The sequence below is a fragment of the Protomyctophum bolini genome (genome assembly GCF_963924005.1).
Source record: "Protomyctophum bolini genome assembly, chromosome: 12".
Taxonomy (NCBI): Eukaryota; Metazoa; Chordata; class Actinopteri; order Myctophiformes; family Myctophidae; genus Protomyctophum; species Protomyctophum bolini.
The window spans coordinates 37,229,596-37,301,684 of record NC_137873.1 but is presented as its reverse complement, the minus strand read 5'-3'; the positions used below and the strand labels follow the sequence as shown (position 1 = coordinate 37,301,684).

At 43.4% G+C, this 72,089-nt stretch overlaps 4 protein-coding genes and 1 long non-coding RNA gene across 5 annotated transcripts in view; 3 read left to right on the top strand and 2 right to left on the bottom strand.

Moving 5' to 3' along the window:
* ppm1la (protein phosphatase, Mg2+/Mn2+ dependent, 1La) overlaps positions 1-724 on the top strand; it is a 15,983-nt gene extending 15,259 nt beyond the window's left edge. The window contains exon 4 of the mRNA XM_080778197.1: positions 1-724. This exon is cut by the window's left edge and continues 2,714 nt beyond it. The gene's annotated coding sequence lies outside the window, so the exon portion shown is untranslated.
* Positions 725-5,812: 5,088 nt separating this feature from the next.
* Positions 5,813-6,439, top strand: arl14 (ADP-ribosylation factor-like 14; the record flags this gene model as incomplete). The annotated part of the gene is made up of 1 exon (XM_080778205.1): positions 5,813-6,439. The coding sequence occupies one exon, from the start codon at positions 5,813-5,815 to the stop codon at positions 6,437-6,439; it is 627 nt and encodes a 208-aa protein (XP_080634331.1).
* A 10,423-nt stretch (positions 6,440-16,862) lies between these two features.
* LOC308325638 (schwannomin-interacting protein 1-like) lies at positions 16,863-29,120 on the bottom strand. The gene is made up of 7 exons (XM_080778200.1): positions 29,008-29,120; positions 22,798-22,907; positions 21,081-21,201; positions 20,280-20,486; positions 19,361-19,484; positions 18,734-18,827; positions 16,863-18,151 (listed from the first exon to the last, which is right to left on the bottom strand). Exons 1-7 carry the CDS (start codon positions 29,107-29,109, stop codon positions 18,100-18,102), a joined length of 810 nt encoding a protein of 269 aa, XP_080634326.1. The 5' UTR covers positions 29,110-29,120; the 3' UTR covers positions 16,863-18,099.
* Positions 29,121-61,765: 32,645 nt separating this feature from the next.
* On the top strand, positions 61,766-66,360 carry LOC308326261 (targeting protein for Xklp2-B-like; the record flags this gene model as incomplete). The annotated part of the gene is made up of 3 exons (XM_080779068.1): positions 61,766-62,234; positions 63,034-63,155; positions 65,487-66,360. 3 exons carry the CDS (start codon positions 61,766-61,768, stop codon positions 66,201-66,203), a joined length of 1,308 nt encoding a protein of 435 aa, XP_080635194.1. The 3' UTR covers positions 66,204-66,360.
* Positions 66,361-66,499: 139 nt separating this feature from the next.
* LOC308325650 lies at positions 66,500-68,178 on the bottom strand. The gene is made up of 5 exons (XR_013965052.1): positions 68,072-68,178; positions 67,731-67,926; positions 67,560-67,638; positions 67,333-67,409; positions 66,500-67,155 (listed from the first exon to the last, which is right to left on the bottom strand). It is a non-coding gene; the product is annotated as an uncharacterized lncRNA (long non-coding RNA).
* Between the last annotated feature and the right edge of the window lie 3,911 nt (positions 68,179-72,089).

Here is a 72,089-nt window from a genome sequence, read left to right as displayed (position 1 = left end):
ATCCTAGTCTCATGTCACAATATCGATACATATCACCCAGCTCTAGAGGGGTCCAACTTCAACTGTTTCAATACAATGGTTTTTACACCAACTGTACCAGAGCATGTGCTTTGGCTTCTTGTTTATAAAAAAATATAATAATAATAAAAAAACTATATCTATGGATGCTGATGGAAGCCTTTTGGCCCCAGAAAGCACACAGAATAAGCGATGCAAAAGACTGGTGATTTATGCACCTTATTAGCTATCATTTACAGCTGCAACCGGCATGCTATTAGCTAGGAATACAATATGCTTTTGAAGCAATACTGGAGTCACTGAAACCAATGTTCAATTAAGGCCAGTGAGTCATGGTACAACCATACTGATTAACTACTACTGTTGTAGGCTACTGAATTCAATTAACTTTCACTGTTGTACACCGTGGTTTTTTGCATTATTTGAGAGAAGCAACAAGCCTTTCTTTTTATTTAACAATTGACCTTAATGCCTTATTTATTATTATTAAGTTTGTTAATGTGTTTGGCGAGATTTGCCAAACCCGGTATATTGACAATTCAGTTGTTTGTTTGTCCTTTTGTACATCAGTTTACAATTAAAAACCAATACCAATAACTTTGACTTGGGGCAGCTCATCCACATAGACGCCTACTGCACAGATTGTGGGCCTGTGTGCTCAGTGTACAACTCTGCCAAAAACAGTGTAAAAATGATTCTGTATGCAAACGACCAGTATTAAAATGAAGTACCATGTCCGTATTGTATTTTGTCTTCGAAGTGTGTGTGAGTGTGCGTGTGTGCGTGTGCGTGTGTGTGTGTGCGCGCGCGGGCGCGTGTATTCATGCAGCCTGCAGGACATTATAGTTGCATGCAATATAACTTTATAGGGCTCAGGTCATATAGGCTCACACAACACTATATATTTCAAATACCAGTTGTTAGTATAGCAGTTGTTTTGTATTATCATGGACTTTACGAAATGCAAACAATCTCAAAAACGGAGACGGTGACGTCGAAGCCGAGCTAATAGAGTACAAATAGTTCTGTGTGTCATGTCATCTCTATGCCATAGAAGAGAGTAGATGACACAGAACCGTCACTGGCGGTAACACAACACCGCATCGCGGCAGCCTAGACTCTAGACGAGTATACTAACTGGCAATGGCTCTGACGCGCCGCCGCCATGACCTACAAGGAGACGAGGCGCGCGTAACGTGGCGGTGGGATGCCAAGTCATATAGTGACGGCCGGAGCCAGGTGGAGTGCCTCAGAATAGCATGACACCGTAAAGCAGCGACTTTGCCAAATGTCGAAGAAGAGTGTGTGGCAGCTTTACCAGCCAGCCCCTGTCAGCTGTAGCCTGTGTTTACGGTCAGAAGGCGCTCTGACCGTAAACGCCATTTGCGTCAGTGAGCCAGCCAGGAACACACTTTAAGGCCTAGTATAGGATTCTGCAGCGTATAAAGAGGAATTGGAAGTGAGACAAGTGAGCACAGCACATCACACAGTGATCAAGATCATAGCCACAGCACGGTTTAGATATTTCCCATTATAAGACAGACAAAGTTATTATCCGTTTTTTGACAATGGGACAACACGGCTCCAAATCATCCACTGAAGCGCGCGTGCTTTTCCAGCGTTTTGGCACAGCGGACAAATCAGTGTATGAGAAAATGAACGAATCCTCTCCTCATCGCAACGGTACATCAACGATCCGTTTGCAGCAGAGGGCCGCTCCTCCGCTCTCCACTGGCATGATACCGACCACCGCCAGGCCCCATTCATGGCACCACAGCTGCCGCCGGGAGGACACCGGAGGACTTGTGTACGTGGTGGGTGACCCAACCGGCGGAGTTTGGATGAAGCCGAGAGAGAAATGGACAAGATCGTGATATATAAAGAGAATGTGCTCTCTGGGTGGGATCTGATCAATCAATCTTTTTATGTAAAAGAGGCTCTCCTCCTCCTCCGTGGGAAAAAAGTCATGCCCTGAGTTGTGGTGCACTGCATGGGGTGCCTTGCCTGTGTTCTGAGGCGTGCAAAGCAGGGATGATGGTGATATCTATGGCTGTGCATTTCGACCGCTGCGCTGAGGCGCGTCCGTGGACAAGATGCAAGACGAGGGGCATGTACGTCTGTGTGTCGAAATGATGTTTGAATTGATGTCATGGATAAGTTGGTTGGACTAAACTCTGAAGATGCAAGACTATTTGAAGCAGATGGCGATTTTTTTTTTCATTGGCCTGCAGATACTGCACTGCATGAGAGTTAAAGATGCACTGAACTGAACCGTGTGTAAACGATGGACACGGACTTATTTGAAGAGTGAAGACCAGCAAGTTTGCCTTCTATGACAATTTATTTTCTTTTGAAAACGCTGCAGTTCATTTTCAGCAATGATTATTATGAGTCATGCAAAGTCTGCGAGTTTTGATTTCATCATCAATGTCAATGTGTTGGTTTTGTGGTGGAGAAATACATTGCCCAAAACAAAGGGCTCTTCATTCAATCTACACCGATATGATTTATTAGGGCTATCCTATACTGATGGCCTAATCTTAGCTGTCATATATAGGGTTGCCTTTCTTTTTTTTTATAACGGCTATATGAAACGATAACGTGGACATTTATGGTCAAAACTTTGACCAAGGGGAATCGGTATAGGCACGGCCTTATATAAATTTTCACCACAGTTCATCATGCACAACAACGTGGGAAACTTTGACTATACATTTATTGTCTAAGATTGTTACAAAGGTGCATAATTATCTAAGACACATGCAGTTGAGTTTTATTTCTTTGTTTTTGATGTCTTAAGAACCGTTAATTGATTTCTGGTTGTGGATATGGGGGCCTGGGGCGGGTTGTGGGGGGGGGGGGGGGGGGGGGGTGGTTAGCAGCAGGGCCTCAACTTGTTGCACTCTGACATTTGTAAGGTCACGTATATAGGCTAGTAATACTGTTAACTACCATGCATGGCTCCATATAGACCATGCAGTAATGCATATTCTTTACATACGAGTGTATGTGTATGACTGAGATCAACACAACATTTTCTTTCTTTCTTTGAACATTTACAATCTGTAACGTAACATGTATATTTCTTGTGACTTGTGTCATCACTGCCAATAATTGATTTACATTTACACAGTATATGACTGTGATTGGGGTATGCTGTATGATTCAAGGCTGACATTTGAAATAAATAATGACATGGTGTTCTGGTTCTGGAAAGTATAACTGCACTGAAGATTATTTGTGTTGTTGTTTTACAAAGGCCTGCAGGAGTGGCAGACATAATGAAACGAGTCATTCACCATGGCGCTTTGGCATGGGGGGTCAGATCAACATATGGAATGTCAGAACAGGTCAGCTCCATACATGCATGGAGATCTAATATAGGGTGGCAGTGGGGGCAGTGTCTTGAGTGTACAGGGTTTGATGAGGGCCCAGGTAGGGCCGGGCCTTAATTTTCAGGGCTGTTGAGAACTCTAGTTTTCGCCGGCTGCACTATAATAACTTTGAGGCGGGCCCATCTAGAGTTTGAATGGACACCTATAGGTATCAGTCAAAAGGGAGACATCAAAGAGGAAGGATGCAGGGAAGGATCAACATATGGAATGTCAGAACAGGTCAGCTCCATATATGGAGATCTAAGGGTTTGAGGTGAGATGCTGGCCAATATTGATGACATCAGGGATCTCCATCATGGGCTTAATATTGTGGCATCACGTGATGTCACGAGTCCTCGCGAGGCATGACCTCAAATGCACGATTTCATACTTACTTAACTGCGATTTTCTGGTCGCAATAATACTTGTAGCCTCATTCCATTCGTATATATTCTAAACTCACCATTAACAGTGGCTATACATGATCAAGTCACTATGACTTTACAATAGGCCAGATGTGATTTCTTCACTTAAGATCATCAATTAAGGAATGATATTTCACAATTTGAAAGGGAGTATAGTTAGTTTAGAATCTCAGGGGGGAGTGCACCGGATTGTCTGGTTGAGCCGTTGAGTCATATATTGGGAAATTATTATTGGACCATTGGTTGAGAAACGGTGGCTATACTGCATAGCATGCTTTTTGTGTTACAAAAGCACTAATCTATAGCCATCCCCACCCAAAACAAGTTAGCACTGGTCCTCAGGTTCAGGTCAGAGATGAAAACTTCATGCAATAAGAGATCAGAGTCAGACAGCTTTAAGCTCAATGTGCCCTATTATAATCATTACTTATAAACCACTATACTGTACTGACTTGTGTCCCCAGTTACCGGTATGTCTTGTTTCTCATTTGCAAATGATTATAATTACTTGCGCAAGCAAGTAAATGATTACTTGCGCGCTCTGCTTGCGCAAGTAATGATTATAATTACTTGCGCAAGCAGAGCGCGCAAGTAATCATTTCGCTTGGTCTCTTCGAAGTGAAGCCAAGTTTTCTTCAACCGTAAGTCTGTGCCTGGTTTGCTGGGACTAGTTACAAGTTACAAGTTACAACATTACGTCATATACACACCATGTACTCTGGTCCCAGTTCTCAACGATGACGTAATGTTGTAACTGGTCCCAGCAAACCAGGCACAAACCTACGGTTGAAAAGAACTTGGCTTCACTTTTTGGAACCAAGTAACCACAGTATACTGCTAATCAAATTACAACTAGTTGTAATGTGATTTTTAATTTGTAAATCTGTGCCTGGTCTGCTGGGACCAGACTACACAGATGACCATATCTCTTACGTCATCACTGAGAGCTAGTCATACATACACACCGTGTACTCTGGTCCCAGCTCTCAACGATGACGTAATGTGGTATCTGGAGGGACCAGATTACACAGATGACCATTTCTCTTACGTCATCACTGAGATACAAATCCAACTACAGATTTCGGAAGTATTTTAGATCATGTATATTTCAACAAATTTGAAAGTATTATTACAGAAATTGAAGTTAGAGACACATATTACTCTGATCATGATTTAGTATTAATATCACTATAGTACAAAATGAAATACATTTAAAACAATTGACAATTTACAATAAGTAATAAAATAATTATACTGTATAATATACTGTATTTTAATTCAGTTTATATACCTTTTTTTTCATCACATATCAATGATTCATTTTTCTGTAAAAAAGTAGTTAGGTAGCAAATAGTTACACGTAATGATTATACATTTCAAACGTTCCTTCACAGAGATACTGAGATGTGATAGTTTCCAGCGGTCGAAAGTACTTGCGCGCTCTGCTTGCGCACTAGTAGGCCATTTATGGCCTACTAGTGTGCAACAAGCAAGTATGCACTCGGCAGAGTGCAGTTCTAGTTAAAAATACATTCATTATAAAGAAAGTATTTGTTAAATTGATTGATCATGCACGGTCAACATGAATTCATGATCTTGAATTCATTCATTCATGAATTAAGCTATAAATCACCACGAGTGAGCCATATAAGCACTTAAAGTACCTATAAAGTAGCATGTTATCGGCCTCTGTAGGCTACAGTACATATCATTGGTGAAAGGTCAAAGCAAGCATTTAAACTTAAAGCATGTAAGAGGCTCAGAGCATGCCGAGTCAATAAATGACTCACTTGTTTCACAGCGTCGCTGTCTATAACTAACTATAGCCTAGTATAGACCAACCCTCTTTTAAACTTTGCCCCTATTTTATCACAGCTTTATTGTACTGCATCATGTAATGGCTTATCCAGTAACTCTGGGCAACGCAATGGGTAAACACTGGCAAAAGTACAATATAAACACAAGATGTAGCCAGTTGACTGCCCTTCTGTCGTGATGGGCCAGCGAGGCTCCAAACAACCCGAAGCCAGAGTTCTCATCCTGGGTCTCGACAACGCCGGCAAATCGACCCTCCTTTACAAACTGAAATACAACGCGAGCGTCATCACCGTGCCCACGATCGGCTTCAACGTGGAGATGCTCGAGGCGAGGCGAAAGAACGGGCGGCAGGTCGCGCTGACGGTGTGGGACATCGGCGGCCAGAGGAACATGCGGCGGCACTGGAAGGGCTTTTACGAGGACACGGCCGCCCTGGTGTACGTGGTGGACAGCTCCGACAGCGGACGCTTCGACGAGGCCCGGCGGGAGCTGGAACACGCCCTGAGGAGTGCCGGGCATCTGCCGGGCAGCCTCCCGGTGGTCGTGCTCGCCAACAAGCAGGACGTGAACGGCGCGCTGTCCGTCACGGAGATGACGGAGCGTTTCGACTTCGGGGCGCTGTGTTCGGATCGGGATTGGTTCGTGCAGCCCTGCTCCGCCGCCACGGGCTTCGGACTCGAGGAGGGCTTCCGACGGGTCGCCCAGATGATGAAACTCCCGTCCGAAGCGGGCGCGATAAAAGACAATATCAAAGAGACAGTGCATTACCTCCGAGCAAAGTCAGTCATATCAATGGGTTTATAGGCTATAGGGATACTTTTTATTAATGTAATTTTGTTTTGAAATATCATGCCATGTGGCATATTTCAAATCTATATTCTGTCCAAGATAGGCCTATATATATATATATAGACTAGCCACTTTCCACATTAAACATATACTGTATAGGCTACCAACAACACCGCGTGGCCTGCATGTTTTTGTTCTTGATTGGTGTTGTTAACCACATGTGCATTTCGGTCTTAATAATATTACGGAAAGGACATCAAAATCTTTGATTTAAGGCACTGTTATACATTTTACAGGTGATAAGATAGATACATTATCACAATATCAGCAACATGTATTGAAATAACCATGAAGTATAAGTATGGGCTAACATACAAAGTTAGGCTACATGCAAGTAAGTAGGCTATATAGCCTATATGGCTATAACATGTGATAATAAATGATACCATCATAAAGAAGCAATTTAATAAGACGATTGTGCTGATCCTTGGTCCTCATGTGCTTAATATTGTTGTTCCTCCACCCTGTCCTTCCTGTGTCGTCATGGCTTCGGGACGGCTCCTGCAGGCGTCCCCCTGCACCGTCTCTTCATACGTTGGCAGGTGTTTGCATTCATCATACGAGGGTAAAAAATGAGCCGGTCCGCCGGCGGTAGGATCGGCCAGACTGTACGACGTAAAGGACCCGATAAGCGGCTCCCGTGATATGGCGGTGGTGGTGGTGGTGGTTGGATGTCCGCTGTCGGGTGTGGTCTGCTGCTGGCTGTCGCGGAGCTCTCGTCCGGATCTGGAACATACCATTCTCTGGACCAAATATCCCAAAGCAAAGAGGAGCAGCAAGAGGAGCACCCCGGAAAGTTTCCGGGTGACCATAGCGATGCTGTAATAGGTGGTGTCCACGAACTGCTTGCAACAGGTGACGGTAGTGGAGTTGTCCCCTGCACTCGTGCAGCAGACACTGTCGTCCCGACAGAGATCCTGTCCACATTTTCGTATCGAATGAACCGCCGTGCGAACAAAAGAACATACGGTGAAAACCATGAGCGTTGGGCATTTTTTTAAGTGAAAACTCATTGTGTTTGAAAAGGAGGAAGCGTTCAAATCAAAGGTGTGACGTCCCGGAGGCAGGAGGAGGCATGGAGCGAGCCGCCTGCACAGCCGAGAGAGAGAGAGAGAAAGAGAGAGAGAGAGAGAGAGAGAGAGAGAGAGAGAGAGAGAGAGAGAGAGAGAAAAAACATTCAAACTCATTCAATCATATATCGTGTGATTCGTGTCCAGTCTTATAAAGTTACTATATAGCCTACAAAGGCTCTTTATAGCCATAGTTTGCCGTGTTTTTGATGTATTATACACAATTTTGCTCTCGTCTAATCGAAACACAATGGCAATTCCATGTGGAATTATTTGATTATGCCAAAGTAAACAGGCGCCGCAGAGGATATCGATCCGTCTTGTCGGAAGCAGGCTAGGGAAAAAATGTGATGAATGATAATCCAGGGAAGGGAGTGGCCGTGGACACAAAAGCAGAAAGAATGGGCGTTACGGCATCTTTCAGAACCATGGACAGCTCCCCGAAGGAGAGTTGAACAAGGGGCCGTGGGTGCACTCTCCGTGGTGCTGAAGTAAACAAAAATAAAAAGCCAAACGTGTGCTCCGACAATCTAAAGCAGTAAAAGCACATGGACTTATTGTATCCATGGGATCGTGTGAATGTGATTATGTAATGGTGTCAACTCAAGCCTAATGAAAAGAAACAAAACAAACAAAAAAAGTCAAGGTTTAAAAAGAGCTTTTGTCACTTCAAGTGTATAAGTAAAATGTTCGTGTGACATTAGCTATGGACCAGAGCTAGTGAAGCTAGTGTGTCATGCTCCGCAGCAGTACCGGTTCTAGGCCTTTTGAGGCCCTAGGCAACATATTATACAGAGCCCCCCCCCCCCCCCCTCCTGCTTTGCCACGCCGGATAAAAATTGTAAATTTGCCATGAAAATGCTTCAATCTGGTGCACTTTGAGATCAAAATTAAGAAGCTAGGTGGGGGCCACATGTGGCCAGTAGCCCATGTAAGGGATACATGAAAAAAAAAAAAATCTTCTCCCTGTGACGAGGCCCCCTCAGTGGTTGAGGCCCTAGGCGACCGCCTAGTTCGCCTATGCCTAGAACCGGCCCTGAGTGGTCCTACCCCCCCCATGAGACCCAAATGTTTATAAACAAATCCCAAATGTTTGTAAACAAATCCCAAATGTTTATAAACAAATCCCAAAATGTTTATAAACAAATACCAAAATGTTTATAAACAAATCCCAAATCCCATGAGACTTGGTCCTACCCCCCCGACCATGAGACTTACTACAGGTCAACTGGAAGTGGTCCTACCCCCCCCCCCATGAGACTTACAAATCCCAAATGTTTATAAACAAATCCCAAATGTTTGTAAACAAATCCCAAATGTTTATAAACAAATCCCAAAATGTTTATAAACAAATCACAAATGTTTATAAACAAATCACAAATGTTTATAAACAAATCACAAATGTTTATAAACAAATCACAAATGTTTATAAACAAATCCCAAATCCCATGAGACTTGGTCCTACCCCCCCGACCATGAGACTTACTACAACTGGTAGTGGTCCTACCCGGGTCCGCAGACAAGATAAACAATACAAATGAAAAAGCAAAAAAGTACAATTCTCAATGTCGAGAACTAAGTAGCTGCATGTATGTGGAGTCGAGGCGCAAAGACGCTGCATAGAATCAGTAGGATAAGATTTGTATAGCCGACTTACTGCAAATAGTATTTAATGGATGTGGCTGGCAAGACTAACATCTACAATCTTTCATTGCATTACATCAATAATGTGCCAACAATGAGCGGTTGTGGTTGAAATGGATGACGGTAATGGATAAAAGTGCTCACTAATAGTTTTCCTTCTCGCTTCAAAATAGCCAACACTGGGCCTTTTCAGACGTGTTTTTTCTCTATAGGGTTGCCATCTAAATACAGCAAATAATTTAATACATATATAACCTCAAAATACTTACAATACTTGGAGGAACCCCTTTCTATTCCAAAACTAATATAAACCGGACTGCACAGCAGACATATTTCCCACCCACCACCTATAAGATCTGCTGTAACCCTTCCAGTACATAAAGATGAGGTTGTTTGTTCTCTAAAAGGTATCATGCGCGGCACATTTGGACAACCATTTGTAATATAGGAGCGCTCCATATACACATCCCACTTCTCAAACTTGGGCTCAAGGCAATCAACAAGAACTGTGATAATAGAATAACCATACAAGTACATAATTCATTATGACCCCTCCCCAAAATCCGTCCTGAACCCTTATCCATTTGTGGTTATTCGTCTCAACTGCTCAATTAACCCGACATGTTGTACAATGTTGCTTTGTTTACTACCGTATATTGCCACTTGCAATGTTCCCGTTTCTGCCTATAGGGACATAACTCCAGCATGTACATATTTTATACCAATGTTCATTAACATGCTCAAATACACAAATAATGAAGTGTGTATATATGGAAATTGTTGTAGCCTAAATAAACCAAATAAAGGCCACGGTAGTGTAAGTGTCACAAGTCAACACTGGTGTGCATCTCAAAGCAAAAAACAATTCAAGTCAGATGTGTAAAATGTTTATTGATAAACATTTCATATGTCCTGCAAATGAAAGTATTGAAATGTCAAAACAAATGTTAAATAAAAATTAAAGTATTTATAATTTAAAATAAAAAAGCGGAGGGCATATAAACCCTACCATTCCAGGCAAGTGTTGAGGTTTACGATGACAGGCCAAGCGCTAATAATGCTAAGTGTTTCCTCATCAATGCAGCTCCCTAAACCTTGCCTTGTTTCATGTGTCTGCTGGATTTTGAGCTTGTATATCGATGAAACTGCAAGTCGATACATTGGTGAAGATGCTGCGGTGGTATTCAGAATGTCCACTATTGGTACTGTCCATTTCCACCATGGCATTCCATGCGATATTCAGTGTCACTGGTGTAGTATGTTTGTGGAAATATTAAGAGGGCATGATGGTGAGAGGCCCTAGGCGGGTGGTCTTGGTCCATTCTATAAATAAAAAAAGTGGGGTAATTAACTGTTGAAGATAAAGTATCTGTGGACAAATTCTGGCATTGCTTTAAAACTGGACAGGAAAAGTTAAAATCCATCCATAAGAACTATGCAATTATATGGGGGGAAAAAAGGAAAATTTACCTAATGTCTTATGCCTACCTGTTTTGGAGCCTGCTCCTCTCTTCATGGTCCCAGATGAAGTGGAGGAGGACAGAGCCATGGTTTCCTGGTTATGGCGCATGCCTGGATGACCACGGAAATGGTCTTTTTTCCGCTTGTTCCAGACAAGTGAGGCTTGTGTAGTCATGGTGGTAGGCTGGATGGCTGCGGTGTGCATAACTGTCGTGGGACGTTCAGTGGGCATTGGGTTTTCAGAACACTGGGAGATGTCACAGCATTTACATGCCTCATCATTCCCATCCACAGAGTGCCATCTGGAGGAGAAAGAAATCAACTGATTTAGTGGTGGTGGGGGGGGGGGGGGGGGGTTGCCTTTTTAAGATGAAAATACACATTTTAGCAGCAAAAAAGTAGCCAAATATTAAATGTTACTGGTGAAAAATCACTACACAGTGAAATTCTCAAGTGTTAAATGTAAGGTATTCAACTCACAAGAGTGTACACATGGGACCCTTTTTACGGAATCGGGCCAAAGTTTTGGAAAAGCTTTTCCATTTCACATGCAACTCCATTTAACAGGGATTTTACTGTGTAGTCATGCAGTGTTCATACAGTAGAGTTCAACAGAACGAATTTGCCTCATTGCACTCAAAGAGCTCTCTGAATATCACACCTGTTGTCAATGAAAGAGCAGGCTCTGTTCTTAGAGTAGACGGTTAGCCTGGCTGGCTCCGCCTTCACAAGGCAGCTGATGTAGATCTGTCAATGTAACAGTACATTAGTGCTACAGCATGTGATCCACCCAAATCCTAATCATCCATTTAGGCCAAACGTCGAAATTAAAAAAATATCTTCTAAATCCTGACAGTACATGTTTCTACAGTACATCAGTGGTGCTCAATATTTCATGGACCCCATGTAATTGGCCATGGACCCCCCCCTCCCCCCCCAGAAGCAATGATTTGATTAAAAACGTTCAATATCTACTATTCAAAGATTTGCGACACATTTTCACAGATTTTTCAAAAATACAAGCTTAGATCTGCTATTTTTCAATAGCTTAAAGTATAACATAATGCTTATAACACCAAAAGGTGTTCCTGTCCAGAATGGGTTAAATTTGTTTGTCCAATGTTATTTGACTGAAGAAACTAGAAACAATGCAGGGTTTTTTTTTTTTTTTTTAAGAATAGCAAAAAGTTCTCACACTTTCTCATTACAAAAATGAAAGTGAGTCCAGTATAGCACAGTGACTGACCAGGTTAGAAGACTGCCCGTGGAACTTAAAAGCATCCAGTTGGAATCGCAGTCTGTGATCCTGGACTCTAGGCAGGAAACGGGAGCTGGAGCTTGCCAGGCTCGAATCTGTCAGACATCTGGTTCGCAGGAAGATGAGGCATTATGAATTTCTATCACATTATATGCCGTTTAACTTTCACATGATCATTACAGAAATACAGATATATCTATCACAACTACAGCTGGGGTTGGCATGTGTGTGTGATCAAATGGGCCGAAGCATAGATTTTAAGTTCCTCAGATAAAGGCAACGGCTATAAGACCCCTAGCACCAACAGAGGTCCCCCTATGATTATGAGCCAAATAACCACTATTAGTGCCATTTTTGTTTAGTGTGAATTAAACATAATAATCATTATAAATAAGTAAATATAATCATATAAAACAAGTCATGATGTTTATATTTGTAAACTTTTGTAAAAGTGATGTGGCGGTATGCACGTTATATCAACGTTATGTCAGAATTTGGAAGACCTATAGCATCACGGAAATCAATGGACCAGAGATGTTGGTGTAGCAGTGACGATGCTGGTGTCCGTTCCACTTCCTGTTGTTCACCACTGAAAGTTATTGGTACTGGATACAATATCCAGATAGCTAATATAACTATATACATAGTATGTGTATGCATAAAGTGAGTGGCAAATCAAGCCCATCACACACCGTCTGCGGCGCGGCGCCGCCTGGAAAATAGAACTGTGTTCTATCGGCGCGCCAGGCGACGCGACGCGGCGGACGGAGCCGGTGTGCGATAGGTTAATTGAAAATAATGGAGGCGGGCGGCTGTGTCCGACGCGCGGCGGACGCAGCCGGTGTGTGGTGGGCTTCAAGTGGCAAAGTAACTCAATCAGATAGCACTTCTCTGTTGTAGATGTATGGGCTGTCAAGGTCATGAAGTACTTTTGGCCACTCAGTGGGTTATTCCCGCATAACTTCCGAGTATTTACCATTATGTATTTATGTGCTTTTTCTATGCATTTTATATGGACCCCAGGAAGATTAGCTATCGCCCCGGCGTCAGCTAATGGGGATCCATTCAATAAACAATAAACTTCCAAAAGCTCACCCATGGTTTTCAATAAAGTCATATCTCAAGGTGGCATCTAAATCAGGCGTTGCTGTGGCGACACAATGGTCCACATAGACCCGAAGAGGCTGGTGGTTGTTCATGACGACCGATACTTCCAGATGAATAGGGTCACCCAAGAAGTAGACAAGATATCCCCTCTCAAGCTGCCAGTCATCTATGTGCAGGAAAATCATAAACATGAAGCTGAGAAAGTGTTCCTTGAATGCCCCAGACATTGATAATCAACAAATAACCCCCTTTACTTTGGAAATATGTTGGCTATGTGTTACATATAGCCAACATATTTCCAAAGGAAAGGGGTTACTTTAAGTTATACCACCCATTTAATACCAGTCATGACTCTCAGGTTGAAATCAATGTGATCCTCAGCGGTGACTTTGGACACATAAGGAGCCCACGTGGGGTGGAGAGCAGCTCCGTCCACAGCATACTTCCTGGAATCAAATCGATTTAACAATAGTCTAATGAGATTTTACGCATTGTTAAATTGGCAAATGATATTGCTCAAGAGGACAGCGTAAAGAATAAAGAGACATCCTATTAGCATTAACACAGAGGGGAGCTTGCTTTGCATCCCTTTATAGTGTCAAATATGGTAAATTAATGTGATTTTGATCAAAGGTGAATACTCCAAAATGCAACCGATCCTACTCACGTATCATAATGACATTCTATCGGAATAGTTGCACCATCCAGTCGAAGGACACCATCAATATTGGGTTCAGGTGCATAAACCAGGATGTTCGAATAGATGAGCTTCTCTTTTGTGGCCTGCAAATAACAAGATATATAAACAGGCATACTTTTAGCTTCCTGTAGGCTTCACTTCGAGTACTGTGTAGGCTATAACAATTTCACATTTAACCATTACCGAATTGGTCAACAGATCATTTTAAATGCTGGATATTCAAATAATGTGAAATATCAGAACTTCTTATAAGTTGACAGTCTCATAAACATTTCTAAAGCAGTTTTAAAGGGTAATATTATAACTATCGCACGAGACTCTGAGTTCTTTTTTACTGCCGTGTATTAACACCACTGTGCTGTAAAACACCGTAGAACTGACATACAAAACAAGACACCAAACAAAACAATTAACTTGGGACATTCATAGTTACATCCACAATAATACATGACTTTCACAATAAGATTCACAAACAAATACAATACTGACCACTTTGCCTGCTTGCACATGAATGGGGGGGGGGGGGGTCGACTTGGATCCTTCAGTCTTTCTTGAAAACCCTCTTTGTTTTCTCTATTTTACTTTACTTCATTTCTTGTACTTAACTTTCTTCTGCTTTACATATTACAGTTCACTTTACTTCGTTCACTTCACTTCTAGTTTACTTTTACTTCTTCTGGTCTACTTTGCTTTCTTCCTTCTGCAGAGCTCTCTGTGATCTGCACAGTGCACTCTCCTTCAGTGTAATGAGACTTCTGTTCTGCCCTCTCACTCACAAACAGGTGTAACCAACAAGCTTAATTATCAGAACACAGATGCAACCAAGACACATAATTGAGAACCCTCAACACATAGAACACATACAGAAACATGAAAACCTTAACATGGCTGCAGTAACATGCAGCCTGGTGATAATAACTACTACTAGCCATGGTTTAGCCATGGTTCACATGACGCTCGTGACAGTCATGTTTCAGGGTAGCCTAAAATGTAGCCTCTCTATCGATTCTAACATTTTCAATCTATATCAGAATCGATAAATACATCTACGAGAGTCTAAAATTTAGGCTAGTTTCAGGGCTAGTCTAAGCACTGGTTGCTTTACCATCAATGAACACAATGAACACAAACACACATCCAAAAAAATAACTACTTACTGACAGTTTAGTTCCGCAATCCTTCAAGTGGGCTTTAAAGGCGAATTCTGCCTCCCCGACTGAAGTTGCTCCACATTCACTCCCGGTGCTCCCTGAACCCAAACCCAGATGCAGATGCCTGCCATCCACATGAACTCCTGTGTGGAACAGGTCGGCTTGAACCACGACCTCCAGGGAGTCCTTATGGCACTTGATCACGACCACAGCTCTTGGCCTGGGTGGGGGTGTGATGGTAGTGGGAGTCTGCTGCTGCTGTTTTGTCGGGATGATGTCAGGTTCGACTTTATGGAAATAAAATCTGTTGTCGGGAGAATTTTCTGCGGCTTGGGGCCGGCCACGACGGATCACGCCGAAATGGCATTTAGTGACTGTGGTACTTGATATTATTATTAGGACAATGATCCAACACCAACACGGTAAATGTAGCTGTACTACCTCCATAGCCTGCATGAGCTCGCAAATCACAGTTGTAGAAGAGATGTAAATGAATTGAACTCCTCAAATCCAATTTACGCAAGCTACTGAAATACCAAGCTGTATCCAACGAGGCCTGATTAGTCGCCGCAGGTTTCCGTCTCATCATGTCCCCCATTACATGCTTGTGAATTAAACAGTGACCCATATAGGCTACTAAATAAGTCGTTTGTTGTAGGACTTGGTATGTATGAAATATTTTTGGTTTTTATGTATTTTATTAATATTTCGTTTATCTTGGCGTAATGGCATTTAAAGGCGATGTGGTGTATGTTGCGCTTCATTAAACATTGGCCTTTTGGATGTGAGCTCTGTATTTGTCAAATCCAATAGGTGGCAGTATAACTCCAAACTTTACCTTTGCCTATCTATCAGCAGCTTGTTCCAGCCCCATTTGTGAACTTGATTTTGAGGGACCATGGATGTCATGTGGTGTGTGCGGCCCACTGGCCCGCCCCACCACGATAAAAATATGAAGTAACTATCTATTACAATGCAACATACTGTAACTGGCTGGTCCTCCAGTCCAGACCAAGACTGTCAAATATCATTTACTATTAATTTAGTTTTAGGTTTTAGGCTGGGGGAGAAAAAAAACCCCACACAATAATAACGATAAAGCTACTACTGGTAGAATAAATACAAATAGCCTAGTACAGTTTATAAATAGGCTAAACACCATTATCCATATCTTATTATCTAACATTTCAGCAATTCAGCTGGATATAGCAGTGGGTCTTGATTGTAGATCTTACCATGGTATTTAATAGTGGTGAAAATAAAATGTATTTTATGTAATTCTACACTTAATACACTTAAAAACAAACAAACACAGTCATCAACAACAATTTGACTAATACATCCATAACATCCATAAATTAACAAAACAATAAATGAATGCATGAATAAACACACACACACACACACACACACACACACTCAAATTCACTTCTCTTTTGAAAACGTAGACATATCGTGTATTTTAATTGCTGTAGTAGGCTATTCAACCCATGGACATGACAGGTCACAGGGACTCAGGTGGCTACTTAGTAATTAAAATGATTGGCTTAGGAATGCGACAAAAACAAAAATATCTCATGGGGTGTGTAATTGATAAAAAATGAGTAATTGTTTGGGTGAGGCTACTTTTTACTCTTTAAGTACGGTAAACATGCCCCTAAAAGTACACCACTCAAGTAAATGTATGGCAGATTAAGCTCACATAGGCCTACATCACGCATCCGTCACAAATAAGGGGGCACTTCCAGACTTCATTTTCTAGTCACCTCAAGCACTTTCACATAATTCACAACCCGTGAATTATAGGCATCGTGATTTATTAATTGAATTAAAATAGCCAAAGAGTATTGAATGGCAGACTCAAAACAAACAATAGATAGTGATCACACTTAAAACGTTTATTATTTGATATTTCTTCACAAAACATTATAGAGTACTTTACAATAGAAAAAGAAAAACAATTTAAACTTATAGACAGTGTCAAAAATGATCATTCTTTACAAAGCTGAAAATGAGTGCAAGAACAGAGAAACACAGCCAGACAACAAGGCATGTTTTTCATCCATATAAGAAAGCTTTTTCCATAAACTTCATAAATCCCTTGAGCCTTACTTTGAATTCTGTTGAAATGGTTTTCACTTTTTGAGAATTTTGTTCGTATCAGTATCAAGTGTAAGACAGGCCAACACACTGCAGATTTTCATTTAGGGGGTGTTATTGCAGATCAGTGCAAGACCTGCCCTGCACCGATATTTATAATGCCTCCCATTATTATATATTATTTATCCATCACAGAGAATAAGATCAGTATAGACATCCTATAAAAATATAAAGAAAGCTCAAAATGATATCCGGGTCGTAGAGCTCTGACATTAAAGCATTGTGGAAACTGTGCAACAAAAGCAGATAACATTTACATCCATTTGAGTGTCTAGAATGTTCCAGGCGGGACCTATACGCGTTGCAGCCGAGGCAATGTTAAGCTGTGTGCTGCTCATTCTGAACAGATATGTTTGCTATAGTGTATTGGTAACAGCTTAAATAGTAGGTGTATAATAAACCCAGTGCCCTCAGTAAGCCCAAGACGCTGAACAAGGAAAAGACAAACACAGCAAAGCTCCTCCTGTGACTACGATATACAATATCATAAAAATCCATGGATTCATCAGTGGTATATCATCAACTCAGATGAGGGGCCCTCTCCATCAACCATCATCACCTTTTGGCATGTGAACAAAAGCAGTGCAGTTGTTCCTTTCCAAACCAGCATAGTAAAGTCAAAAACACGATCAGGTAAATCAGAGGTAGGGAGAGAGTACCCCGACCCTTTAAGCAAAGAGTCCTAATTCTGACCTACAATGGTAGCATTCACATTTGCACTATAGTGCATTCGCTATACCGTCTGGACGGTGACGAATGCCTGCAGGAACTGAGGCTACGATCAAAGTAATCACATAACCTGTGAATGTCCTGTTTAATGTGTCACCTGACAACATTGGGCGTGCGTGTGTCTTTTGTGTGTTAGAAGCATGTTATATTAAGCCTAAGTTTATATACTTCAAAACCACATATTGTCTGCAAGCTAAACAGTCATAAAGACAAAGTATAAATTAGCCATTACTCTCTGGACGATGAACACAGATGTCTGTTAGACAGCGGTGACGAAAGGATGGCCACAGCAGACAAGACGAAGAAACGAGCAGAAAGACGGACGGACGGGGGGGTTATTTTGAGACGGCTTTCTCTGCCAGGTGCCTTTGTTGACTGTGAGCATGCCTGTCAGGACAAAAAAAGAAGAAGAAACGACAAAGAGAAAAAGAATTACGTTATTCAAAACGCAAGACAATATAAAGACCTCGGATACATTGAAATGCAGTCATATACCAACTTGATCTGGCTTTCTATGTATAGGGGCAAGGCTTGAACAAGCAGAACAGTGTTTACCGGTATTTCATACAGAGAAAAATATAGGAAGGAAGGAAAGAAAGAAAGAAAGAAAGAAAGAAAGAAAGACCTTTAAAAGCACCTTTATTAAAACTCTGCAGTACATAAAAAATGTCACTTCACAGTTGCAGTTAGCTCATATGAAAAGACTAGAGATAAAGATAACACCTCTTTTTCAAAAAGAAAGGCACAATTTCCCGTCCTGCATCACACACACACAGCACGTCTCTCTGAGCCCAGAAAAGGCTAAAAGCCTCTAAATTGTCCACTAGTTTGTGGTGGGCAAACTCCACCCTAAGGCGTGCTGCCACCAGTCCTTCGAGCACTTGTATTCTTCTTTCTTGTACAAAGAAAGAAAGAAAGAAAGAAAGAAAGAATGAAATATTTTGTATTGTGTGTGTGAGAGAGACTCACCTGGTGAGATCCTCTATGTCCACCAGCATGGCATCTTGCTCCACATGCAGTTCATCCCTCAACAGTAACAGCTGCACAAGCTCCTCATTCAGACCTGCAACGGAATGTAAAACATGTGAAATAGGGCATTATTAGCTATAACTCAAAGTTCTTGTTATCAAAAGGTCTGGAGTCTGGAAGAAAACAAGGGGGATGTGGCACTTTGCAGACATTAAAGCATAAGGTATGTCATACTTGACCAGACAAACTCAACATTGGTTCAAATGTGTCTGGAAATATTGTTCCAGAATTTACAGGGAAACAATGCAGCATAATAAACAGGGCATGCTGGACCAACTGTTTTAACAGCATACAATAAATGCTGGATATACAAAATTGCTGGTTTTGTGAATATCTCCTTATGTGCAAAGCTACAAGAGAAATCTGGGAATCTTTTTGAAATGTGGTCACCATACACAGAATGCGTCTAATGACTGGGCCTTGTTTTTAGCCTAAATATTATAATGACCATGTGGATGATGGCGATACAGTATATCTCACTGTGCATTTGGCCGGTATTTGTGAGAGGCACGTGGAAAATAGGAGAGCAGGCGTGCGTGTTTTGCAGATTGTGTGTGTGTCACTCACTCTGTATCTGTGAGTGCATGTCATTGGTGATGACCTGGAGCTGACCAAGGCTCATGTCCCTCATGTCTCCTCTCCTCAGACTCCTCCTCATCAAGCCCTCGCTGATGTGCGGTAGGTGGGGCAACTACACACACACACACACACACACACACACACACACACACACACACACACACACACACACACACACACACACACGATTGATTGAATACTTCATTAAAGGGACACTTCACCCTTTTTGCAAAAAAATATATGTTAATGACGTTTAGGAGCTTTAGAACACTTTCCTGGGGGTCTTTATGTGTGTAATATGTGGTTTTAGATATTTTAGATTGTAGCAGTGAGCCTGTTGTCTCTGATGTCATGGACACTGGGCTCACTTCCTTCCTGGACTACATGTTGTCTCAGTAAGACAGCTCTCCCCCCTATCAACAAGGAGGAGCAGTGCACCAAAGAATTATGGGAATTGTAGTCCAGGAAGGTAGTGAGACCAGTGTCCATGACAGCAGAGACAACAGGCTCACTGCTACAATCTAAAATATCTAAAACCACATATTACACACATAAATACCCCCAGGAAAGTGTTCTAAAGCTTCTAAACGTCATTAACATATATCTTTTTGCAAAAAGGGTGAAGTGTCCCTTTAACGCAAAACATATACAGTAGGTATACAGTTGTGCAAGAATGCTAAAAGATATAATGGATATAATTCTGGGATATAATGGAGACAAGTATAGAAGTCAGCATGTGTTGCTGGTGTTATTGCGCCGACAATAATTCCTGGATTTATTTAATTTTGAATTTAAACAATGACATGTACAGTATTCATGGTCCACTGTTTTCATAACACCCCACAACACGCACGCACGCACGCACGCACGCACACACGCACGCATCCAACTCAAGTCAGTGACTAACCAAGTCAGCCACAGGGGAGCGTCTGTGCTGCTGGATTTGCCTCTCCACCTCGACCTGCATGCGCGCCATGGGTCGCGCCAGGGCCAGCGCCACGCGGGCCTCCTCCTGGAGCCTCCTCTGGACCCTCCAGAACCCCCCGCAGTCGTCCAGCGGGTCCGAGTCTTCCTCCGCCGTGTCTCGGTCCGATAAGGACGAACTTTGCTTACTCTGTTGAGGGAGAAGATGTAATGGCGTCACAGTACACCCCGGGTATACAGGCCTATATATGATGACCAAAATATGGCCCGGTGAACATAGTCAATTATTATTTATATCAAGCCCAAATGGATGCATGATAAATTCACAGGATTGCGTTTTTGTTAGATTTTTGTTTTGTTTTACAAACAAAAATTATCACACCTGTGTGAACTGAGTGTTGCAACTCCCCTCTCTCTCCTCCCCCCCCCTCCTCTCTCTCTCTCTCTCTCTCTCTCTCTCTCTCATTAGCAGGCAACAGTACAGCACTATCTTTCTCTCTGTTTCTGGCAAACAGCACCCCTACTGGTAGTCATACTCGTGCTCATTAACGTCACATACATAGGCGGACGACACATAGGCGGACACGGACATTGCTGTTCCTTGGAGTGGTTGCACCACTCAAAAAAGTGCATGCAGTGATATGTGTCAGTCTCTTCTTTCATTGCTTCTTATGCAAAGCCATCAGAGCTTTGCACAGAATCACTCGCGCATAAGAATACACATAACATAAATGTATGGACAGCCAATCGGCCATGATATGACTCCAGGCGTGAGTTAGTATACCATGGGGGACAGAGGCGTGTCCAGGCTGGTCTCCGTCCTGCTGTCCTCAGCATCGCTGTCTTTGTCACTGCTACTGTCGTTCACAAAACACACCTGCAGGTTGACCCCTGCACTCTGCAGCCTGCAGGGTGGAGGAGGGGAGGGAGGGAGAGCAGAGAGGGAAAAGGTGAGAAACAAGTGACAGAAGGAATAGATCAGTGGTTACAAAACTTTTTTCATGTAAAGGACGCCCAAATTGACACGATAAAGCCTCAGACTCAGGGAATATATTGGGCCACTTCTGCTCTCACACAGGGTTGAACCATTATCTGACCAGCACTTCCTCATCCAAGAGGACAGAGGGGTGGTAAACGCCCCCTCATGATGCCTCATCTCTCATGAAAAAACAAAGCATGATGGAGCTATACGTTTATAGGTCAGTTTCGTCACAAAAAGAGAGCACTATTATTGTTGATTTGGTAGCTTTGGCTAACCAGTAACCACCTGTCATGTTGTCATCCCTGTGTGTGTGCGTGCGTGCGTGCGTACTGTGCCCAGCACGGCCCACTGTTTCCTGCTACTGTCTGTAATAATTTACTTACTGTTTAGTCCAGTCATCACTCAGCTCCTATGATTGAATAAAACCCTGTAGCATTCCAGGAAATCTTTCATTTTCCTCCTGTACTCACTCACTCGCTCCATGGCTCTTTTCTACTGCGCTCTGTGTGAAGCCTCTTTGGTTGTTTTGGATTTATGCATCCCTTCCAAGGACGTCTTCAAAAGTGAAGTGTTTTAAGTCTATACTTTGTACTTCGCTGAAACCAACATTACTTAACCTTTATTCTTCCTTTCAGACTGACAAAACCAATTCAATCATTTTGTCAGCTTCTTTATCTCCTGGCAATCTCACGCTCAACATCAATCCTCTGATTAAAAAAATGCTTCCTGCAATATCAGGCCACAGCAAAGATAGCTTACATATTGTTTTTAAAAGAGAGCGGGAGGGAGAGATACACATTGAGAGAGAGAACTCACTGCAACAGGACAAACTATACTGTATAATATACACCAGTAAGATGCTCGAGGGCGAGGGCGCGTGCACGCATCCGCCTGGGTGACGGCAGACTGCTGGGCTGGCGCTTTGGCATGGGGGGGGTCAGATCAACATAATCTATGGAATGAATTCTGCACTGGCCATATATGGAGTGTGTCTTGAGTGTACAGGGTTTGATGAGGTCAGATCAACATATGGAATGTCAGAACAGAACAGGTCAGCTCCATATATGGAGATCTAAGCAGTGGCAGCAGTGGCAGTGACTTGAGTGTACAGGGTTTGATGAGGTCTGGCCATATATGGAGCGTGTCTTGAGTGTGCAGGGTTTGATGAGGTCTGGCCATATATGGAGCGTGTCTTGAGTGTACAGTACAGGGTACAGAACTGGTCAACTCCATATATGGAGATCTATAAGGGTGGCAGTGGGGGCAGTATCCCCGCTTCCACCCTGGATAGCCAACCCTGGATGTATGGTTATCCAGGGTTTGATGAGGTCAGTGTCCTGATCTTCATATATGGAGACGGCCATATGTATGGAGACGTGATGTCACGAGGCGTGATGTCATGAGGCGTGATGTCACAAGGCGTGATGGACTGATATAGGACTGACATAGGAGGGTAATATATTTGCCACACACACACACACACACACACACACACACACACACACACACACACACCCACCGGGAGGACGGGCCATTCTGGCTGCAGCTGGTATAGATGACTGGCTCGTCGTCATAGAAACTGCCGAAGGCCAGTTTCTGCCTGATGGACTCCCTCTCATTCCTCTGGGCCTGTTGAAAAGGAGGAGGGAATATAGTACAGTGTGTCAACATCAATACAACATTCACCATTTTTTTTAAATTGTCCTCTTCACTCATTCTTCTATAATATGCCTTTTTACACACAAAGACAATCATAGTGTTGGACTTTCAACTCATATCCTGAATCCACTGGTTCATGATGCGGTGCTGCCATTATAGGCCAAAATAATGTTCCACAAGATATCAAATACTCTCTGAGCTGATTTTTCGGTGACCTCGTGTCATGGCCGTTCCTCTGTATAGCGCCACCCTCAGTCAGGACACATTTGTTGTTGCAATTGGCCGTCTCCCCAGAGGAAGAATTATTTGGATGTTGGTCACTCCATTACCTGTTCCTGTCACGGTCTCAGACTTTGCTCATCTAGATGTTGTTTTTCTATATGTTATGTTCCACTTTGATTGATGTTCTGTTTATCTAGCTGTTGCATGTGTTCTTGTTCTAGTTGTTTTGGTTCTATGTTCATGTCTTCCCCAGGTGTTTCTCATGTGTAATCAGCCCTCCTGTGTATATTAGTCTTGTTCCCCAGTCAGTCCTTGTCGGTTCATTGTTTAGTGTCACTCTGCATTTGTGATTTCTGTCCTGTTCACCTGTTAAATAAAATACCCAACCATGGGTTTTGATCACTACTCCTGCCTGGCTGTCCTGCATTTGGGTCCTCAGTGATGGTCTTAACATGTCCTGTTCCGGGTCAGTATCCCATATAGCTTCATTTGATTTCCGCAAGCAGCAGATTTGAACCGGAAACACATGAATTATGAAGGTGTCATGTCGGGAAAACCTGGCTTTAAAATTGGCCTAAAGCACACGATAATTGATGGGATGGTCACCAATAATGGTCTTCCCATCACTCACTATACGCTTCTGACAGTTCACGACTCCACGGTCAATAGACTATGACAGATGTGTTAATTAAAAAAAAAAGTCATGTCATCTATAGCGATGGTTTTAGTGACCCGATGTGTCACGCTTGTTTGCTTGAATATCCATTATTTTTGGTGGGTGGCACTATCATGCGGTGAAGAATACATCTTAGACTTTCTCTTTCATCTTGTCTTTTGGTGTTCAACACTCCATCCATTGTTCTTAACCCATTCTGAACGGGAACCCATTTTGGCGTTAGCATTATGTTATGCTTTAGCTATTGAAAAATAGCATATCTACAAGCTCATATAGCGCGCCACCGAGTAGTGGCGCGCTACGAGCTTGTGTAGGTCTGCTATTTTTTTAAACTGTCAGGATTTAGAAGACATGTTTAGAATCTGATCTCAGGTCAAAATGCGTTAAAGAACCACCATTCTTCTGTGCGTTAGAATCTGATCTCAGGTCAGAATATGGAGGATTATAGAGGTACGGGAAACAAAAGGTCTGATAGAAGGAAGACATACGAGACATGAGCGACATTGAACTTGGACTCACAACAAGGAGCATGTGGTCTACATGTGTGCACTGGCTGGGCCACTATAGGCCCCCCCAAAGAAGAAAGAGTTTTAGACCCAAACGAGTCATTCGCATTATGAATTCAATGTCGCCCACTCCAGAGGAAAAGTGAATGGCATAGCATGCTGCTACCTCAGCCTGATATGATTTCCTATTCTGGAACCTCACTGGGGGAAGATGTATTTATATATTCCATGACTGTACCAATTGCCCACATCCCCAAGGCAGCCTACTCACTAACTGCCAGTGCCAAGCACGCAGGCAGGCACGCACATACACACGCACGCACATATCTCTCTCACACACACACACACACACACACCTATAACATATACAGTAATAACAGCACATATATATACAGTATAAGTACACCCTTGACTTGAGCCAACTCAAGTGCAAGTCATTTCCATTCCATTATATCGATCAAATGAGCAGTTAGACTTTAGCCACGCAAGGTGCACACACACACACACACACACACACACACACACACACACACACACACACACACACACACACACACACACACACACACACACACACACACACACACACACACACACACACACCTATTTCAGACTGTGACGCATTATTCGACGAGGCCGTGATACAAGTGTATATAAATCACTGTTGGCCACTTCCATTTTCGGACCAATACGCTCTGCCTTCTGTTCCTTCACAATGGTCAGTCAGGTGTCCTACTGACCTCCCCCCCCCCCCCCCCCCGACACACACACACACACACACACAGACAGACACACGCTCCCAGTCATTTACTCTTCATCAGAATCAAAATGTATGAGACTATACAGCTCATTCACCACACATCCGTTATACGAGCCAATTCCAACTGTATACATGCCCATAATTCTATACAGAATGGAAATGTACACGATGTAGGCTATACTGTATGAGAAACTATATAGTATGCCAGGTATACAACAGATCCCCATACTGTATACGGACACACCCTCAATCATATAGCCCCTCTCACACACACACACACACACACACACACACACACACACATGGGTGATTCACAGCAGCACACCTATATGGTGTTGAAACTATCGGGTATTTTAATACACGGAATACACTGCAAAATAGCATGCACGCGCACACACACACACAGACACACACACAGAGACACACAGGACACACAAGACACACACCATTTGCGCATGAATCAATCCACACACCTGGTAAAAGCGTTTCTCCTGGTGCACCATTCTTCAGCGCATTATAACAGGCAGCTTGCCCTGCCCTTCTTTACACTGCAGTGAAGCCAAACCCAGGAGACGCTCTCATATACCGCAGCTACGCGCAGGAGGGAGGGAGGGATGGAGGGAGGGAGGAGAGAACACGGAAGGGGAGGAGAGAAAACAGATGGATATGGATGGTGGGACCGAGGGAGGGAGGATGTGGGGATGCTGGGAGCAGAGGGAAGGAGGCGGGGTTCTTTTACTGCCCCGCCGCTGCTGCTTTCAAGGCCCGCTTATCTGTTCGCCATCTTTTGTCTCTATACCTTTTACCTCTCTCTCTCTCCTTAAATGGGAGGGGGGGGGGAAAGGTCAAATGAGTGGCAGAGATAAATCAAAGTAAGAGGAAGCAGAGAGCATATACTGTATATGCTCTGCTTCTTACTCACAGAGCATGCATATGCTCTGTGCCAAAAAACAACAGATCTATATACTACAAGCTCACAATGCATCGCGGGTATGACGCGTTGCAAGCGTGTAGACCTGCTATTCTCCGTGTGTGCATTAATACTGTTGTACGATGACAGAATATAAATAAGGCTTATAATAGAAACAAAAGCATATATCTTTCGAGGAGTGATGGTGTGGACTGTGTGATGCTGGCCATGGCGTGCGTGCGTGCGTGCGACTGCGTGCGTGCGTGCGTGCCTGCGGTCGTGCGTGCCTGCGTGCGAGGGAGGCGGGGCTGGCTATAAGCTAATCATGCTGTGACGAATGAAGGCTGTGCCAACAGAACAGAAAACACTTAACGGAGAGAGCTTCGGCTTCTTATCAGAACAGCTTATGATCTGCATAATACTGAAGTGTTCATTGAACAGTCCGCTGCATAGTAACAGATTTCAACATGGCATTTGAACAATATGGCATTACACCGTGCGTCCCTGGGCTGGCACCAGGGACACGCACACATAGACATCAAAGAGGGGCTTGAAGCCCCTTACCCTTTTTACCCGTCTGTATAAAACAACGGCATGCCCTTTCCAGACCAAGAATGCAGCATTTGCTATGGTGAAAGAAATGCAAATGCCATTCAGGAGAATTGCCTTTTCTCCTGAACTTGAACGCAGTATTTTGCGTTGAACTAATTTTGTGAGCTTGAGAGCTTGCAGATCTGCTATTTTTATGGGATTTCAGCCCCTGCCCCTCTAAGCACATCCCTGGCTGGCACCTTTTCTTTTTTTGCACACATATTTTATTAGGTACTGTAAATGGTAAATGGTGCATTTATATAGCACCTTTATCCAAGGCGCTTTACATAGATTGTGCATTATACATTCACCCATTCACACACACACACACACACACACACACACACACACACACACACACACACACACACACACACACACACACACACACTCATACACCGATGGCGGGGGAAACCATGCAAGGCACTACCCAGCACATCAGGAGCAATTAGGGGTTCAGAGTCTTGCTCAAGGACACTTCGACACTAACTCTGGGGGAGCCCGGGTTTGAACTGGGAACCTTGCGGTTACCATCCGGCCACTCTACCCCTGAACCACCGCCGCCTGGGTAATTAAGCAACACTATATCAATACCAATATTTAGAACCACTAACTGACTTAAAGTTAACCGAACACATTTGTTTTATATCTAAAAACCCGTATTTCACACATAAAAACCCCTTGTATCCTGAACATCATTAAAATATTATAGTGTGAAGTGGTCCTTTAAGTGTTTGTTCAGTAACAGGGGTCTCCTCATCTCCCCAGCTCTTTAATTAATAAACAGACTTGTCTTTTTCAGGTGGGTTGCCAAATTGCAACCAATCAGGAGAGAGAGAATACCCATTTATCAGCTTCAATTTTAGTTCCAATTTTACCAGCTTATTTCTTTATTTCATTACTTCCAAGATCTTGCAATCATCCTGTATAAGTTCTCTCTCCTAATAAGATGAAATTGGTATCCCAACCTGAACATTTCACTTTAACCCTGTATTAAACTCTATTGTACAATGGTGGCATACGGAAATTGTTAAAATGGCCGATTGGCAAGCTCACAATGCGTTGCATCACGATCGGTTCGTAGATCCACTATATATAAATGATATAGTTTCGAAATAAACGTATACAGTTATATAGTTCGAATAAAGGTTTGAAATAATCATGATTGGCCGGTATAGTGCTGTCGCCTCACAGCTAGAAGGTCCTGGGTTCGATTCCCGTTGGGGACGCTGTATGCGGGCACTGGGGGGCGTGTTCCCTCCTCTGAGTCATCAGCGCCCATACCTGAGGCGTGGTTGGCGAAAAGGGCCTTCCTGTGTGGAGTTTGCATGTTCTCCCCGTGTCCCCCTATAGGGTAGGTACCCTCACAAAAAAACAAGCAGTAATCCTGGTCTCTAAGCATGATGGAGGGGAAAGGAACTGGTCGGAATAACATGTTCCTTCCACGCGCTACGTCTGACCCGGAAAACTCTCCCCTGTCAGGAGAAAAGCAGCAGCTTGGACTCCTCATGCATAGAAGGAAGCATGAGGTCACTGCCCCCCCCCCCCCCCCCCCCCCCCAGGTTGGCAGAGGAAGTGTAGCGCCCAGGATCACATTAGATAAAAAAAAATTGGTTGCAAAATTGTGGGATAAAAAAATAAAAAATAAGGACTATACAAGCTCTCTCTCGCTCCATATCACAGGTTACAGTGCGATGAGCCGGAACAGCACAAATGCTTGGAGGCTCGATCTTGCTCACACATGCATGCACTGAAAAGAACACACACACACACAGTCACACACACACACACACACACACACACACTCATCCTTATTCCTTCATTTATATTTCAAGTTTGTTCTCAGAGGCCTGAAGGCACATACAGTATGACACCGTTGCACTCCTAAATTATTATAGTTACTTTTTTATTAGGTTTTTTTTATCTATTTTTTTTTTATATTATGTTAATTGTTGTCAGTTGTAACCTTTTGTAGTCTACGTAGGGTTCTTTCAAAAAACGAGATATTGTGTCTCAATGATTTTTTACCTGTATGAAAAATAAATAAAGCTGTATCATCAGTCTCACCCTGTCATGCTATTGTATAATTATACCAATCACAATATGCAATATGGCAATAGGCCTATAGTTTTCCTCGAAGTGGGATAAGATGATCATCATTTTCCATAGCATGATGGAAATAAGCCTGTTTAAGGAACATCTGGATTGGATTGTCATATTACATTTTGTGTTCATTTGATCTGTGATATATAGCACCATGACTCGGTGGAGTCGGTACTGTATAGGACCTAAGTGGAGGATACTGAATTTAAACCCCATTTAAACTCATAGTTGTTCCCTGATGGCGTGCAACGAAAATATAGCAAGCAGATCATGGGACAGAGACAGAGAGAGAGAATACTCACGGAGATGCTGGACAGTCTGGGTCGACTCCCGCTATCATAATCATCAGTCTCCAGCGCAAATATGTCCTGGAATTCCTCAGCCCAGCTACGGCTATTCACCATGCTGCTGCCTCTTCCTCTTCTCCCGTGACGTACAGCACAGCTGTCATCATGTCCACAGTCCAGCCACCATTGTCCTGCTGTGTGCCTTCTCATGAATACGGCTCCCTCCTCCTCCTCCTCCTCCTCCTCCTCATTCATGGCATGTCCACATCACAGTCCTCCATTGTGGCCAACAGTGGGAGGAGCAGTTATCAGGATGGAAGGCGGGGCCAGAATCTGACTGATGACCATCTCTGCCTGGTCACTTAGCAGTATCAGGCACTTCCATTGTGTCATCTCCCCCCCCCCCCCCCCCCCCTTCCGTGGTCACCGAGATAAAACAGAAGGTAATGACTACAAATACTGTTGTGATCATTATTGCTTTATAGACTGAACATACTAATGAATTATCAGCCGTGAAATTGAAAACATATGACTCACGTTCATTGTAGAGACATGTTCAGCTAAAGGACACAGATGTGAATGGCAAAGCAGCATCGAAGCAAAACAACCCGGGAAAAGGACAGATGCAGTGAGGAGATGGGTCTCTGGCAGCACAGAGCATCTTAAGCTGGTACATGAGAGTCCTACAGCATCCACAGAAGAGAAATCGTAGAATTTACAAACACGGATTATTGCATAGGCTACAGTACTTTGTCATCACATGCGCCTGTTCTCACGCATTCTCTGCGTATTGCGTTAGTGCTAGGGAATTCCCTGAGGTAACAGTAGGCTATACAGTGTGAAAATATCATAATGGACAGAATGGGGTGAAGGGGGATGGGTGTCCTTCTGCAGGAGTTGTACATTATCTTGGGAGACAACAGCTTGACACATAGAGCACAATATGACTGCTTTCTCAGTAGATTGTAGATGTAGACCTGGAATATCGTTGCATACATAGCAGTATTATAGCAATATACATTTTTATTTGAAGAAAGCCTCCATATGATTGACAGTGAGCAAGGTCCATGGTGATGTTGCCGAGCAGCCACAAACTGCAGGCAATGAAGGGAGTACCTGAATAGCTTCCGTTAGGCATACTGCCTTTCTGGCTGAACAGGGCATTTCTTCTCAATGGACAGTAGCTTGGGTGTTTCCATCTAACAAATACATGTAGCTATCCAACTGGTGAGCTAACCAAGCCCTTTACAACCCTTAAACATGGTTAAAGAATGTCACTATATGAGAGGCCCAATTTCTGATTTTGTGAACTCGACATCCAAAACGTCCTGCTGCACTCATCCATAAGGCTGGAAATGGAATACACAAAATGCTTTAGTAGCCACAGCAGTATAGCTGCCTATAAGAAGACCAGTCCAAGAGATTGATGGCTGGCAGAATTTCTTTTGGTGGACATCACACTCGATCATTTCGTGAAATATATATAGCAAACTACTGTATTCAAGATTAGAGATGTCCCGATACTTTATCGGTATTGGACCCATTTTGATCATATCGGTATATATGACAGTCTAACCAGCGATCCAACACAGGGGTAAGGGGTTGACACTCTGGCAGGTAAATAAAATGTTGGGGCATGTGGAGTCTGCTATAAACACAACACGAGATATATAGCTATAAACACTATTCAGATCAGTGGACTTCAAAATAATATATATATATATATATTATATAATTCTCTATCGGCCAACACAGAAATTGTGGCAACGGGATCGGATAGGAAAAAGTGTATCGGGGGACATCCCTACTTACAATTATCTGTAGGAACATATGCTTTCATACAGCTTTCACAAATACTTTGGATACAACTTTTGTATCTTAACAGAGGAAGGCTGCTCGGAGGGCCATGGAGGCTTCTGGGGGGGCCGTGGAGGCTTCAGCACAGAGGGAGGCTGCTCGGAGGGCCATGGAGGCTTCTGGGGGGGCCGTGGAGGCTTCAGCACAGAGGGAGGCTGCTCGGAGGGCCATGGAGGCTTCTGGGGGGGCCGTGGAGGCTTCAGCACAGAGGGAGGCTGCTGGGGGAGGGGGAGGCTGCGGGTACACCTTAGTGATGTGACTGTCACTGATCACATGATCAGTGACATCACTAAGGACCAGGAAGTTCCAGATTGATGGTTCCTGCCTGATGACTACAAAACAATGACTACAAGTCTACAACATGATCATCCGCTCCTGACCGGATCATAAACTAAAAAAAGAATGCTGAGCTTTTGTTTAATGATTATATTAAACAAATTGCACAAGGACTTACCCATTGAAGACATGAAGGAAGAGGCTTCAGGCCCCATGGCTTTGACTTTCATATTGTATGCACTGCACTGCAATGATGGGTCCATTCGCTTCAATAATGCTGCTTCAGAATAGGGATCATCCTTCAGCAGTCCTGGAACCACAGTTGATCAATTAATAATATAAATTCCCTAAATAGAAGTTCTAACTGAATACAGATAGGCTACTAGAGTAATTAGCTACAGTATACCTGCATCATCTGCTTGATAGTCATACAGAAATCCACTGCTTTGTTCAGAAACAGAGTTAAGATCTTTGCCATCAAAAACAATTTGTCCTGTCCTGACTGTAGCCGAGCTAGCTGCCTCATTTTGCTTATTTAGTCCTGTTAAGCTAAAAGAATGCAAACATGGAGAGAAAGAGGACAAAAGAAACAGGACTGCTGTAGCCTGATATAAAGCATACTTAATACTTAACTACAGTAGGCTAGAGCACCTGACCATTTTAGAAGTATCTAATAAAGTTTAGTAATGCAAGTCGCTTTAGCACCTATAGCACACTAAATAATACAGAACATGCCGTATTTCATATCATTATGAATAGGATGTAAAACACATTTGATATTACTCCTCCATATTTTGTCCAAAAATCCTGCAAATCTCATGTGCTCAACACAGATCTGTCCCATATTTCATCCTGATTGCCTAACATTGGCTTTCAAAGTTTACAGGATTAGCCAGTTTTAAACAAAAAGCCTCAAATCATGAACAGCGTGCAATTTACTTGAAATCTTTCAGACTTTCTACTAGGCTGAGAGATATTTTTCACACTTTTCACATTGGCCTGTTATAGCGCTAACAAGTGAATTTTTGCAAAAGACATTTTTGGAACAAAATGCCTCAAATCATCCAATTGCCATCAAAGGCATAAGAAGAAAGGTCAACCTTTTCACATTGGCCTATTATAGTGCCACCAGGAGGCCACAGCCATTTCTAATAGTTTGTCCTTTGTTTATCTGTCATAGGTTTTGATCTGACCAGTCTGTTAATTTGGTCTGCTTATTTATACAGAAAATATCTACCAGTTCCTTTCCCCCTAGCTAGAGTTCAGGATTACTGCTGTTTTTGTGAGGTATACCTACCCTAGGGGACACAGGGAGAACATGCACGCAAACTCCACAGAGAGGCCCTTTTGCCAACACCGCCTCAGGTATTGATGTGGAGGAGGGAACATGCCCCCAGCGGGAGTCGAACCCAGGACGTTCTAGCTGTGAGGCGACAGCACTACCAATTGTGCCACCGTGACCCTTTGTGCCCATTTCTGACAAGACACTTATGACAGATTGTTTAGTTAAATCAATAGAAAACTACTGTATTCGAGATTGCTTACAATTATCTGTAGGGAGATATCAGTCATTCTTTCATACAGGTTTCAAAAAATTTGGATCCAACTTTTGCATTTTTTTAAAATTGCTTTATTGATCAACAATGAAACCTGATCTGAAAGGGAAAAGATTAACATATCAATCATTTCAAAGAGTCCCTGATTATTCTTTAATCTTCACATTCAAGTGAAGCAAGGCCTATCAAGCAACATCATGTGTGCCAAAAACGATTCACCGCTTTGGTAGGTCTTTTCTTGGCTGCTGGTCTTTTTTGAGGCCGGGCGTCAAACTTCATAGTTGTGGCTTCTGACGTGCCAGGTGTGGTGTTAAAGGAAGGCTGCTTGGGGGGCTGTGGGGGGGGCTGTGGAGGCTGCTGGGGGGGCTGTGGAGGCTGCTGGGGGGTCCGTGGAGGGTGCTGGAGGGGCTGTGGAGGCCGCTCGTTCAAGGGCATTGGGGCTGCTGGGGGAGGGGGAGGCTGCGGGTACGAGGGGATGGGAGGTCTTTTTTTCCGGGCGTCACACTTCATAGTTGTGGCTTCTGATGTGCCAGTAGTTGGGGGGTGTGTGGTTATCATAACAGAGGAAGGCTGCTGGGGGGGCGGTGGAGGCCGCTGGTTCAAGGGCATTGGGAGGGAGGCTGCTGGGGGAGGGGGAGGCTGCGGGTACGAGGGGATTGGGTTGTAGGGAGACATCCCCATGGGGATGGGAGGTCTTTTTTTCCGGGCGTCACACTTCATAGTTGTGGCTTCTGACGTGCCAGTAGTTGGGGGGGGTGTGGTTATCATAACAGAGGAAGGCTGCTTGAGGGGCGGTGGAGGCTGCTGGGGGGTCCGTGGAGGGTGCTGGACGGGCCGTGGAGGCCGCTGGTTCAAGGGCATTGGGAGGGAGGCTGCTGGGGGAGGGGGAGGCTGCGGGTACGAGGGAATGGGAGGTCTTTTTTTCCGGGCGTCACACTTTATAGTTGTGGCTTCTGAAGTGCCAGTAGTTGGGGGGGGTGTGGTTATCATAACAGAGGACAGCTGCTGGGGGGGCTGTGGATGCTGCTGGGGGGGTTGTAGCACAGAGGGAGGCCGCTGGTCCCAGGGCATTGGGCTGTAATGATGTGAGAGCTTCTGAACAGGGGGAGTCTGTTGGGGCTTCTGTTCGAATGAGGAAGGCTGCTGGGGGGGCTGTGGAAGCTGCTGGGGGGGCTGCTGGTCCCAGGGCATTGGGCTGTAATGATGTGAGAGCTTCTGAACAGGGGGAGTCTGTTGGGGCTTCTGGGGGGTCTGTTCGACAGAGGAAGCCTGCTGGGGGGGCTGTGGAGGCTGCTGGGGGGGGCGTGGCCAGGGAGGTCGCTGGTCCCAGGGCCCCATTGGGAAGGAAGGATATGGGCGATTCTGGCCAGAAGGAGGCAGCACCCCAGGCGATGGGAAGGGAGGAGGATATGGGGGATTCTGGCCAGAAGGAGGCAGCATCTCGGGCAATGGGAAGGGAGGATATTTTAGAGGCTGCTGTAGAGGCTGCTGGCGGGGTTGTAGCACAGAGGGAGGCCGCCGGTCCCAGAACATTGGGCTGTAATCATGCGAGAGCTTCTGAACAGGAAGAGTCTGTTGGGGCTTCTGGGGGGTCTGTTCGACAGAGGAAGGCTGCTGGGGGGGCTGTGCCCAGGGAGGCCGCTGCAGGGGCCAGATTCCAATCCTGCCGATTGGGAAGGAAGGATATGGGAGATTCTGGCCAGAGGGACGCTGCATTCCAGGCCATGGGAAGAGAGGATTCTGGCCAGAAGGAGGCAGCACCCCAGGCGATGGGAAGGGATGATATGAGAGACTCTGGCCAGAGGGAGGTTGCTGGGGCTCCTGGCCAGAGGGAGCCTGGGGGGTCAGTTCGACAGAGTAAGGCTGCTGGGGGGGCTGTGGAGGCTTCAGCACAGAGGGAGGCCGCTGGTTCGAGGGGATTTGGTTGTAGGGAGACATCCCCCAGGCCAGATATTTTGGAGGCAATGGGAAGGAAGGATATGGGCCTGAAGGAGGCCGCACCCCAGGCCTTCGGAAGGGAGGATATGGGAGACTCGGAGAAGGAGGCTGCTGGGGGCGCTTCAGCACAGAGGAAGGCTGCTGGTTCCAGGGGTTGGTAGGAGGCTTCAGGGGCTTCTGGAGAGTCACAGGGGTAGCTAGAGCACGGCTTTCTAAAGCTGGAGTTAGCATTGGGCAGGTGAGTTGGAGTGGAATTCCCTGCCAAAGCATTGGCAACACATAACATCCATTCTGAAGGGGAAACAAAAAAAAATGCATTACAGCTAAAAGCATATACACACAAAAACATTTAGCATTAAACAATGCTAACATTTTACCTGTTGTATCATACAGCCATCATAGTTTGCCGTCAAAGCTAGACCCATGGGGATCCTCTGCATGTAGTGGAAGGCACAGGTTGAAGGTAGTGCATTTTCTGTGGAAGGCATAAACAAAATGACCCAATCAGATACTGACTGTGATGCAGCTACAGTGACCAGATGTCCCCCCCTTGCATGGGACAGTCCCTCATTTTCCAAGACTTTTCAGGCTTCCCACAAAGCGAGACCCTGTCCCACATTGTGACTGGCAGGCATCAGTGATAGGCATTTCGGGACTAATTTGTAGATCTGTTATTTTGTGAATTAATTTACATGTTCCCAATGACTTAAATCTTATGCCCTGTGTCCCACTGATGTTCATATCAAGGCTGTCTCTGCCCCGTGAGATATCTTCTGTATGCAACATTCAGTGACGTCTTGCATTATCTACCCCTCTGTGAAACAACATGTTTTTGCCCTCGAGTATGCTCCCGTAGCAGACAAGTCGTCTCCTACTAACTTCACTTGGTTCAGTTATAAACTACAATACACCCTTAAAACTACATCCCATGCATTATGCTTCCTGGTCAGGACAGGAAGTGACAGTGAATCATCCCTTGGTTGCTTGACACATTGCTTTGTGTAGCGTACTCTGATTACATTATGATATATACCGTCTCCATTTTGCGAGATGGGCAGAGACCTTTTTCACCGTGTCCATTTTGGACATGGGGAGAGACATTTTGTAATTGGCTGTATGTGGATCAGTTCTGTGCTCTGACCAAAATTAATTGGCTAAAACATATCTGCTCCTGACTAGACATTGCATTCTTTCTGTGGACTCATCTATTCTATTGGGTATTTAAAGGCATTTTTCTAAAAGTACTTCATGCTTAAGGTAACATTTGGATATTGATCATTCTCCTAAAAAGTATTCATGTAAAAGCTAATTATTAACTTTATAGTCTAAAAGGTTTGAAACCATTTCTGTAAATTGTTACAGGCTCTCTGCCTAGGTATTTATTTGATTACTTTTAAAAGTATTTTTACATGTCCGGAGTTTCTTGCTCTGGGTATTGAAGTTATTATACAGTCCTTTATTAGCATTATTAAATATGGATCCTTAAATTATTAATTAATTAGTCTTCGATCCTTTTTTTTATTAATCAGTGTTCAAAATCCCTATAGTCCCCCAATAGTTGGTCTTCTGCTGTAAAGCACTCTCGTTGTCACCTTTTCAGCAAGATGAGTTTTTAAGCTTTAAGTTTTTAAACATGAGAAATATCCCCTAGGCTACAGCACCAAGTGGGCCATACCACCCATGAGCTAAATTAAATTGGCATTTAAAAAACGCCAGAGCGTGGTCGAATACCACTTGCATAGTTCTTCTAGAACTCGCTCATTAATATACTTTAGAGTTGTGTGGAAATAATAAGTCTCCCCTTCTGTGTAGCGGCTGTAGCGTATAGGTATAGAACTTTAGGTCATGTATTCTGCAAGCCAAAAGCCAAATTCCAATACCCAAAATCTCAGCCACTCAGTCGGTCACTCCAGTATGGCAAATTATGGTGACATTTGTGACCATCTTGTGGACTTAAACACACAACTTACATGGAAGTCTTTAAATACCACTAATGTTGAATTCAAGCTTGGCCTAGAGCTTGAATTGTTGGTGAGTTTAACGTCGTTTAATAAAAGCAAATCGCAAACACAAATTGGATGAATGGGGAGTCAATGGAGGGTATTGCAACTCTAGATTCATCCCATTATAAAACAAAATCTAGAGTTGCAAATTGTGGCTAACCCAGTCCCCTTCTCCCGTCAAAAACAAGCAATAGGCCTACTAATGTCCTTCAAATGAACAGTTTGGATATGGTCACCATAATGTCTGAGCTAACCTGTGTCACCAGGCTTTCCACCTCCGAGGAAAGCCTGGTCTGCATTACAAAATTGCTGTGTGAACCGGTCTGGAGCGGATGATATCGTTACATCATGTTGGTCATTGTTTTGTAGTTATCAGACATCTGGAACTTCCTTTCCCCTCAAACCAGAATAATAATAAAAGCTCTCGTAGCCTTCGGCTTTTATTGAGAAAAATCAGTTTGAAGGACAAGGAATTAAGTTCAAGATTGATGGTTCCTGCCTGATGACTACAAAACAATGACTACAAGTCTACAACATGATCATCCGCTCCTGACCGGATCATAAACTAAAAAAAGAATGCTGAGCTTTTGTTTAATGATTATATTAAACAAATTGCACAAGGACTTACCCATTGAAGACATGAAGGAAGAGGCTTCAGGCCCCGTGGCTTTGACTTTCATATTGTATGCACTGCACTGCAATGATGGGTCCATTCGCTTCAATTCTTCAGAATAGGGATCACCCTTCAGCAGTCCTGGAACAACAGTTGATCAATTAATAATATAAATTCCCTTAAAATAGAAGTTCTAACTGAATACAGATAGGCTACTAGAGTAATTAGCTACAGCATACCTGCATCATCTGCTTGATAGTCATACAGAAATCCACTGCTTTGTTCAGAAACGGAGTTAATATCATTGCCATCAAAAACAATTTGTCCTGTCCTGACTGTGGTCGAGCTAGCTGCCTCATTTTGCTTATTTAGTCCTGTTAAGCTAAAAGAATGCAAACATGGAGAGAAAGAGGACAAAAGAAACAGGACTGCTGTAGCCTGATATAAAGCATACTTAATTCCATTTTCAGGAGCCATACTAAACATGCACCCAGACCCCTGAAACCCAAACTAAATGCATTGAATTACTGTTACATCTACTTATAGTTTGCCCAAGAAGAGCAATTTCTAGTCAACCAATCAGTGACCCCTGTTAAACAAGGTAGCAACTAGCAACAGGTGTGTTAATTTAGGACCTTCGGCTGATGTGAATGTTGCACAATGGTGTGTGTGTGTGTGTGTGTGTGTGTGTGTGTGTGTGTGTGTGTGTGTGTGTGTCTGTGTGTGTGTCTGTGTGTGTGTGTTATCCTTGATTGTAGATTTGTGTATCGTTGCGTACTTGATTTGAGGTCTACAGTAGGCTAGAGCACCTGACCATTTTAGAAGTATCTAATGAAAGTTTAGTAATGTAAGTCGCTTTAGCACCTATATAGCACACTAAATAATACAGAACATGCCTATAGTATTTCATATTAATATTATGAATAGGATGATTGTTCATTAAAAAAAGAATGAAAAAATAACAATTTTAGTTTGTATCAATGGAAATTGAATTATCGCTGTTTTTTCTATTATCCTTTTTTAATCAATATATTATTTTCTACACCCCCTTCATGCTACTACACCCTACAATATGTGTTGGACAAATCATATTTTTTTTTATCCAGAGGGAAGATTAATTCTGGGAATTTCTGGCGATGCTAGAATATCCATAGAATTACCAAATACTCTCTCACCAACCTCCAGATAGATTCACTATTCACTAATCACTATTATATCATTGCACCCCACTGTATTGTCTCCACCAGGTCGAAGGCATGGGGAGAGAGTATGTTTTGCACTCCGTCCGTGTGTGTGTGTGTGTGTGTGTGTGTGTGTGTGTGTGTGTGTGTGTGTGTGAGATTGTGTCCGTCCGTCCATCTGTTACCAGCTAATCTCCGGCACCGTTAACCCGGTTGATGCCAACGTTTACACACACTCCCTAGATGCCAACGATGAACGTCTGCCCCACATTTTCCAGAACGGCCTGTTACAGCGCAACCAGGAGGCTGACTTTTGTAAAGCACATTTGATATTACTCCTCCATATTTTGTCCAAAAATCCTGCAAATCCTTACAGATAGATATTCTTTATTTTTGTGTCATGCACCAAAGGCGCCCAGCCCACATGGACTTATAGGACACACCATATCATTGCTTCAATATTGCATTGTGTACAAGAAACAGGGTTTTTCTTTTTTTTTTTACACAAAATATTCTGCCTTTTTTCCCACGCTTTGCATAAAAAGTCTGCTAAAGCAAAAAATACCTTTCCTAAAACAAAATTCCAGTTTTTCATAGTCCTCTATAACCAGAAAAGGTTAGCACAGATGGTTGTCATTTTACAAAATAATACATGTCTTAATTCTTCATATAATGGGCAGTAAAACAAAAAAAATATTTCATTTTCAATTTCTTTCAAATCACACACTAGACACACTCTGTCCTCAGGAGTACCAATGAATCTACCCGTTTCTAAAGCTAATGGTAAGGTCCCAGAATGCAGCTGTGCACAGAAAGATCTGACTTGGATATATTTTGTGTAACATAAGGATCAGGGCCATAATTATTTTTAATAAGACGATATGTTCTTAGTTTTGGTTTGTACCATAAAACAGCCCAACTCTCCTTATACCCAAGGAACATAGTTATGCATTTCATGAATATTACAGCATAGTCTAAATAAATGAATTATTCTTAAAGAATAAAGACTTTACTTCATTAGCCCAGGGGTAACCATTAGATTACACAGTAGGCCTATCTCTATAGTCATGTGCTCAACACAGATCTGTTCCATATTCCATCCTGATTGCCCAACATTGGTTTTCAAAGTTTACAGGATTAGCCAGTTTTGAACAAAAAGCCTCAAATCATGAACACAGTGTGCAATTTACGTGAAAACTTTCACAGACTCTACTAGGCTGAGAGAGATATTCCACCCTTTTCACATTGGCCTGTAATGCCACCAACAAGTGGATTGTTGCAACACACATTTTTGGAACAAAATGCCTCAAATCATCCAATTGCCATGAAAGGCATAAGAAGAAAGGACACCCTTTTCACATTGGCCCATTATAGTGCCACCAGGAGGCCACAACCTTACCTGGTGGAGACCTGTTCACCGAGGAGGACTTTGTCTAGTTGGGTTTAATTCTAATAGTTTGTCCTCTGTCTAGTATACCCATTTGTTTATCTGTCATAGGTTTTGTTCTGACCAGTCTGTTTTTATCCATCTGCTTATGTATCGTGCCGTCAAACAAAATCAATCAAAGCTGCAACATCATTCAGAGGTAATAACCCATAGCCACTGCATATACCACTTCTACTCTATACTGGCGTCCTCGAGATTGCTTACAATTATCTGTAGGGAGTTGTGGTCATTCTTTCATACAGGTTTCACAAATAATTTTGGCTCCAACTTTTGATTTTTTTTTAAATTGCTTTATTGATCAACAATGAAACCTGATCTGAAAGGGAAAAGATTAACATATCAATCATTTCAAAGAGTCCCTGATTATTCTTTAATCTTCACATTCAAGTGAAGCAAGGCCTATCAAGCAACATCATGTGTCCTCTGTGGGTGTGAGAGGGTCTTGTCCTTAGTGTCAGTCTAGCCAAAAACGATTCACCGCTTTGGTAGGTCTTTTCTTGGCTGCTGGTCTTTTTTTCCGGGCGTCACACTTCATAGTTGTGGCTTCTGACGTGCCAGTAGTTGGGGGGGGTGTGGTTATCATAACAGAGGAAGGCTGCTGGGGGGGCTGTGGAGGCCGCTGGTTCAAGGGCATTGGGAGGGAGGCTGCTGGGGGAGGGGGAGGCTGCGGGTACGAGGGGATTGGGTTGTAGGGAGACATCCCCATGGGGATGGGAGGTCTTTTTTTCCGGGCGTCACACTTCATAGTTGTGGCTTCTGACGTGCCAGTAGTTGGGGGGGGTGTGGTTATCATAACAGAGGAAGGCTGCTTGAGGGGCGGTGGAGGCTGCTGGGGGGTCCGTGGAGGGTGCTGGACGGGCCGTGGAGGCCGCTGGTTCAAGGGCATTGGGAGGGAGGCTGCTGGGGGAGGGGGAGGCTGCGGGTACGAGGGGATGGGAGGTCTTTTTTTCCGGGCGTCACACTTTATAGTTGTGGCTTCTGAAGTGCCAGTAGTTGGGGGGGGTGTGGTTCTCATAACAGAGGACAGCTGCTGGGGGGGCTGTGGATGCTGCTGGGGGGGTTGTAGCACAGAGGGAGGCCGCTGGTCCCAGGGCATTGGGCTGTAATGATGAGAGAGCTTCTGAACAGGGGGAGTCTGTTGGGGCTTCTGTTCGAATGAGGAAGGCTGCTGGGGGGGCTGTGGAGGCTGTGGATGCTGCTGGGGGGGCTGTGGCACAGAGGGAGGCCGCTGGTCCCAGGGCATTGGGCTGTAATGATGTGAGAGCTTCTGAACAGGGGGAGTCTGTTGGGGCTTCTGGGGGGTCTGTTCGACAGAGGAAGGCTGCTGGGGGGGCTGTGGAGGCTGCTGGGGGGGGCGTGGCCAGGGAGGTCGCTGGTCCCAGGGCCCCATTGGGAAGGAAGGATATGGGCGATTCTGGCCAGAAGGAGGCAGCACCCCAGGCGATGGGAAGGGAGGAGGATATGGGGGATTCTGGCCAGAAGGAGGCAGCATCTCGGGCAATGGGAAGGGAGGATATTTTAGAGGCTTCTGTGGAGGCTGCTGGGGGGGTTGTAGCACAGGCCGCGGGACCCAGGACATTGGGCTGTAATGATGCGAGAGCTTCTGAACAGGGAGAGTCTGTTGGGGCTTCTGGGGGGTCTGTTCGACAGAGGAAGGCTGCTGGGGGGGCTGTGGCCAGAGAGGCTGCTTGTTCCAGGGCATGGTCCACCTTGGGAAGGAAGGATGTACATGATTGAAGGGATTCTGGCCAGAGGGACGCTTCCCAGGCAAGGCTGATAGGGAGGGAGGATATTTTGGAGGCTGCTGGGGGGGCTGTGGAGGCTTCTGGGGGGTCTGTTCGACAGAGGAAGGCTGCTGGGGGGGCTGTGGCCAGAGAGGCTGCTTGTTCCAGGGCATGGTCCACCTTGGGAAGGAAGGATGTACATGATTGAAGGGATTCTGGCCAGAGGGACGCTTCATCATCATCATCATCATCCCAGGCAAGGCTGATAGGGAGGGAGGATATGGGAGACTCTGGCCAGAAGGAGGCTGCTGGGGGCGCTTCAGCACAGAGGAAGGCTGCTGGTTCCAGGGGTTGGTAGGAGGCTTCAGGGGCTTCTGGATAGTCACAGGGGTAGCTATAGCAGGGCTTTCTAAAGCTGGAGTTAGCATTGGGCAGGTGAGTTGGAGTGGAATTCCCTGCCAAAGCATTGGCAACACATAACATCCATTCTGAAGGGGAAACAAAAAAAATGCATTACAGCTAAAAGCATATACACACAAAAACATTTAGCATTAAACAATGCTAACATTTTACCTGTTGTATCATACAGCCATCATAGTTTGCCGTCAAAGCTAGACCCATGGGGATCCTCTGCATGTAGTGGAAGGCACAGGTTGAAGGTAGTGCATTTTCTGTGGAAGGCATAAACAAAATGACCCAATCAGATACTGAATGTGATACAGATACAGTGACCAGATGTCCCCCCCTTGCGTGGGACAGTCCCTCATTTTCCAAGACTTTTCAGGCTTCCCACAAAGCGAGACCCTGTCCCACATTGTGACTGGCAGGCATCAGTGATAGGCATTTCGGGACTCATTTGTAGATCTGTTATTTTGTGAATTAATTGACATGTTCCCAATGACTTAAATCTTATGCCCTGTGTCCCACTGATGTTCATATCAAGGCTGTCTCTGCCCCGTGAGATATCTTCTGTATGCAACATTCAGTGACGTCTTGCATTATCTACCCCTCTGTGAAACAACATGTTTTTGCCCTTGAGTATGCTCCCGTAGCAGACAAGTCGTCTCCTACTAACTTCACTTGGTTCAGTTATAAACTACAATACACCCTTAAAACTACATCCCATGCATTATGCTTCCTGGTCAGGACAGGAAGTGACAGTGAATCATCCCTTGGTTGCTTGACACGTTGCTTTGTGTAGCGTAATCTCAGATTACATTATGATATATACCGTCTCCATTTTGCGAGATGGGCAGAGACCTTTTTCACCGTGTCCATTTTGGACATGGGGAGAGACATTTTGTAATTGGCTGTATGTGGATCAGTTCTGTGCTCTGACCAAAATTAATTGGCTAAAACATATCTGCTCCTGACTGGACATTGCATTCTTTCTGTGGACTCATCTATTCTATTGGGTATTTAAAGGCATTTTTCTAAATGTACTTCATGCTTAAGGCAACATTTGGATATTGATCATTCTCCTAAAAAGTATTCATGTAAAAGCTAATTATTAACTTTAATCTAAAAGGTTTGAAACCATTTCTGTAAATTGTTACAGGCTCTCTGCCTAGGTATTTATTTAATTACTTTTAAAAGTCATGTCCGGAGTTTCTTGCTCTGGGTATTGAAGTTATTATACAGTCCTTTATTAGCATTATTAAATATGGATCCTTAAATTATTAATTAATTATTTGGTCTTCGATCCTATTTTTATTAATCAGTGTTCAAAATCCCTATAGTCCCCCAATAGTTGGTCTTCTGCTGTAAAGCACTCTCGTTGTCACCTTTTCAGCAAGATGAGTTCTTAAGCCCATAACATGAGAAATATCCCCTAGGCTACAGCACCAAGTGGGCCATACCACCCATGAGCTAAATTAAATTGGCATTTAAAAAACGCCAGAGCGTGGTCGAATACCACTTGCATAGTTCTTCTAGAACTCGCTCATTAATATACTTTAGAGTTGTGTGGAAATAATAAGTCTCCCCTTCTGTGTAGCGGCTGTAGCGTATAGGTATAGAACTTTAGGTCATGTATTCTGCAAGCCAAAAGCCAAATTCCAATACCCAAAATCTCAGCCACTCACTCGTCACTCCAGTATATGGCAAATTATGATGACATTTGTGACCTGCCAAAATATGTGACCGTCTTGTGGACTTAAACACACAACTTACATGGAAGTCTTTAAATACCACTATGTTGAATTCAAGCTTGGCCTAGAGCTGCAATTGTTGGTGAGTTTAACGTCGCTTAATAAAAGCAAATCGCAAACACAAATTGGATGAATGGGGAGTCAATGGAGGGTATTGCAACTCTAGATTCATCCCATTATAAAACAAAATATAGAGTTGCAAATTGTGGCTAACCCAGTCCCCCATCAAAAACAAGCAATACTAATGTCCCTCAAATGAACAGTTTGGATTTGGTCACCATAATGTCTGAGCTAACCTGTGTCACCAGGCTTTCCACCTCGGCGGAAAGCCTGGTCTGCATTACAAAATTGCTGTGTGAACCGGTCTGGAGCGGATGATATCGTTACATCATGTTGGTCATTGTTTTGTAGTTATCAGACATCTGGAACTTCCTTTCCCCTCAAACCAGAAGAATAATAAAAGCTCTCGTAGCCTTCGGCTTTTATTGAGAAAAATCGGTTTGAAGGACAAGGAATTAAGTTCAAGATTGATGGTTCCTGCCTGATGACTACAAAACAATGACTACAAGTCTACAACATGATCATCCGCTCCTGACCGGATCATAAACTAAAAAAAGAATGCTGAGCTTTTGTTTAATGATTATATTAAACAAATTGCACAAGGACTTACCCATTGAAGACATGAAGGAAGAGGCTTCAGGCCCCGTGGCTTTGACTTTCATATTGTATGCACTGCACTGCAATGATGGGTCCATTCGCTTCAATTCTTCAGAATAGGGATCATCCTTCAGCAGTCCTGGAACAACAGTTGATCAATTAATAATATAAATTCCCTTAAAATAGAAGTTCTAACTGAATACAGATAGGCTACTAGAGTAATTAGCTACAGCATACCTGCATCATCTGCTTGATAGTCATACAGAAATCCACTGCTTTGTTCAGAAACGGAGTTAATATCTTTGCCATCAAAAACAATTTGTCCTGTCCTGACCGAGCTAGCTGCCTCATTTTGCTTATTTAGTCCTGTTAAGCTAAAAGAATGCAAACATGGAGAGAAAGAGGACAAAAGAAACAGGACTGCTGTAGCCTGATATAAAGCATACTTAATTCCATTTTCAGGAGCCATACTAAACATACACCCAGACCCCTGAAACCCAAACTAAATGCATTGAATTACTGTTACATCTACTTATAGTTTGCCCAAGAAGAGCAATTTCTAGTCAACCAATCAGTGACCCCTGTTAAACAAGGTAGCAACTAGCAACAGGTGTGTTAATTTAGGACCTTCAGCTGATGTGAATGTTGCACAATGGTGTGTGTGTGTGTGTGTGTGTGTGTGTGTGTGTGTGTGTGTGTGTGTGTGTGTGTGTGTGTGTGTGTGTGTCTCTGTGTGTGTGTGTGTGTGTGTGTGTGTGTGTGTGTGTGTGTGTGTGTGTGTGTGTGTGTGTGTGTGTGTGTGTGTTATCCTTGATTGTAGATTTGCGTATCGTTGCGTACTTGATTTGAGGTCTACAGTAGGCTAGAGCACCTGACCATTTTAGAAGTATCTAATGAAAGTTTAGTAATGTAAGTCGCTTTAGCACCTATATAGCACACTAAATAATACAGAACATGCCTATAGTATTTCATATTAATATTATGAATAGGATGATTGTTCATTAAAAAAATAACAATTTTAGTTTGTATCAATGGAAATTGAATTATCGCTGTTTTTTCTATTATTCTTTTTTAATCAATATATTATTTTCTACACCCCCTTCATGCTACTACACCCTACAATATGTGTTGGACAAATCATATTTTTTTTTATCCAGAGGGAAGATTAATTCTGGGAATTTCTGGCGATGCTAGAATATCCATAGAATTACCAAATACTCTCTCACCAACCTCCAGATAGATTCACTATTCACTAATCACTATTATATCATTGCACCCCACTGTATTGTCTCCACCAGGTCTAAGGCATGGGGAGAGAGTATGTTTTGCACTCCGTCCGTGTGTGTGTGTGTGTGTGTGTGTGTGTGTGTGTGGCTGTGTGTGTGTGTGAGATTGTGTCCGTCCGTCCATCTGTTACCAGCTAATCTCCGGCACCGTTAACCCGGTTGATGCCAACGTTTACACACACTCCCTAGATGCCAACGATGAACGTCTGCCCCACATTTTACAGAACGGCCTGTTACAGCGCAACCAGGAGGCTGACTTTTGTAAAACACATTTGATATTACTCCTCCATAATTTTGTCCAAAAATCCTGCAAATCCTTACAGATAGATATAGATATTCTTTATTTTTGTGTCATGCACCAAAGGCGCCCAGCCCACATGGACTTATAGGACACACCATATCATTGCTTCAATATTGCATTGTGTACAAGAAACAGGGTTTTTCTTTTTTTTCTTACACAAAATATTCTGCCTTTTTTCCCACGCTTTGCATAAAAAGTCTGCTAAAGCAAAAAATACCTTTCCTAAAACAAAATTCCAGTTTTTCATAGTCCTCTATAACCAGAAAAGGTTAGCACAGATGGTTGTCATTTTACAAAATAATACATGTCTTAATTCTTCATATAATGGGCAGTAAAACAAAAAAAATATTTCATTTTCAATTTCTTTCAAATCACACACTAGACACAGTCTGTCCTCAGGAGTACCAATGAATCTACCCGTTTCTAAAGCTAATGGTAAGGTCCCAGAATGCAGCCGTGCACAGAAAGATCTGACTTTTGGATATATTTTGTGTAACATAAGGATCAGGGCCATAATTATTTTTAATAAGACGATATGTTCTTAGTTTTGGTTTGTACCATAAAACAGCCCAACTCTCCTTATACCCAAGGAACATATAGTTATGCATTTCATGAATATTACAGCATAGTCTAAATAAATGAATTATTCTTAAAGAATAAAGACTTTACTTCATTAGCCCAGGGGTAACCATTAGATTACACAGTAGGCCTATCTCTATAGTCATGTGCTCAACACAGATCTGTTCCATATTCCATCCTGATTGCCTAACATTGGTTTTCAAAGTTTACAGGATTAGCCAGTTTTGAACAAAAAGCCTCAAATCATGAACACAGTGTGCAATTTACGTGAAAACTTCACAGACTACTAGGCTGAGAGAGATATTCCACCCTTTTCACATTGGCCTGTTATGCCACCAACAAGTGAATTGTTGCAAAACACATTTTTGGAACAAAATGCCTCAAATCATCCAATTGCCATCAAAGGCATAAGAAGAAAGGACACCCTTTTCACATTGGCCCATTATAGTGCCACCAGGAGGCCACAACCTGACCTGGTGGAGACCTGTTCCCCGAGGAGGACTTTGTCTAGTTGGGTTTAATTCTAATAGTTTGTCCTCTGTCTAGTATACCCATTTGTTTATCTGTCATAGGTTTTGTTCTGACCAGTCTGTTTTTATCCATCTGCTTATGTATCGTGCCGTTAAACAAAATCAATCAAAGCTGCAACATCATTCAGAGGTAATAACCCATAGCCACTGCATATACCACTTCTACTCTATACTGGCGTCCTCGAGATTGCTTACAATTATCTGTAGGGAGATGGTCATTCTTTCATACAGGTTTCACAAATAATTTTGGCTCCAACTTTTGCATTTTTTAAAATTGCTTTATTGATCAACAATGAAACCTGATCTGAAAGGATCAACCCAATCCCCTCATTGGGTTGTAGGGAGACATCCCCATGCGGATGGGAGGTCTTTTTTTCCGGGCGTCACACTTCATAGTTGTGGCTTCTGACGTGCCAGTAGTTGGGGGGGGTGTGGTTATCATAACAGAGGAAGGCTGCTGGGGGGGCTGTGGAGGCCGCTGGTTCAAGGGCATTGGGAGGGAGGCTGCTGGGGGAGGGGGAGGCTGCGGGTACGAGGGGATTGGGTTGTAGGGAGACATCCCCATGGGGATGGGAGGTATTTTTTTCCGGGCGTCACACTTCATAGTTGTGGCTTCTGACGTGCCAGTAGTTGGGGGGGGTGTGGTTATCATAACAGAGGAAGGCTGCTTGAGGGGCGGTGGAGGCTGCTGGGGGGTCCGTGGAGGGTGCTGGACGGGCCGTGGAGGCCGCTGGTTCAAGGGCATTGGGAGGGAGGCTGCTGGGGGAGGGGGAGGCTGCGGGTACGAGGGGATGGGAGGTCTTTTTTTCCGGGCGTCACACTTTATAGTTGTGGCTTCTGAAGTGCCAGTAGTTGGGGGGGGTGTGGTTCTCATAACAGAGGACAGCTGCTGGGGGGGCTGTGGAGGCTGTGGAAGCTGCTGGGGGGGTTGTAGCACATAGGAAGGCCGCGGGACCCAGGACATTGGCCTGTGGGGGGGCTGTGGAGGCTGCTGGGGGGGGCGTGGCCAGGGAGGTCGCTGGTCCCAGGGCCCCATTGGGAAGGAAGGATATGGGCGATTCTGGCCAGAAGGAGGCAGCACCCCAGGCGATGGGAAGGGAGGAGGATATGGGGGATTCTGGCCAGAAGGAGGCAGCATCTCGGGCAATGGGAAGGGAGGATATTTTAGAGGCTGCTGTAGAGGCTGCTGGGGGGGTTGTAGCACAGAGGGAGGTCGCTGGTCCCAGGGCATTGGGCTGTAATGATGCGAGAGCTTCTGAACAGGGAGAGTCTGTTGGGGCTTCTGGGGGGTCTGTTCGACAGAGGAAGGCTGCTGGGGGGGCTGTGGCCAGAGAGGCTGCTTGTTCCAGGGCATGGTCCACCTTGGGAAGGAAGGATGTACATGATTGAAGGGATTCTGGCCAGAGGGACGCTTCCCAGGCAAGGCTGATAGGGAGGGAGGATATTTTGGAGGCTGCTGGGGGGGCTGTGGAGGCTTCTGGGGGGTCTGTTCGACAGAGGAAGGCTGCTGGGGGGGCTGTGGCCAGAGAGGCTGCTTGTTCCAGGGCATGGTCCACCTTGGGAAGGAAGGATGTACATGATTGAAGGGATTCTGGCCAGAGGGACGCTTCCCAGGCAAGGCTGATAGGGAGGGAGGATATGGGAGACTCTGGCCAGAAGGAGGCTGCTGGGGGCGCTTCAGCACAGAGGAAGGCTGCTGGTTCCAGGGGTTGGTAGGAGGCTTCAGGGGCTTCTGGATAGTCACAGGGGTAGCTATAGCAGGGCTTTCTAAAGCTGGAGTTAGCATTGGGCAGGTGAGTTGGAGTGGAATTCCCTGCCAAAGCATTGGCAACACATAACATCCATTCTGAAAGGGGAAACAAAAAAAATGCATTACAGCTAAAAGCATATACACACAAAAACATTTAGCATTAAACAATGCTAACATTTTACCTGTTGTATCATACAGCCATCATAGTTTGCCGTCAAAGCTAGACCCATGGGGATCCTCTGCATGTAGTGGAAGGCACAGGTTGAAGGTAGTGCATTTTCTGTGGAAGGCATAAACAAAATTACCCAATCAGATACTGACTGATGCAGCTACAGTGACCAGATGTCCCCCCTTGCGTGGGACAGTCCCTCATTTTCCAATACTTTTCAGGCTTCCCACAAAGCGAGACCCTGTCCCACATTGTGACTAGCAGGCATCAGTGATAGGCATTTCGGGACTCATTTGTAGATCTGTTATTTTGTGAATTAATTTACATGTTCCCAATGACTTAAATCTTATGCCCTGTGTCCCACTGATGTTCATATCAAGGCTGTCTCTGCCCCGTGAGATATCTTCTGTATGCAACATTCAGTGACGTCTTGCATTATCTACCCCTCTGTGAAACAACATGTTTTTGCCCTCGAGTATGCTCCCGTAGCAGACAAGTCGTCTCCTACTAACTTCACTTGGTTCAGTTATAAACTACAATACACCCTTAAAACTACATCCCATGCATTATGCTTCCTGGTCAGGACAGGAAGTGACAGTGAATCATCCCTTGGTTGCTTGACACGTTGCTTTGTGTAGTGTAATCTCAGATTACATTATGATATATACCGTCTCCATTTTGCGAGATGGGCAGAGACCTTTTTCACCGTGTCCATTTTGGACATGGGGAGAGACATTTTGTAATTGGCTGTATGTGGATCAGTTCTGTGCTCTGACCAAAATTAATTGGCTAAAACATATCTGCTCCTGACTGGACATTGCATTCTTTCTGTGGACTCATCTATTCTATTGGGTATTTAAAGGCATTTTTCTAAATGTACTTCATGCTTAAGGCAACATTTGGATATTGATCATTCTCCTAAAAAGTATTCATGTAAAAGCTAATTATTAACTTTAGTCTAAAAGGTTTGAAACCATTTCTGTAAATTGTTACAGGCTCTCTGCCTGGAGTTTCTTGCTCTGGGTATTGAAGTTAATATACAGTCCTTTATTAGCATTATTAAATATGGATCCTTAAATTATTAATTAATTATTTAGTCTTCGATCCTATTTTTATTAATCAGTGTTCAAAATCCCTATAGTCCCAATAGTTGGTCTTCTGCTGTAAAGCACTCTCGTTGTCACCTTTTCAGCAAGATGAGTTTTTAAGCCCATTAGACCAACATGAGAAATATCCCCTAGGCTACAGCACCAAGTGGGCTATACCACCCATGAGCTAAATTAAATTGGCATTTAAAAAACGCCAGAGCGTGGTCGAATATCACTTGCATAGTTCTTCTAGAACTCGCTCATTAATATACTTTAGAGTTGTGGAAATAATAAGTCTCCCCTTCTGTGTAGCGTATAGGTATAGAACTTTAGGTCATGTATTCTGCAAGCCAAAAGCCAAATTCCAATACCCAAAATCTCAGCCACTCACTCGGTCACTCCAGTATGGCAAATTATGGTGACATTTGTGACCTGCCAAAATATGTGACCATCTTGTGGACTTAAACACACAACTTACATGGAAGTCTTTAAATACCACTATGTTGAATTAAAGCTTGGCCTAGAGCTGCAATTGTTGGTGAGTTTAACGTCGCTTAATAAAAGCAAATCACAAACACAAATTGGATGAATGGGGAGTCAATGGAGGGTATTGCAACTCTAGATTCATCCCATTATAAAACAAAATCTAGAGTTGCAAATTGTGGCTAACCCAGTCCCATTCTCCCGTCAAAAACAAGCAATACTAATGTCTCTCAAATGAACAGTTTGGATATGGTCACCATAATATGTCTGAGCTAACCTGTGTCACCAGGCTTTCCACCTCAGAGGAAAGCCTGGTCTGCATTACAAAATTGCTGTGTGAACCGGTCTGGAGCGGATGATATCGTTACATCATGTTGGTCATGGTTTTGTAGTTATCAGACATCTGGAACTTCCTTTCCCCTCAAACCAGAAGAATAATAAAAGCTCTCGTAGCCTTCGGCCTTTATTGAGAAAAATCGGTTTGAAGGACAAGGAATTAAGTTCAAGATTGATGGTTCCTGCCTGATGACTACAAAACAATGACTACAAGTCTACAACATGATCATCCGCTCCTGACAGGATCATAAACAAAAAAAAAAGAATGCTGAGCTTTTGTTTAATGATTATATTAAACAAATTGCACAAGGACTTACCCATTGAAGACATGAAGGAAGAGGCTTTAGGCCCCGTGGCTTTGACTTTCATATTGTATGCACTGCACTGCAATGATGGGTCCATTCGCTTCAATTCTTCAGAATAGGGATCATCCTTCAGCAGTCCTGGAACAACAGTTGATCAATTAATAATATAAATTCCCTTAAAATAGAAGTTCTAACTGAATACAGATAGGCTACTAGAGTAATTAGCTACAGCATACCTTCATCATCTGCTTGATAGTCATACAGAAATCCACTGCCTTGTTCAGAAACGGAGTTAAGATCTTTGCCATCAAAAACAATTTGTCCTGTCCTGACTGTGGCCGAGCTAGCTGCCTCATTTTGCTTATTTAGTCCTGTTAAGCTAAAAGAATGCAAACATGGAGAGAAAGAGGACAAAAGAAACAGGACTGCTGTAGCCTGATATAAAGCATACTTAATTCCATTTTCAGGAGCCATACTAAACATACACCCAGACCCCTGAAACCCAAACTAAATGCATTGAATTACTGTTAAATCTACTTATAGTTTGCCCAAGAAGAGCAATTTCTAGTCAACCAATCAGTGACCCCTGTTAAACAAGGTAGCAACTAGCAACAGGTGTGTTAATTTAGGACCTTCAGCTGATGTGAATGTTGCACAATGGTGTGCGTGTGTGTGTGTGTGTGTGTGTGTGTGTGTGTGTGTGTGTGTGTGTGTGTGTGTGTGTGTGTGTGTGTGTCTGTGTTTGTGTGTTATCCTTGATTGTAGATTTGCGTATCGTTGCGTACTTGATTTGAGGTCTACAGTAGGCTAGAGCACCTGACCATTTTAGAAGTATCTAATGAAAGTTTAGTAATGTAAGTCGCTTTAGCACCTATATAGCACACTAAATAATACAGAACATGCCTATAGTATTTCATATTAATATTATGAATAGGATGATTGTTCATTAAAAAAAGAATGAAAAAATAACAATTTTAGTTTGTATCAATGGAAATTGAATTATCGCTGTTTTTTCTATTATTCTTTTTTAATCAATATATTATTTTCTACACCCCCTTCATGCTACTACACCCTACAATATGTGTTAGACAAATCATATTTTTTTTTATCCAGAGGGAAGATTAATTCTGGGAATTTCTGGCGATGCTAGAATATCCATAGAATTACCAAATACTCTCTCACCAACCTCCAGATAGATTCACTATTCACTAATCACAATTATATCATTGCACCCCACTGTATTGTCTCCACCAGGTCGAAGGCATGTGGAGAGAGTATGTTTTGCACTCCGTCCGTGTGTGTGTGTGTGTGTGTGAGATTGTGTCCGTCCGTCCATCTGTTACCAGCTAATCTCCGGCAACGTTAACCCGGTTGAGCTAATGGTAAGGTCCCAGAATGCAGCTGTGCACAGAAAGATCTGACTTTTGGATATATTTTGTGTAACATAAGGATCAGGGCCATAATTATTTTTAATAAGACGATATGTTCTTAGTTTTGGTTTGTAACATAAAACAGCCCAACTCTCCTTATACCCAAGGAACATATAGTTATGCATTTCATGAATATTACAGCATAGTCTAAATAAATGAATTATTCTTAAAGAATAAAGACTTTACTTCATTAGCCCAGGGGTAACCATTAGATTACACAGTAGGCCTATCTCTACAGTCATGTGCTCAACACAGATCTGTTCCATATTCCATCCTGATTGCCTAACATTGGTTTTCAAAGTTTACAGGATTAGCCAGTTTTGAACAAAAAGCCTCAAATCATGAACACCGTGTGCAATTTACGTGAAAACTTTCACAGACTCTACTAGGCTGAGAGAGATATTCCACCCTTTTCACATTGGCCTGTTATGCCACCAACAAGTGGATTGTTGCAAAACACATTTTTGGAACAAAATGCCTCAAATCATCCAATTGCCATCAAAGGCATAAGAAGAAAGGACACCCTTTTCACATTGGCCCATTATAGTGCCACCAGGAGGCCACAACCTGACCTGGTGGAGACCTGTTCCCCGAGGAGGACTTTGTCTAGTTGGGTTTAATTCTAATAGTTTGTCCTCTGTCTAGTATACCCATTTGTTTATCTGTCATATGTTTTGTTCTGACCAGTCTGTTTTTATCCATCTGCTTATGTATCGTGCCGTTAAACAAAATCAATCAAAGCTGCAACATCATTCAGAGGTAATAACCCATAGCCACTGCATATACCACTTCTACTCTATACTGGCGTCCTCGAGATTGCTTACAATTATCTGTAGGGAGATGGTCATTCTTTCATACAGGTTTCACAAATAATTTTGGCTCCAACTTTTGCATTTTTTTAAATTGCTTTATTGATCAACAATGAAACCCGATCTGAAAGGGAAAAGATTAACATATCAATCATTTCAAAGTGCTGTACATGATTATTCTTTAATCTTCAAAAGAAGCAAGGCCTATCAAACACCATATCATGTGTCCTCTGTGGGTGTGAGAGTCTTGTCCTTAGTTAGCCTTTTTAGCAGGTCTTTTCTTCCGGGCGTTACACACCAAGGTTGTGGCTTCTGAAGTGCCAGGGTGCTTAGTTGCAGCTTGTGTAGTTGGGGGGGCTGTGGAGGACAGCTGCTGGGGGGGCTGTGGAGGCTGCTGGGGGGGTTGTGGCCAGGGAGGAAAGAACGGAGGACTTTGGGGATTTGGGCCAGAGGGACCCTGCATCTCAGGCCATGGAAAGGGAGGAGGATATGGGGAATTCTGGCCAGAAGGAGGCAGCATCTCGGGCAATGGGAAGGGAGGATATTTTAGAGGCTGCTGTAGAGGCTGCTGGGGGGGTTGTAGCACAGAGGGAGGTCGCTGGTCCCAGGGCATTGGGCTGTAATGTTGTGAGAGCTTCTGAACAGGGGGAGTCTGTTGGGGCTTCTGGGGGGTCTGTTCGACAGAGGAAGGCTGCTGGGGGGGCTGTGGCCAGACAGGCATGGTCCACCTTGGGAAGGAAGGATGTACATGATTGAAGGGATTCTGGCCAGAGGGACGCTTCCCAGGCAAGGCTGATAGGGAGGGAGGATATTTTGGAGGCTGCTGGGGGGGCTGTGGAGGCTTCTGGGGGGTCTGTTCGACAGAGGAAGGCTGCTGGGGGGGCTGTGGCCAGACAGGCATGGTCCACCTTGGGAAGGAAGGATGTACATGATTGAAGGGATTCTGGCCAGAGGGACGCTTCCCAGGCAAGGCTGATAGGGAGGGAGGATATTTTGGAGGCTGCTGGGGGGGCTGTGGAGGCTTCTGGGGGGTCTGTTCGACAGAGGAAGGCTGCTGGGGGGGCTGTGGCCAGACAGGCATGGTCCACCTTGGGAAGGAAGGATGTACATGATTGAAGGGATTCTGGCCAGAGGGACGCTTCCCAGGCAAGGCTGATAGGGAGGGAGGATATTTTGGAGGCTGCTGGGGGGGCTGTGGAGGCCGCTGGTCCCAGGGCATTCCGATGAAAGGCTGTACGGGCTTCTGGACAGTGTCCCCAGAGGGTTGCTGCATCCCAGACCATGGGAAGGGAGGATTTACGGGATTCTGGCCAGGAGGCAGCCATGGGAAGGGAGGATATGAGAGACTCTGACCAGAGAGAGGTTGCTGTGGATCCTGGCCAGAGGGAGCCTGGGGGGTCAGTTCGACAGAGGAAGGCTGCTGGGGGGGCTGTGGCCAGGGAGGCAGAAGGTCCCAGGGCAATTGCATGGGGTCCATTGGGAAGGAAGGATGTGGGGGATTCTGGCCAGAGGGACGCTTCCCAGGCAAGGTGGGCAATGTCAAGGGAGGATATTTGGGAGGCTGCTGGGGGGGCTGTGGAGGCCGCTGGTCCCAGGGCATTCCGATGAAAGGCTGTACAGGCTTCTGGACAGGGTCCCCAGAGGGTTGCTGCACCCCAGACCATGGGAAGAGAGGATATAGGGGATTCTCAGGAGGCAGCACCCCAGGCATTCCGATGAAAGGCTGTAGGAGCTTCTGGACAGGGTCCCCAGAGGGACTCTGCACCCCAGGCCATGGGAAGGGAGTATATGGGGGACTCTGTCCAGAGGAAAGTTGCTGGGGCTCCTGGCCAGAGGGAGCCTGGGGGGTCAGTTCGACAGAGTAAGGCTGCTGGGGGGGCTGTGAAGGCTTCTGAACAGGGGGAGTCTGTTGGGGCTTCTGTTCGACAGAGAAAGGCTGCTGGGGGGGCTGTGGATGCTGCTGAAAGGGCTGTGGCCAGGGCCTGGGCATGGGGTCCCAGGGCATGGGGTCCATTGGGAAGGAAGGATTTGGGGGATTCTGGCCAGAGGGACGCTTCCCAGGCAAGGTGGGCAATGGGAAGGGAGGATAATTTGGAGGCTGCTGGTGGGGCTGTGTTGGCCGCTGGCCCCAGGGCATTGGGATGGATGGATATGGGGAAGGCGGCAGCACCCCAGGCCATGTGAAGAGACGATATGGGGGTTGCTGTGGCTCCTGGCCAGAGGGAGCCTGGGGGGTCAGTTTGACAGAGGAAGGCTGCTGGGGGCGCTGCTGGGGGGGCTTCAGCACAGAGGAAGGCTGCTGGTTCCAGGGGTTGGTAGGAGGCTTCAGGGGCTTCTGGATAGTCACAGGGGTAGTTATAGCAGGGCTTTCTAAAGCTGGAGTTAGCATTGGGCAGGTGAGTTGGAGTGCAATTCCCTGCCAAAGCATTGGCAACACATAACATCCATTCTGAAGGGGAAACAAAAAAAATGCATTACAGCTAAAAGCATAATACACACACTTTGCATTAAACAATGCTAAAAGGTAAAATACCTGTTGTATCATACAGCCATCATAGTTTGCCGTCAAAGCTAGACCCATGGGGATCCTCTGCATGTAGTGGGAGGCACAAGTTGAAGGTAGTGCATTTTCTGTGGAAGGCATGAACAAAATGACCCAATCAGATACTGAATGTGATACAGCTACAGTGACCAGATGTCCCCCCCCTTTGCGTGGGACAGTCCCTCATTTCCAAGGGAAGTACACCTTAGTGATGTAACTGATCCCAAGTTCTAAGCTAAATAGAAGGGGGGTTATTTCCAGAACAAGGTATATTCATGATAAGTGAAAATTTGTAGTTTCCCCTTTAAGTAGCTAACCCAGTCCTAGCTGTAATTTGCAACTCTAGATGCGTTTAGTTTATAATGGGATGAATCTAGAGTTGCAATACCCTCCATTGACTCCCCACTCATCCAAATTGCGTTTGCGATCTGCTTGTATTAAACAACGTTAAACTCAACAACATTGCAACTCTAGGCCAAGCTTGAATTATCCTTTCAATCTGCCAAGCTTTTGTTTAATAAAAATCATGTTTTGAGCTACTTTGTCAAGAAATTCTGTGCAGGCAATTATTGCGTACCATCCGTTTCGAATTTGCACATGATGCAGGCGGCAGCAGCGCAACCCGTTAAAAAAATAAAAGCACACAAATGTTGCAACCACAGACAACAGTGGTCCTTAAAAGAATCACATTCTCTTGACAGAAGGTAGCTCATAACGTTGGATTTTTATGAAACAAAAGCTCAGCAGATTGAAAGATGATAATTCAAGCTTGGCCTAGAGCTGCAATAGTTTAACGTTGATTAATACAAGCAAATCGTAAATGCTAATTGGATGAACGGGGAGTCAATGGAGGAATGGAGCAACTCTAGATTAATTATTTAAAAGAAAATCTAGAGTTGCAAATTGTGGCTAACCCAGTCCCATCCTCCCGTCCCAAACAAGTAATATTAATGTCGTCAAATGAACAGTTTGGAACTGGTCACCATAATATGTCTGAGCTAACCTGCGTCACCATGCAGGCTTTCCACCTCGGAGGAAAGCCTGGTCTGCGTTACAAAACTGCTGTGTGAACCGGTCTGGAGCGGACGATATCGTGTTGTAGTCATTGTTTTGTAGTCATCAGGCAGAAACCAGCTGGAACTTCCTTTCCCTCAAACCAGAAGATTAATAAAAGCTCTCGTAGCCGTCTGCTTTTATTGAGAAAAATCAGTTTGAAGGAAAAGTAAGTTCCCCACTAAGATTGATGGTTCCTGCCTGATGACTACAAGTCTAAAACATGATCATCCACTCCTGACCGGATCATAAACCTGAAAAGGAATGTTGAGCTTATATTAAACAAAGGACTCACCCATTGAAGACATGAAGGAAGAGGCTCCAGGCCCCGTGGCTTTGACTTTCATATTGTATGCACTGCACTGCAATGATGGGTCCATTCGCTTCAATTCTTCAGAATAGGGATCATCCTTCAGCAGTTCTGGAACAACAGTTGATCAATTAATAATATAAATTGACTAAATAGAAGTTCTAACTGAATACAGATAGGCTACTAGAGTAATTAGCTACAGTATACCTGCATCATCTGCCTGATAGTCATACAGAAATCCACTGCTTTGTTCAGAAACAGAGTTAAGATCTTTGCCATCAAAAACTATTTGTCCTGTCCTGACTGTGGCCGAGCTAGCTGCCTCGTTTTGTCCACCATGCTTATTTAGTCCTGTTAAGCTAAAAGAATGCAAACATGGGGAGAAAGAGGACAAAAGAAACAGGACTGCTGTAGCCTGATATGACGCATACTTAATTCCATTTTCATGAGCCATACTAAACGTTCACCCAGACCCCTAAAACTCAAACTAAATGCATTGAATCTACTTATAGTTTGCCCAAGAAGAGCAATTTCTAGTCAACCAATCAGTGACCCGCTACCCCTGTTAAACAAGGTAGCAACAGGTGTGTTCATTGTAGGACCTTCAGCTGATGTGAATGTTGCACAATGGTGTGTCTGTGTGTGTGTGTGTGTGTGTGTGTGTGTGTGTGTGTGTGTGTGTGTGTGTGCGTGTGCGTGCGTGCGTGCGTGCGTGCGTGCGTGCGTGCGTGTGTGTGTATGTGTGTGCTTTAACATTATGAATAGGATGATTGTTCATTAAAATAATAAATAGCAATATTAGTTTGTATCAATGGAAATTGAATTGTTATCGCTGTTCTTCTATTATTATAATTTTTAAATCTATGTATTATTTTCTACACCCCCTTCATGCTACTACTGGGTACAAACCACATAGACAAATATTTTTTTTTAAGGAAAATGTTTAGTACCAATTGGGGCAAACGTGGCACTTGTTGTGTTAGAAACAGAGAGAGAGAGAGAGAGAGAGAGAGAGAGAGAGAGAGAGAGAGAGAGATAGTGTTGCACAAACGTCTGGGTTTCCGAGGCTAGTGTTGCACGTATACTGTTGGAGTGTGCATATGAGAGAGAGAGAGAGAGAGAGAGAGAGAGAGAGAGCGAGAGAGAGAGCGAGAGCGAGAGAGCGAGAGAGTGTAGCAGTGTAGCAGTGTAGACTGTAGAGAGAGAGGCAGCAACCAGCACCAGCCACGCACACATACTGGCAGTGCCGGTTCTAGGAATCAAGTGGCCCTATGCAGGCACGGATTGGACGGTCTGCCAATTCTGGCATTTGCCGGGCAGGGTGGGCAAGGGCCGGGCAGGGTGGGGCCCGACTGAGCGCCCAAAAATAAATAGATAAATAAAATCCCTCGCAAAAAAACAAAACAAAAAAAAACATACCGGCCACCGGCTCTATTAGAAAATTGGGCCGGCCCGGTCCATAGGGGGGTTAAAGTGATTGTGACATTGGTTGAAGGGAAGCAGAGACCCCTCTAATGTGGTTGTGGTTTTCCCCATCTGGGCCGTTTGACTGACGTAAGCCTTGAGGTCAGGAGGAGATCGAGTTCTACCAGTTCTACCTTATCAAACCAAAACTATTTGGTTTGGTACGGTTACGGTAGCTTCGATAGTTTGTGACATCTTGATGAGACATCCTAGAGACAGTCTTAGACCTTGCATAGTTGTGATGTCATGCATGATTCTCATGCATAGAAAAAGAAATATGGAAACAGTGGAAACAGAAAACAATGGAAACAGAAAGATAAGAGTCAAAACCATCATGTACGTACGTACGTACATGATGGGTGATTAGATATCGATAAAAAGAGCATGCCAGGATTTAAAGGAATGCACCGTCACACCTAGTTCCATGCAAGGGCTACTAACTTTGATCAGAGATGGAGGTTCTGGGTCTTTGCTGTTTTTCTCAAAGCCTGTATCTGCCTATAAGCTTAAGAAAAATCACACCCGTGTGAACTGAGTGGTGCAACTCCCCTCCCCCCCCTCCTCTCCCCTCCCTCTCTCTCATTAGCAGGCAACAGTGCAGCACTAATACTATCTCTCTCTCTCTGTTTCTGACAAACAGCGCCCCTACTGGTACTAATAGTCATATACTGGTGCTCATGGCCACAGGTACATAGGCAGGTACATAGGCACATAGGTACATAGATGAACACGGACATTGCTGTTCCTTGGAGTGGTTGCACCACTCAAAAAGAAGGAAACACTTTCTCTCAACGGTGAAATCGTTTTTCAGCAAATGTATTTGCTCAGTACTGCCCTCCTTAGCTTTTGTAGCAAATAGATCCTTCTGAAAAGAAGTGTTTTTGCTGCACCATTTTCCACAGACACATGTGGCCGCTAAACCCCTTATCCCTAAACTACTTTGCCTTTTTTTTTTTTACTATTTTGAAAAACATTTTTGAATAGTTCAACTAGCGTTGTGAGCTTGTAGACTGGCCATTTTAACTATTCAAAAATGTTATGCAAAATAGTAAAAGGCAAAAAAGTTTAGGGATAAGGGGTTTAGCGGTGACAAAAATGGAGCCCTATATCCATAAAGAACTACACATATAATGTTATACTTATATACTGTGCTAGCCTATTGCCAACAATTCAATCAACCAACTGCAATCAATGGCAAACCACTTTGCACTGTTGCCTGGAGGTGTCTGCTAATTCCCCCACACACTCACACAGTAACTTTCTCGACCGTTTCAGACGCGGGGTGGCTCGCCGGAACCGGGCTGGCACCCTGGGCCTCCTGTGGGTCTGGAAGTTCAGGGGACCCACCAGGGACCCCTACATGGAGTTGCACCACTCAGTTCACACGGGTGTGATTTTTGAGTGGTGCAACCACTCCTATAGACAGCTATGTGTGTGTGTGTGCCCCTGTGTCTGTCCCTGTGTCCGAGCACGGAAGTAACATATTGTCACCACCAAGTGTCACTGTTGTGCTGAGTGTCACTGTTGTGCAGCCTAACACAGACAGTGGCCAGGGAGGAGAGCCAGTACAGTACAGTACAGTACAGTACAGTACAGTACAGTACAGTACAGTACAGTACAGTACAGTACAGTACAGTACAGTACAGTACAGTACAGTACCATACCACTCACTTCAGAGTTCAGACAGGTCTGATTTTTGTATCCACCCTAGTCAAAAAGTCCAATAGGATTCCGATAGAAAAAATCCTATTGGAAATCCAATAAAAAAATCCTATAAGAATTTGGAACAAATCCTATTGGATATTTTCTTATAGGATTATAATCCTATAAAAAAAATCCAATAGGACTTTTTCTATGGGATTATTATCCTATAAGAAATTATCCAATAGGATTTGTTCCAAATTCTTATAGGATTTTTAATTGGATTTCCAATAGGACTTTTTCTATGGGATTATTATCCTATAAGAAATTATCCAATAGGATTTGTTCCAAATTCTTATAGGATTTTTTAATTGGATTTCCAATAGGACTTTTTCTATGGGATTATTATCCTATAAGAAATTATCCAAAAGGATTTGTTCCAAAATCTTATAGGATTTTTTTCTCATAGGATTTACTTCTATAGGATTATTATCCAATAAGAAATCCAATAGGATCCCATTTGATTCTTGTACTGGAATCCTACTGGATTCCTCTGCTGGATTCCTATAGGATTCCTAGACTATAATCCAATAGAATTCTGAAAATAAATTCTGAAAGAAATGAAAGCAAACACAATCGAACAGTAGGCTAATTTATTTCAGTTTCAGAGAGATAGAAATGTCATTAAATAGGACTGTAGACTAATATGCATGTCAAACTGGGGGTCCTTGAAATTCTGTTTTTTTTATTTTATTTAAGCTGTATGCAATACTTGCCATTAATATAGTGGTTGCAACTGTATTAATTGATTGCCCGATTGAGTCCCGTGGTGGGAGTTCTGCTCTGGTTTTTGTCAACATTAAGTAGTTCCGGTCATTTTGTGGGGGGGCACTGGAGCCATGCAGTAAAAGTAAATTAATCCACAAAACTAACAATTTTTATTGTTGACCTTTTTAAAATATTAGTTTGACTATGACCCCTCTATCACATGGAACTATCTTTTGGGTGTAGTGATACGGACACAAAAAACATAGTTCCGTGTGATAGAGGGGAAAACAATTTTGCACTAATATTTTAGAACAATAGAAATGATGTTGTGGAAGCGCGCCGTCAGAGAGAAGAAAGGGGTAAGCATGCATGCAGCGGCGATTCAATTTCTCTTATCTCGACTCATCCTGCATCAGTACTAGTACTCTTCCAATAACAAATTTCACAGCTGTGCGTTTAATCACCTGTACCTTCTTGATATCTTATCCCAGTAAACTGAATTGCGAACCAAAAACACAGTTTTAAATATGTTGCCACTGCGTCTGATGACCCGTCAGAGGAACCGCCCCACGACCGTCAAGAGCAGTGCTGAGCTGGAGTCGGAGGAGCTTGACAAACTCAACAAGTTTAAGTTCAAGGCTCTAGAACTGAACCGAAAGATTCTGGACAGTGTTTTGAACCCCAAGAAGCCAGCTGCGAAAGAGCCCACAAAACCAGAGGGCTTCGATTTTCAGATTGAGAAGAGAATCAAGAAAAGGGTGCGTCAGGAGTGCAAGGTGGAGGTGAAGGCCCCATCCCCTGTGAAAGCCAACCCAATGCCTCACTTCGGTTTGCCCTTCTATCCTCGTCCCTCAGACAAGAGCGAGGTGGAGGTGTTGCCGTTCTCATTTGAGGAGAGGGAAAAGGAGAGGAGGACTCTGAAGGAAAAGAGACTAGAAGACCTGAGAAATCAAGAGGTGCATCAGTTCAAGGCCCAACCCCTGCCAGATTTCAATGGTAGCAAGACCTCTCGCCCTTGGCGAGCAGTCCGGGCAATTGGTCTAGGCGACTCGCCAAAAGGGGAAGTCCACTCGCCAAAAGGGGAAGACCACTGGGCCCGGGGCGAAATGTCTTCACCTTTTGGCGAGTGGACTTCCCCTATGATTTGATCAATCCATGACATCCATGCGGGTGAAATCCGTTAGAAGAACAGCTCAAACATTGAATGTGAACTGCAGCCTTTGCTAGCTACTGTGCTAAATCCGTCTTTTATATGATTTGATCAATCCATGACATCCATGCGGGTGAAATCCGTCGTTTATATAATTTGATCAATCCATGCATGACATTGTTGTTAGAAGAACAGCTCAAACATTGAATGTGAAGAAAAAGTGTAGTACCCCTTCTTAAAAGTGGAAGGATCATAACACACGTCTAAGGTATTTTTTCCCCTGACTTTCTGTTGGTAAAGTTTTGACTCTTTCACATCAGTGCACGGCTGATTCAAGCCATGCATTTAGGGGTAAAAAGGTACCTAAGGTAATGTAAACATACAGCATTTTTTAGCCTAGCTGTGAGACATCATGTATGACATCATTCTCACTATAATTAACCTTTTACCCTAATACATATTGCCTATACGAAATGAGCAGATCTACAAGATCACAACATTGTGAGCTCAGCAGATCTGCTGTAATAAATAGGTCTACTGACTGACTGACTATCTATAGCTCAGTTATGTTTAGAAAGCCACAATAATCATTTCTGGGAAAATATAATTAATAGGTTCTCCAGTCCACCATGTTGGTACCCACAGCTGTCGACGTCGTATGGACGTCTTTTTGCAACGGACTGAGTCTGCAGGTCGTATCACGTCGTATCGAAGACGTCGTATGGACGTCGTATGGACGTCTGGCTGGGACGGCCGGCGACCTGGACGTTCTGGGTTGGTTGGTGGTTACAGAGAGGTCTGTTTGACGTCGTATGGACGTCCCGTTGGTTATGCGCTCAGTGAGGCAGAGAGATGGAGTTTTCCATCTGAGAAATTACAATCCTTCTAAGTAAACAAATTAGGCAATTACATCTGAATAGCAAACCCCCTGAATAACACCCCCCCCCCCCCCCCAACAACGATGATGATGATGACTACTGCTATTAATGACATATTAGCATGTGAGAAATTACAATCCTTCTAAGTAAACAAATTAGGCAATCAATATTAACATATCTATGACCAAGTTGCCAAACAAAGCAAGTTTGTACATTTAACAGCACGTACAACATTCCTGAGGCACAGGAAATAAACAGATGCTAATTCGGATCATCTGATATGTGTCTGACTGACAAAGCAAGTTTGTACATTTTTACATCACTGTTATATCACTAAAAAGAGAATATAGCCTACATACTGAACTAAACCTGACTTAATGAACTGTTTTTACACTTAAAAGAAAATAGCTAATAGTAACTGACGAAGACAATTGACAAACCATACAGTAGCAAAGCTGAATACTGTACTATATTTTCAAAGTAGTCTATATCAATTCATCATTTCATTTGTATTCTTGTTTATTGCACATATTTTTATTTTTGACTTCTAACCATTTATACAATGTTTTTGTTATTACTCATTAAATGTTTCAATGAAATGAGTACAAAAGAATCTAAGATGGAAAACGACTTTATTTTTATTTTTCAAACTGCTGATGAAGTATTCAATCAGTCAAACTGTTTTTATATCAAATTGCCAATCCTTTGAGTGCAAAACCTTTTGAACCAATAATGGGATGTTTGTTATTGTATCTGTACTGTATCATTGTAACAATAACAAGCAAGGCTAATATTATTTGTATAACACATTTTCCTTTGGCAAACATGAAATGTACCTTTTAATCTATCAACTGTAAATATGAATCACCTATCTAAACCAAAGTATTTACATTGAATGAGAGGGAAACAAGCAACTTAGCAGAGCAGAGCGACTTACATTAAGCAAGAACAAAAAAGCATGGGAATACATCACATAAAAACTATATTATTCTGGGCAATAACTGCTTCTGTGTTGGTCTGTTTGTGGCTCAATGAGCAAGACTACTGTAGCAAATATAACTGCAGTGTACAGGACAACACATATACACTCACATATTGCATTTACAAAGTGCTATCAGGTTAATAAACCTACATTTCGTCCAGAATCTTAGCTCCCTGACTCCTGGTTGACCATTTGTACACATAGGTTATACCTTGATGGTAGATATTTAAAGTTCCACATTCCAGACATGATTGTCTGCCATTGGGAAATACAAGATCTACATTTCTTTACATTTGTTATGCAGTCACATTAAAGTGGGGAGGGGCTATGCTATGGGGTCGCATACAGAATGGCATTACCTGAATGACAGTCGTTCGCATACATGAGTATGTATAACGATAGTCGTTCAGTCAAAAGGGGTGGAGCTTACATTTTCTTTAAAAAGGTACATTACAGAGGCTTAAAATTACAAAAAGACTACAATTACAAAAGAATCTAAGATGGAAAACGACTTTATTTTTATTTTTCAAACTGCTGATGAAGTATTCAATCAGCCAAACTGTTTTTATATCAAATTGCCAATCCTTCGAGTGCAAAACCTTTTGAACCAATAATGGGATGTTTGTTATTGTATCTGTACTGTATCATTGTCACTCGGCTATTGGCACCCTAGACTTTGACAACCTATTTCTAAACGGTTCATCCTTGCGTCTAAAGTAGACAATTGTGCCAAACGTCATGAAATTCCTTCAAGGCGTTCCGTAGATATTTCTTTCACAATGTTGGAACAGACGGACGGACAGACAGACAACCGGAAACATAATGGCTCTGGTCTAGGCTACTGTCGGCAAAGGCATAAAACTATAACAAGTTTGCCTGTGATTAAGTAGCAAGTAAATTAATTACTCAGCGAGCACATTTTGCAGCCGATCTGGTACCCACAGCTGTCGACGTCGTATGGACGTCGTATGGACGTCTTTTTGCAACGGACTGAGTCTGCAGGCGTATATCCTGAGTTTGACTGTCACGTCGTATCGAAGACGTCGTATGGACGTCGTATGGACGTCTGGCTGGGACGGCCGGCGACCTGGACGTTCTGGGTTGGTTGGTGGTTACAGAGAGGTCTGTTTGACGTCGTATGGACGTCCCGTTGGTTATGCGCTCAGTGAGGCAGAGAGATGGAGATCTGTTGAAAAGATGTCACTGGCACTATTTTGGGAATTATTTCGGGCCTTTAGAGGGCAGCAACGGACCATCTTGGGGCTTCACTTTCGGGTCGAGTGGTCTTCCCCTTTTGCCGAGAAGGCTTCACTTTCTGGGGCGATTGGTCTTGGCGACTCGCCTCGGAAAGTGAAGACTTCTCTGCAAAAGGGGAAGTCCACTCGCCAAACGTGAAGTCCACTCGCCGAGGCGAGAAGTCCGGTATTCATTTCAATGAGGTGCACCTGCCCAAAAAGATAGTGCTTGAGCCTACCAAGCCGGAGCCTTTCAAGCTGCACATCGACGAACGAGGAGCGGTTAAGAACGATCGTTGGGAGCATATGGTAAAGGAGGAGCAGAAACGACAGGCAGAAGCGACAGTTTTCAAAGCACAGCCCAGCAAAGTTGTCCACAAAGAGCCCTTCCTGCCCAAGAAGGAAAGCCACTCTGTTCTTGGCATGAACACTTCCACAGTTCCAGAGGCCTTTGAGCTCGCCACAGAGCGCCGCGCCCGGGAACGGCAGGAGTTTGAGAAGGAGCTGAGCGAGAAAGAGACCCTCAGGGCCTGCATGGAAGAGAGGCAGCACCAAGAGCAAGAACAGCGAGAGAAGGACGAAGTTGCAAAAATGCGTCAGGACCAGGTTCATAAAGCTCGTCCAGTAAGACATTACAAACCTGTGGTGCTGAAGAAGTCGGATCTGCCTGTGACTGTGCCTGAGTCCCCACGTTTTTCCGTTTCCCGTGTCCGTTTATAAGCCAATTGGTAAATGTGATTCAGATGCATTCCTTTTTTTCCCCCCGCCTAGACATGTTTTGGTTTGTTGCAGTCTAATCTTTGCTTTTGGATGCATTGTATGCATGTTTAATACTTATTTGATACATTTTTGTCTCCACCAGGCTGAAGTCATGGGGGGAGAGTATGTTTTGTTTTTAATATATCATTTTGGGTTGTTGGTTTTCAACGTCTTAAACTTTTAAACTGTTTTGGTAATAAAATTTTACAAAAAAAAAAAAAAAAAAAAAAATGATGTTGTGGATTAATTTACTTTTAATGCGTGGCCCCAGTGCCCCCCCACAAAATGACCGGAACTTAATATTTCACAAAAACAGAGCAGAACTCCCACCACGGGACTCAATCGGGCAATCAATGAATACAGTTGCAACCACTATATTAATGGCAAGTATTTCATACAGCTAAAGTTTTAAAAAATCCCTTTAAAGTTCTTCTCTGTGAAACAACATTATAATGGTCAACAACACACTTGACTGTTTTTGACACTTTGACAGTCTTTCAGGATTTCTAAAACAAAATGTACACTCCAGAATTAGAAGAGGCCCAGTCCAGTGGCAAAGTCCTTGCTTTTTAGCGGACTCTCAAGTGGCCATCCATTCCAGACATAGAGAGAGAACACTGACTCCTACGTACATGCTACTCGTAGATGGAGTTGTACACTCTTTTTACTGTGACAGGAAGTTTGCCTGCATCCTTCAATTTCAGAACAACACACTCCAAAAAGGTCAGTGTCTTTTTCAGTCCTTTAGGGTACTGGATTCTGAGTCCCAGTGCCATTGAGATGTCCACACTCTCCTCTGTGATTACCTGGTCATCCATCGACAGCATAATGTGGTCATATTTCATGGGGTGACCCTCCCTGCAGCCTTTCAGCATCATCTTTGGTGTCTTTCAGTGCTGGTCTGAGCTAGGCCCTGGGGAGAGGGAATACCATTAACCATCAGACAAACACACACCCTCTGGCTAGTCTCCTGCAGAGCCACTGTGTCAAAAACAGAAACAACCATATGATAATATAAAAACTAATGCAATAATAAAATGTGGTTCAATTACATAGTGCTTCTCCCACTAGTGAACGGTTCATGGCTCACCTCAACTTCAAACGGAAACTCTGGTTTCTCCTTGAATAGTACAGGCAAGAGCAGAATTGCTGCTTCCGATTGGAGGCCTTAATAAAAAAATATACAATAAGTTATTATAATAATGTTATTTTCATAATCCTTTAAAATCACGAGAACAAATGTCAGTCAAGTAGTGAGTGAGTGATTCAGGGTGCTACTGCCATCAGTCAGTTTTTGTTACTTGATTCTGGCATTACCTTTTTTCTGCCATCGCAGCGAGCTTATTGAGGATTTGTTTGTCCACATCAATGTGATATCTCTCAGATCCCAAGCGAGCTTTAGAAGGCAAAGTAGAAGAAACATGTCTAAAATATAGTCATAACTCATGCAATTAAATAAGGAGACAATTGACACATTATTGTACTTACTATTTTGGATAGTCAGTCTGAGACATGGGAACTCAGAGAGCGTCTCTTATGTGCTGTGGTTGGACACAAAGTTTCTGCGGTACAATTTGATTCGTGTCAACCTTTCTTGAGGAGCTCTAGGTCTGGACGGACCTTCTCCGTTTCCTCTCTCATGACTCTCAAATGTTCTTTGAGAGTCATCTTCTCCTGTATCAATCTATAAATCAAACAAGTTCTACAGATTCAAGTAAATTGCATAACATTGTTGAAAAATACACACATTGGACCTTTAAATGTATCAGCATAAAGGTCCCAACGTTCATTCGGCACAGACTAGTTTTCAGCTAAAACAGATTTTTTACCATGGTGCTTGGATTAACCTCAGCTGTCGAGGTCGCTTCCTTCCAGTCCATTTTTCTGTTATTTGTGCCATTTCCTTGTTAGACACAAGTAGCTTCCTTTCTTTTTTTTTTTTATTGTGCAGTGAATCAAGCATGGCATCCTGTGAAACAAAGTTTTTCAAGTTGTTAAAGATGAATAGAAACACTAGAATGCATCCCTTACTAGAAAACCCTTACTAGAAAGTAGGGGAAAAGTGCCCCTATTCTGACACTCACTGAAAATAGCAGATCTACAAGCTCACAATGTGTTATGTAAACACATTTTCATACCAATACATCACTTTCATACCAATACAACAAGTTATACATAACATAAAATAAATAAATACATACTAGTAGATAAGTACTAGAGCAACTAACTTAACATTATATTACTCATGTTGGCTATTCAACATAATATCTGGTCTCAAGCCCAATTTTGCACCAGTGATTCCCATAGGAGATTTGTGGTATTAATTCAAAATTAATCAGGACATTTCACAAAGTTTCAAGGAAAATAGCTATAGCCTAGCCCAAATTTTTAGATTCTCGAATCTACAAACTCACAGCCTATTGCAATGCAATTGGCTTGCAATGCAATGTTATGAGCTTGAGGATTGGCCATTTTCGAATAGCCAAAGTATAACATAGTGGTCTAACAGATTCTTTGCTATTTTACCTGTACCCCGTCCCGGCCCAGGCCCCACTTTGAGAACCGCAATGCCCTACTATAGTCTACTTGGCAGCCCATGGAGCCCCATTGTGAACCCGGACATGTTGAGTACACCAAGGTTTTATGTTAGAAATGTTGAGTATGGGTCCCCAGCATGTAAATTAATAATGGGCCTGCCCTGATATCGTTGGGCAACTGCACCCGAAGATAGTTAAAGCCTGTGTTTTTCCTAAATGGAAGGCTTATATTAAAAATCCATAAACAACCATTTCCACCGTCTTCAAAGCAACCACACCAAAACACGGTACAAAATAACCCCTCCTCCGCGGTTCCATGTGTTAAACTTATGGGACAAGTATAAGTATGCAAACAAATAGCAAATCACCTAAATAAAGTTTCCCCTGTGCTATTTAATAAACAGTTAAACACTCACCTCAAAAAACGCTGAATAAACTGCTGAAAGTGGGAGTCCATCAGGCATCAGTCCAAGACGTGACGCAGTTATATATTATTTCCTCTTCTGAAAAGTTCAAAGCTCGCGCTAAGGACAGTCGGTGTACGCTTGTCAAAAACGAACAGATCTACAAGCTCACTCCGCGTTGCGACGCGACGAGTTGTTAGCTTGTAGATCTTAACATGAAACCGTGACGTAGTGTCAACCAATAACAAACAAAGAGACCGTTTACGTCTTGCTTGAATCACGACAGTTTTCTGAGAAATTCTAGACCGAGGTGTATGTGTGCGCGCGCATGCGTGTGCGCGCGCGTATCACCCCATCTCCCATAAATTCCATCCATAGTAACACCAGCGCCTGTGTGTGTGTGTGTGTGTGTGTGTGTGTGTGTGTGTGTGTGTGTGTGTGTGTGTGTGTGTGTGTGTGTGTGTGTGTGTGTGTGTATCACTCCCATTGTAACAATAAGCAATATTTTATATATATATATATATATATATATATATATATATATATATATATATATATATATATATATATATATATATATATATATATATATATATATATATATATATATACATATACATGGAAAACCCACATTGTGCCCAGGTCTCGTGACAGCATTATGACATCATCAGGGATGATAGTAAATCAGGGATTATATAGTAAATGCGACCTGCTATGGAGATCCTGATGTCATCAATATTAATATATGGATATATGTCAGAACCTGTTCTGACATTATGTTGATCGTTCCCCATCCGTCCTTCCTCTTCGATGTCTCCCTTTTATCTGATACCTGTCCATTTAAACTATAGACGGGCCTTCTCCAAAGTTATGAGTGCAGCCGGTGAAAACTAGAGTTCTAAACAGGCCTGAAAATGAAGTCCCGGCCCTACCTGTGCCCTCAATGCCTGTTCACTCAAGACACTGCCCCCGCTGCCACCCTCCAGATCTCCATATTTGGAGCTGACCTGTTCTAACATTCCATATGTTGATCTGACCTCATCAAACATGTACACTCAAGACACACTCCATATATGGCCAGTGCACACGACCTCGCCCTCAGGCGTCTTACTGGATTATATAGTTGCGACCGTAGGCCACAGAGCACCGTTGTATTTGTTCTACATTAAAAAAAAATGCTACATTTGTTTTAATGGGGATGATTTTTTTTATAAGCAAACACACTTATATTTCCAATAGGCTTGACTTGAATGATTTTGTTTAAAGGCTTTGGCTGTTGGAAAATAATCCTATAGGGTTCTGTTGAAACAGAACAGGTTCAAATGGAACTTCAGACAATCCTATTGGAGTTTCTGAAGTTCCAATATAATCCTATAGGGTGCTGTTGGAACTTTGGACATGGCTCCAGGTTCAATTGGAACTTCAGAAAATCCTACTGGAGTTTCTGCAGTTTCAATGGAATCCTATTGAAACTTTGAAAAATCCTGTTGGACTTTCCAAAGTTGGATATAACCCAATAAGATCCTATTGGCACTTTGGAAAATCCAATTGGATTTTATAAAGTGCTGACACAATCCTATAGGATAGTGTTGGATATGTGTAAAAATCCAATAGGATTCCTATAGGATTTCAAAATCCTGTAGGATCCTATTGGACATTTCGAAGATCCTATAGGACTTTTTGACTAGGGCAGAGGGAAGATTCTGGCGATGCTAGAACATCCAGTAAACTACCAAATAATCTCTCACCAACCTCCAGATATATCCAGAGGTGGGGACTTGGACTCGAGACTCGAGACTCGACTTGGACTCGAGTCCCGATTTTGATGACTTTAGACTTGCTTGATCAAATCAAAAATAGACTTGGACTTGCTTGGGACTTGAATGCCAAAGACTTGAGACTTGACTTGACTTGAAGTTTGAACACCAAGGACTTGAGACTTGACTTGACTTGAGCCCTCTTGACTTGAACATTTTCAAGTCACTTGGCTTACAGCAAGCCCAAATAATATTAAAATGTTTAAAAAGTGTAACGTTTCGGAGAAAAAAAAACGGCTTGTCAGCGTTGCCATGTATAGTGAGAGAAATAAGCAAACCGAACAAAAAAAAACAGGCCAAAAGCTTGTTATTTTTCTGGTCGGTTTGCTTATTTCTCTCACGATACATGGCAACGCTGACAACAAACTCACAGACCCATAAACGGCAACACAACAACAACAAAGAGACAGGAGGACAGCACATAAATCCCCGACATAGTATCAGTTCAATACAGGACACTTTTAATTTCTGTTAATTTAAACTGCCGGTAACCGTAACCTTAATAATGTAGTAGCGCCGTGTACTAACGTGACGTCGCCTGTGTTCCAACTTCCACGTGTTGCACTTGCACGGCACGTAAATAAACACATACCGGCTTCACTCCTGCCGTCGCTGCTGCTGGGTGGAAGAAAATGACGACTCCAGCAGTAATCTTTTGGTTTTAAAAATTACGTTGTTGAGGACAAGACACGAAAAGCAGTGTGCAAGACATGCGGTGCCAAAATCACCGATGGAATTGCAACCACCTCCAACTTCAATCGGCACTTGCTGAAGGTGCACAAAGAAATGTAAGTGGATCCAGATATAAGTAACCTAAGCTAATGTTCTACAAGTGGGAGGGAAAACATTATTGTAACTAGAGAGAGAGAGTCAGAGAGAAGACCTACTTCACATTAACATTACTGTGTGTGTGCTAAGTGCAAACTAATAACCAGTGGTGGAAACAAAGTAACTTTCCACGTGATACCAATACTTTTGTATTTTTACAAAAATAAAACGTTTTGAGAACCACTGTCCTAGTGGTCTCCTAACCATACATAGTGTCATACATATTCTGAGGAAAACCTGGAGACTGACATTTAGTAATTG

Excerpts from the sequence above, each read along its gene's own strand:
- LOC308325638 (XM_080778200.1), bottom strand. The coding sequence starts at position 29,109 with ATGGTGAATAGCCGTAGCTGGGCTGAGGAATTCCAGGACATATTTGCG. Across the intron at positions 22,908-29,007 it reads CCAGACTGTCCAGCATCTCC|GCCCAGAGGAATGAGAGGGA; the intron begins GTGAGTATTCTC and ends CCTTTTCAACAG. Across the intron at positions 19,485-20,279 it reads GCTCCCCTGTGGCTGACTTG|TTGCCCCACCTACCGCACAT; the intron begins GTTAGTCACTGA and ends GTGTGTGTGTAG.